This window comes from Astyanax mexicanus, chromosome 1 (assembly GCF_023375975.1).
Source record: "Astyanax mexicanus isolate ESR-SI-001 chromosome 1, AstMex3_surface, whole genome shotgun sequence".
NCBI lineage: Eukaryota > Metazoa > Chordata > Actinopteri > Characiformes > Acestrorhamphidae > Astyanax > Astyanax mexicanus.
In genome coordinates, this window is record NC_064408.1 from 68,076,113 (window position 1) to 68,144,694 (window position 68,582).

A 68,582-nucleotide genomic window follows, 5' to 3' on the forward strand; every position below is an offset into this window, starting at 1 on the left:
TTTTGGTCCCAAAATTTTTCGAAGTTTTTTTTGGGTCAAAATTTTTTTGGTCCCAAAATTTTTCGAAGTTTTTTTTGGGTCAAATTTTTTTTGGTCCCAAAATTTTTCGAACTTTTTTTTGACTCAAATTTTTTTTGGTCCCAAAATTTTTAGAAGTTTTTTTTGGGTCAAAATTTTTTTGGTCCAAAAATTTTTCAAACTTTTTTTTGGGTCAAAATTTTTTTGGTCCCAAAATTTTTCAAACTTTTTTTTGGGTCAAATTTTTTTTGGTCCCAAAATTTTTCGAAGTTTTTTTTGGGTCAAAATTTTTTTGGTCCCAAAATTTTTCGAAGTTTTTTTTGGGTCAAAATTTTTTTGGTCCCAAAATTTTTCGAAGTTTTTTTTGGGTCAAAATTTTTTTGGTCCCAAAATTTTTCGAAGTTTTTTTTGGGTCAAAATTTTTTTGGTCCCAAAATTTTTCAAACTTTTTTTTGGGTCAAATTTTTTTTGGTCCCAAAAATTTTCGAAGTTTTTTTTGGGTCAAAATTTTTTTGGTCCCAAAATTTTTCGAAGTTTTTTTTGGGTCAAAATTTTTTTGGTCCCAAAATTTTTCGAACTTTTTTTTGACTCAAATTTTTTTTGGTCCCAAAATTTTTAGAAGTTTTTTTTGGGTCAAAATTTTTTTGGTCCCAAAATTTTTCGAAGTTTTTTTTGGGTCAAAATTTTTTTGGTCCCAAAATTTTTCAAACTTTTTTTTGGGTCAAATTTTTTTTGGTCCCAAAATTTTTCGAAGTTTTTTTTGGGTCAAAATTTTTTTGGTCCCAAAATTTTTCGAAGTTTTTTTTGGGTCAAAATTTTTTTGGTCCCAAAATTTTTCGAAGTTTTTTTTGGGTCAAAATTTTTTTGGTCCCAAAATTTTTCGAAGTTTTTTTTGGGTCAAAATTTTTTTGGTCCCAAAATTTTTCAAACTTTTTTTTGGGTCAAATTTTTTTTGGTCCCAAAATTTTTCGAAGTTTTTTTTGGGTCAAAATTTTTTTGGTCCCAAAATTTTTCGAAGTTTTTTTTGGGTCAAAATTTTTTTGGTCCCAAAATTTTTCGAACTTTTTTTTGACTCAAATTTTTTTTGGTCCCAAAATTTTTAGATTTTTTTTTTGGGTCAAAATTTTTTTGGTCCCAAAATTTTTCAAACTTTTTTTTGGCTCAAAATTTTTTTGGTCACAAAATTTTTCAAACTTTTTTTTGGGTCAAAATTTTTTCGAAGTTTTTTTTGGGTCAAAATTTTTTTGGTCCCAAAATTTTTCAAACTTTTTTTTGGGTCAAAATATTTTCGAAGTTTTTTTGGTCCCAAAATTTTTCAAACTTTTTTTTTGGCTCAAAATTTTTTTGGTCCCAAAATTTTTCAAACTTTTTTTTGGGTCAAATTTTTTTTGGTCCCAAAATTTTTCAAACTTTTTTTTGGCTCAAAATTTTTTTGGTCCCAAAATTTTTCAAACTTTTTTTTGGCTCAAAATTTTTTTGGTCCCAAAATTTTTCAAACTTTTTTTTGGGTCAAATTTTTTTGGTCCCAAAATTTTTCGAAGTTTTTTTTGGGTCAAAATTTTTTTGGTCCCAAAATTTTTCGAAGTTTTTTTTGGGTCAAAATTTTTTTGGTCCCAAAATTTTTCAAACTTTTTTTTGGGTCAAAATTTTTTCCAAGTTTTTTTTGGGTCAAAATTTTTTTGGTCCCAAAATTTTTCAAACTTTTTTTTGGGTCAAAATTTTTTTGGTCCCAAAATTTTTCGAAGTTTTTTTTGGGTCAAAATTTTTTTGGTCCCAAAATTTTTCGAAGTTTTTTTTGGGTCAAAATTTTTTTGGTCCCAAAATTTTTCGAAGTTTTTTTTGGGTCAAAATTTTTTTGGTCCCAAAATTTTTCCAATTTTTTTTTGGGTCAAATTTTTTTTGGTCCCAAAATTTTTCGAAGTTTTTTTTGGGTCAAAATTTTTTTGGTCCCAAAATTTTTCAAACTTTTTTTTTGACTCAAATTTTTTTTGGTCCCAAAATTTTTCGAAGTTTTTTTTGGGTCAAAATTTTTTTGGTCCCAAAATTTTTCAAACTTTTTTTTGGCTCAAAATTTTTTTGGTCCCAAAATTTTTCAAACTTTTTTTTGGGTCAAAATTTTTTCGAAGTTTTTTTTGGGTCAAAATTTTTTTGGTCCCAAAATTTTTCAAACTTTTTTTTGGGTCAAAATTTTTTTGGTCCCAAAATTTTTCGAAGTTTTTTTTGGGTCAAAATTTTTTTGGTCCCAAAATTTTTCGAAGTTTTTTTTGGGTCAAAATTTTTTTGGTCCCAAAATTTTTCGAACTTTTTTTTGACTCAAATTTTTTTTGGTCCCAAAATTTTTCAAACTTTTTTTTGGCTCAAAATTTTTTTGGTCACAAAATTTTTCAAACTTTTTTTTGGCTCAAAATTTTTTTGGTCACAAAATTTTTCAAACTTTTTTTTGGGTCAAAATTTTTTCGAAGTTTTTTTTGGGTCAAAATTTTTTTGGTCCCAAAATTTTTCAAACTTTTTTTTGGGTCAAAATATTTTCGAAGTTTTTTTGGTCCCAAAATTTTTCAAACTTTTTTTTTGGCTCAAAATTTTTTTGGTCCCAAAATTTTTCAAACTTTTTTTTGGGTCAAAATTTTTTTGGTCCCAAAATTTTTCAAACTTTTTTTTGGCTCAAAATTTTTTTGGTCCCAAAATTTTTCAAACTTTTTTTTGGGTCAAAATTTTTTCGAAGTTTTTTTTGGGTCAAAATTTTTTTGGTCCCAAAATTTTTCAAACTTTTTTTTGGGTCAAAATTTTTTCGAAGTTTTTTTGGTCCCAAAATTTTTCAAACTTTTTTTTTGGCTCAAAATTTTTTTGGTCCCAAAATTTTTCAAACTTTTTTTTGGGTCAAAATTTTTTTGGTCCCAAAATTTTTCAAACTTTTTTTTGGGTCAAATTTTTTTTGGTCCCAAAATTTTTCAAACTTTTTTTTGGCTCAAAATTTTTTTGGTCCCAAAATTTTTCAAACTTTTTTTTGGGTCAAATTTTTTTTGGTCCCAAAATTTTTCAAACTTTTTTTTGGGTCAAATTTTTTTTGGTCCCAAAATTTTTCAAACTTTTTTTTGGCTCAAAATTTTTTTGGTCCCAAAATTTTTCAAACTTTTTTTTGGGTCAAAATTTTTTCGAAGTTTTTTTTGGGTCAAAATTTTTTTGGTCCCAAAATTTTTCAAACTTTTTTTTGGGTCAAAATTTTTTCGAAGTTTTTTTGGTCCCAAAATTTTTCAAACTTTTTTTTTGGCTCAAAATTTTTTTGGTCCCAAAATTTTTCAAACTTTTTTTTTGACTCAAATTTTTTTTGGTCCCAAAATTTTTCGAAGTTTTTTTTGGGTCAAAATTTTTTTGGTCCCAAAATTTTTCAAACTTTTTTTTGGCTCAAAATTTTTTTGGTCCCAAAATTTTTCAAACTTTTTTTTGGGTCAAAATTTTTTCGAAGTTTTTTTTGGGTCAAAATTTTTTTGGTCCCAAAATTTTTCAAACTTTTTTTTGGGTCAAAATTTTTTTGGTCCCAAAATTTTTCGAAGTTTTTTTTGGGTCAAAATTTTTTTGGTCCCAAAATTTTTCGAAGTTTTTTTTGGGTCAAAATTTTTTTGGTCCCAAAATTTTTCGAAGTTTTTTTTGGGTCAAAATTTTTTTGGTCCCAAAATTTTTCGAAGTTTTTTTTGGGTCAAATTTTTTTTGGTCCCAAAATTTTTCGAAGTTTTTTTTGGGTCAAAATTTTTTTTGGTCCCAAAATTTTTCGAAGTTTTTTTTGGGTCAAAATTTTTTTGGTCCCAAAATTTTTCGAACTTTTTTTTGACTCAAATTTTTTTTGGTCCCAAAATTTTTAGAAGTTTTTTTTGGGTCAAAATTTTTTTGGTCCCAAAATTTTTCAAACTTTTTTTTGGCTCAAAATTTTTTTGGTCACAAAATTTTTCAAACTTTTTTTTGGGTCAAAATTTTTTCGAAGTTTTTTTTGGGTCAAAATTTTTTTGGTCCCAAAATTTTTCAAACTTTTTTTTGGGTCAAAATATTTTCGAAGTTTTTTTTGGTCCCAAAATTTTTCAAACTTTTTTTTTGGCTCAAAATTTTTTTGGTCCCAAAATTTTTCAAACTTTTTTTTGGGTCAAATTTTTTTTGGTCCCAAAATTTTTCAAACTTTTTTTTGGCTCAAAATTTTTTTGGTCCCAAAATTTTTCAAACTTTTTTTTGGCTCAAAATTTTTTTGGTCCCAAAATTTTTCAAACTTTTTTTTGGGTCAAATTTTTTTGGTCCCAAAATTTTTCAAACTTTTTTTGGGGTCAAATTTTTTTTGGTCCCAAAATTTTTCGAAGTTTTTTTTGGGTCAAAATTTTTTTAGTCCCAAAATTTTTCGAAGTTTTTTTTGGGTCAAAATTTTTTTGGTCCCAAAATTTTTCGAACTTTTTTTTTGACTCAAATTTTTTTTGGTCCCAAAATTTTTCGAAGTTTTTTTTGGGTCAAAATTTTTTTGGTCCCAAAATTTTTCAAACTTTTTTTTGGCTCAAAATTTTTTTGGTCCCAAAATTTTTCAAACTTTTTTTTGGGTCAAAATTTTTTCGAAGTTTTTTTTGGGTCAAAATTTTTTTGGTCCCAAAATTTTTCAAACTTTTTTTTTGGGTCAAAATTTTTTCGAAGTTTTTTTGGTCCCAAAATTTTTCAAACTTTTTTTTTGGCTCAAAATTTTTTTGGTCCCAAAATTTTTCAAACTTTTTTTTGGTTCAAAATTTTTTTGGTCCCAAAATTTTTCAAACTTTTTTTTGGGTCAAATTTTTTTTGGTCCCAAAATTTTTCAAACTTTTTTTTGGCTCAAAATTTTTTTGGTCCCAAAATTTTTCAAACTTTTTTTTGGCTCAAAATTTTTTTGGTCCCAAAATTTTTCAAACTTTTTTTTGGGTCAAATTTTTTTTGGTCCCAAAATTTTTCAAACTTTTTTTTGGGTCAAATTTTTTTTGGTCCCAAAATTTTTCAAACTTTTTTTTGGCTCAAAATTTTTTTGGTCCCAAAATTTTTCAAACTTTTTTTTGGGTCAAAATTTTTTCGAAGTTTTTTTTGGGTCAAAATTTTTTTGGTCCCAAAATTTTTCAAACTTTTTTTTGGGTCAAAATTTTTTCGAAGTTTTTTTGGTCCCAAAATTTTTCAAACTTTTTTTTTGGCTCAAAATTTTTTTGGTCCCAAAATTTTTCAAACTTTTTTTTGGGTCAAAATTTTTTTGGTCCCAAAATTTTTCAAACTTTTTTTTGGGTCAAATTTTTTTTGGTCCCAAAATTTTTCAAACTTTTTTTTGCTCAAAATTTTTTGGTCCCAAAATTTTTCAAACTTTTTTTTGGGTCAAATTTTTTTTAGTCCCAAAATTTTTCGAAGTTTTTTTTTGGGTCAAAATTTTTTTGGTCCCAAAATTTTTCGAAGTTTTTTTTGGGTCAAAATTTTTTTGGTCCCAAAATTTTTCGAAGTTTTTTTTGGGTCAAAATTTTTTTGGTCCCAAAATTTTTCGAAGTTTTTTTTGGGTCAAAATTTTTTTGGTCCCAAAATTTTTCAAACTTTTTTTTGGGTCAATTTTTTTTTGGTCCCAAAATTTTTCGAAGTTTTTTTTGGGTCAAAATTTTTTTGGTCCCAAAATTTTTAGAAGTTTTTTTTGGGTCAAAATTTTTTTGGTCCCAAAATTTTTCAAACTTTTTTTTGGCTCAAAATTTTTTTGGTCCCAAAATTTTTCGAAGTTTTTTTTGGGTCAAAATTTTTTTGGTCCCAAAATTTTTCGAAGTTTTTTTTGGGTCAAAATTTTTTTGGTCCCAAAATTTTTCAAACTTTTTTTTGGGTCAAATTTTTTTTGGTCCCAAAATTTTTCGAAGTTTTTTTTGGGTCAAAATTTTTTTGGTCCCAAAATTTTTCGAAGTTTTTTTTGGGTCAAAATTTTTTTGGTCCCAAAATTTTTCGAACTTTTTTTTGACTCAAATTTTTTTTGGTCCCAAAATTTTTAGATTTTTTTTTTGGGTCAAAATTTTTTTGGTCCCAAAATTTTTCAAACTTTTTTTTGGCTCAAAATTTTTTTGGTCACAAAATTTTTCAAACTTTTTTTTGGGTCAAAATTTTTTCGAAGTTTTTTTTGGGTCAAAATTTTTTTGGTCCCAAAATTTTTCAAACTTTTTTTTGGGTCAAAATATTTTCGAAGTTTTTTTGGTCCCAAAATTTTTCAAACTTTTTTTTTGGCTCAAAATTTTTTTGGTCCCAAAATTTTTCAAACTTTTTTTTGGGTCAAATTTTTTTTGGTCCCAAAATTTTTCAAACTTTTTTTTGGCTCAAAATTTTTTTGGTCCCAAAATTTTTCAAACTTTTTTTTGGCTCAAAATTTTTTTGGTCCCAAAATTTTTCAAACTTTTTTTTGGGTCAAATTTTTTTGGTCCCAAAATTTTTCGAAGTTTTTTTTGGGTCAAAATTTTTTTGGTCCCAAAATTTTTCGAAGTTTTTTTTGGGTCAAAATTTTTTTGGTCCCAAAATTTTTCAAACTTTTTTTTGGGTCAAAATTTTTTCCAAGTTTTTTTTGGGTCAAAATTTTTTTGGTCCCAAAATTTTTCAAACTTTTTTTTGGGTCAAAATTTTTTTGGTCCCAAAATTTTTCGAAGTTTTTTTTGGGTCAAAATTTTTTTGGTCCCAAAATTTTTCGAAGTTTTTTTTGGGTCAAAATTTTTTTGGTCCCAAAATTTTTCGAAGTTTTTTTTGGGTCAAAATTTTTTTGGTCCCAAAATTTTTCCAATTTTTTTTTGGGTCAAATTTTTTTTGGTCCCAAAATTTTTCGAAGTTTTTTTTGGGTCAAAATTTTTTTGGTCCCAAAATTTTTCAAACTTTTTTTTTGACTCAAATTTTTTTTGGTCCCAAAATTTTTCGAAGTTTTTTTTGGGTCAAAATTTTTTTGGTCCCAAAATTTTTCAAACTTTTTTTTGGCTCAAAATTTTTTTGGTCCCAAAATTTTTCAAACTTTTTTTTGGGTCAAAATTTTTTCGAAGTTTTTTTTGGGTCAAAATTTTTTTGGTCCCAAAATTTTTCAAACTTTTTTTTGGGTCAAAATTTTTTTGGTCCCAAAATTTTTCGAAGTTTTTTTTGGGTCAAAATTTTTTTGGTCCCAAAATTTTTCGAAGTTTTTTTTGGGTCAAAATTTTTTTGGTCCCAAAATTTTTCGAACTTTTTTTTGACTCAAATTTTTTTTGGTCCCAAAATTTTTCAAACTTTTTTTTGGCTCAAAATTTTTTTGGTCACAAAATTTTTCAAACTTTTTTTTGGCTCAAAATTTTTTTGGTCACAAAATTTTTCAAACTTTTTTTTGGGTCAAAATTTTTTCGAAGTTTTTTTTGGGTCAAAATTTTTTTGGTCCCAAAATTTTTCAAACTTTTTTTTGGGTCAAAATATTTTCGAAGTTTTTTTGGTCCCAAAATTTTTCAAACTTTTTTTTTGGCTCAAAATTTTTTTGGTCCCAAAATTTTTCAAACTTTTTTTTGGGTCAAAATTTTTTTGGTCCCAAAATTTTTCAAACTTTTTTTTGGCTCAAAATTTTTTTGGTCCCAAAATTTTTCAAACTTTTTTTTGGGTCAAAATTTTTTCGAAGTTTTTTTTGGGTCAAAATTTTTTTGGTCCCAAAATTTTTCAAACTTTTTTTTGGGTCAAAATTTTTTCGAAGTTTTTTTGGTCCCAAAATTTTTCAAACTTTTTTTTTGGCTCAAAATTTTTTTGGTCCCAAAATTTTTCAAACTTTTTTTTGGGTCAAAATTTTTTTGGTCCCAAAATTTTTCAAACTTTTTTTTGGGTCAAATTTTTTTTGGTCCCAAAATTTTTCAAACTTTTTTTTGGCTCAAAATTTTTTTGGTCCCAAAATTTTTCAAACTTTTTTTTGGGTCAAATTTTTTTTGGTCCCAAAATTTTTCAAACTTTTTTTTGGGTCAAATTTTTTTTGGTCCCAAAATTTTTCAAACTTTTTTTTGGCTCAAAATTTTTTTGGTCCCAAAATTTTTCAAACTTTTTTTTGGGTCAAAATTTTTTCGAAGTTTTTTTTGGGTCAAAATTTTTTTGGTCCCAAAATTTTTCAAACTTTTTTTTGGCTCAAAATTTTTTTGGTCCCAAAATTTTTCAAACTTTTTTTTGGGTCAAAATTTTTTCGAAGTTTTTTTTGGGTCAAAATTTTTTTGGTCCCAAAATTTTTCAAACTTTTTTTTGGGTCAAAATTTTTTTGGTCCCAAAATTTTTCGAAGTTTTTTTTGGGTCAAAATTTTTTTGGTCCCAAAATTTTTCGAAGTTTTTTTTGGGTCAAAATTTTTTTGGTCCCAAAATTTTTCGAAGTTTTTTTTGGGTCAAAATTTTTTTGGTCCCAAAATTTTTCGAAGTTTTTTTTGGGTCAAATTTTTTTTGGTCCCAAAATTTTTCGAAGTTTTTTTTGGGTCAAAATTTTTTTTGGTCCCAAAATTTTTCGAAGTTTTTTTTGGGTCAAAATTTTTTTGGTCCCAAAATTTTTCGAACTTTTTTTTGACTCAAATTTTTTTTGGTCCCAAAATTTTTAGAAGTTTTTTTTGGGTCAAAATTTTTTTGGTCCCAAAATTTTTCAAACTTTTTTTTGGCTCAAAATTTTTTTGGTCACAAAATTTTTCAAACTTTTTTTTGGGTCAAAATTTTTTCGAAGTTTTTTTTGGGTCAAAATTTTTTTGGTCCCAAAATTTTTCAAACTTTTTTTTGGGTCAAAATATTTTCGAAGTTTTTTTTGGTCCCAAAATTTTTCAAACTTTTTTTTTGGCTCAAAATTTTTTTGGTCCCAAAATTTTTCAAACTTTTTTTTGGGTCAAATTTTTTTTGGTCCCAAAATTTTTCAAACTTTTTTTTGGCTCAAAATTTTTTTGGTCCCAAAATTTTTCAAACTTTTTTTTGGCTCAAAATTTTTTTGGTCCCAAAATTTTTCAAACTTTTTTTTGGGTCAAATTTTTTTGGTCCCAAAATTTTTCAAACTTTTTTTGGGGTCAAATTTTTTTTGGTCCCAAAATTTTTCGAAGTTTTTTTTGGGTCAAAATTTTTTTAGTCCCAAAATTTTTCGAAGTTTTTTTTGGGTCAAAATTTTTTTGGTCCCAAAATTTTTCGAACTTTTTTTTTGACTCAAATTTTTTTTGGTCCCAAAATTTTTCGAAGTTTTTTTTGGGTCAAAATTTTTTTGGTCCCAAAATTTTTCAAACTTTTTTTTGGCTCAAAATTTTTTTGGTCCCAAAATTTTTCAAACTTTTTTTTGGGTCAAAATTTTTTCGAAGTTTTTTTTGGGTCAAAATTTTTTTGGTCCCAAAATTTTTCAAACTTTTTTTTTGGGTCAAAATTTTTTCGAAGTTTTTTTGGTCCCAAAATTTTTCAAACTTTTTTTTTGGCTCAAAATTTTTTTGGTCCCAAAATTTTTCAAACTTTTTTTTGGTTCAAAATTTTTTTGGTCCCAAAATTTTTCAAACTTTTTTTTGGGTCAAATTTTTTTTGGTCCCAAAATTTTTCAAACTTTTTTTTGGCTCAAAATTTTTTTGGTCCCAAAATTTTTCAAACTTTTTTTTGGCTCAAAATTTTTTTGGTCCCAAAATTTTTCAAACTTTTTTTTGGGTCAAATTTTTTTTGGTCCCAAAATTTTTCAAACTTTTTTTTGGGTCAAATTTTTTTTGGTCCCAAAATTTTTCAAACTTTTTTTTGGCTCAAAATTTTTTTGGTCCCAAAATTTTTCAAACTTTTTTTTGGGTCAAAATTTTTTCGAAGTTTTTTTTGGGTCAAAATTTTTTTGGTCCCAAAATTTTTCAAACTTTTTTTTGGGTCAAAATTTTTTCGAAGTTTTTTTGGTCCCAAAATTTTTCAAACTTTTTTTTTGGCTCAAAATTTTTTTGGTCCCAAAATTTTTCAAACTTTTTTTTGGGTCAAAATTTTTTTGGTCCCAAAATTTTTCAAACTTTTTTTTGGGTCAAATTTTTTTTGGTCCCAAAATTTTTCAAACTTTTTTTTGCTCAAAATTTTTTGGTCCCAAAATTTTTCAAACTTTTTTTTGGGTCAAATTTTTTTTAGTCCCAAAATTTTTCGAAGTTTTTTTTTGGGTCAAAATTTTTTTGGTCCCAAAATTTTTCGAAGTTTTTTTTGGGTCAAAATTTTTTTGGTCCCAAAATTTTTCGAAGTTTTTTTTGGGTCAAAATTTTTTTGGTCCCAAAATTTTTCGAAGTTTTTTTTGGGTCAAAATTTTTTTGGTCCCAAAATTTTTCAAACTTTTTTTTGGGTCAATTTTTTTTTGGTCCCAAAATTTTTCGAAGTTTTTTTTGGGTCAAAATTTTTTTGGTCCCAAAATTTTTAGAAGTTTTTTTTGGGTCAAAATTTTTTTGGTCCCAAAATTTTTCAAACTTTTTTTTGGCTCAAAATTTTTTTGGTCCCAAAATTTTTCAAACTTTTTTTTGGGTCAAAATTTTTTCGAAGTTTTTTTTGGGTCAAAATTTTTTTGGTCCCAAAATTTTTCAAACTTTTTTTTGGGTCAAAATTTTTTCGAAGTTTTTTTGGTCCCAAAATTTTTCAAACTTTTTTTTTGGCTCAAAATTTTTTTGGTCCCAAAATTTTTCAAACTTTTTTTTGGGTCAAAATTTTTTTGGTCCCAAAATTTTTCAAACTTTTTTTTGGGTCAAATTTTTTTTGGTCCCAAAATTTTTCAAACTTTTTTTTGGCTCAAAATTTTTTTGGTCCCAAAATTTTTCAACCTTTTTTTTTGGCTCAAAATGTTTTTGGTCCCAAAATTTTTCAAACTTTTTTTTGGGTCAAAATTTTTTGGTCCCAAAATTTTTCGAACTTTTTTTTGACTCAAATTTTTTTTGGTCCCAAAATTTTTAGAAGTTTTTTTTGGGTCAAAATTTTTTTGGTCCCAAAATTTTTCAAACTTTTTTTTGGGTCAAATTTTTTTGGTCCCAAAATTTTTCGAAGTTTTTTTTGGGTCAAAATTTTTTTGGTCCCAAAATTTTTCAAACTTTTTTTTGGGTCAAATTTTTTTTGGTCCCAAAATTTTTCGAAGTTTTTTTTGGGTCAAAATTTTTTTGGTCCCAAAATTTTTCGAAGTTTTTTTTGGGTCAAAATTTTTTTGGTCCCAAAATTTTTCGAACTTTTTTTTGACTCAAATTTTTTTTGGTCCCAAAATTTTTCGAAGTTTTTTTTGGGTCAAAATTTTTTTGGTCCCAAAATTTTTCAAACTTTTTTTTGGCTCAAAATTTTTTTGGTCCCAAAATTTTTCAAACTTTTTTTTGGGTCAAAATTTTTTCGAAGTTTTTTTTGGGTCAAAATTTTTTTGGTCCCAAAATTTTTCAAACTTTTTTTTGGGTCAAAATTTTTTCGAAGTTTTTTTGGTCCCAAAATTTTTCAAACTTTTTTTTTTGGCTCAAAATTTTTTTGGTCCCAAAATTTTTCAAACTTTTTTTTGGGTCAAAATTTTTTTGGTCCCAAAATTTTTCAAACTTTTTTTTGGGTCAAATTTTTTTTGGTCCCAAAATTTTTCAAACTTTTTTTGGCTCAAAATTTTTTTGGTCCCAAAATTTTTCAAACTTTTTTTTGGGTCAAATTTTTTTTGGTCCCAAAATTTTTCAAACTTTTTTTTGGGTCAAATTTTTTTTGGTCCCAAAATTTTTTAAACTTTTTTTTGGCTCAAAATTTTTTTGGTCCCAAAATTTTTCAAACTTTTTTTTGGGTCAAAATTTTTTCGAAGTTTTTTTTGGGTCAAAATTTTTTTGGTCCCAAAATTTTTCAAACTTTTTTTTGGGTCAAAATTTTTTCGAAGTTTTTTTGGTCCCAAAATTTTTCAAACTTTTTTTTTGGCTCAAAATTTTTTTGGTCCCAAAATTTTTCAAACTTTTTTTTGGGTCAAAATTTTTTTGGTCCCAAAATTTTTCAAACTTTTTTTTGGGTCAAATTTTTTTTGGTCCCAAAATTTTTCAAACTTTTTTTTGGCTCAAAATTTTTTTGGTCCCAAAATTTTTCAAACTTTTTTTTGGGTCAAATTTTTTTTGGTCCCAAAATTTTTCGAAGTTTTTTTTTGGGTCAAAATTTTTTTGGTCCCAAAATTTTTCGAAGTTTTTTTTGGGTCAAATTTTTTTTGGTCCCAAAATTTTTCAAACTTTTTTTTGGCTCAAAATTTTTTTGGTCCCAAAATTTTTCAACCTTTTTTTTTGGCTCAAAATGTTTTTGGTCCCAAAATTTTTCAAACTTTTTTTTGGGTCAAAATTTTTTGGTCCCAAAATTTTTCAAACTTTTTTTTGACTCAAATTTTTTTTGGTCCCAAAATTTTTAGAAGTTTTTTTTGGGTCAAAATTTTTTTGGTCCCAAAATTTTTCAAACTTTTTTTTGGGTCAAATTTTTTTGGTCCCAAAATTTTTCGAAGTTTTTTTTGGGTCAAAATTTTTTTGGTCCCAAAATTTTTCAAACTTTTTTTTGGGTCAAATTTTTTTTGGTCCCAAAATTTTTCGAAGTTTTTTTTGGGTCAAAATTTTTTTGGTCCCAAAATTTTTCGAAGTTTTTTTTGGGTCAAAATTTTTTTGGTCCCAAAATTTTTCGAACTTTTTTTTTACTCAAATTTTTTTTGGTCCCAAAATTTTTAGAAGTTTTTTTTGGGTCAAAATTTTTTTGGTCCCAAAATTTTTCAAACTTTTTTTTGGCTCAAAATTTTTTTGGTCCCAAAATTTTTCAAACTTTTTTTTGGGTCAAAATTTTTTCGAAGTTTTTTTTGGGTCAAAATTTTTTTGGTCCCAAAATTTTTCAAACTTTTTTTTGGGTCAAAATTTTTTCGAAGTTTTTTTGGTCCCAAAATTTTTCAAACTTTTTTTTTTGGCTCAAAATTTTTTTGTTCCCAAAATTTTTCAAACTTTTTTTTGGGTCAAAATTTTTTTGGTCCCAAAATTTTTCAAACTTTTTTTTGGGTCAAATTTTTTTTGGTCCCAAAATTTTTCAAACTTTTTTTGGCTCAAAATTTTTTTGGTCCCAAAATTTTTCAAACTTTTTTTTGGGTCAAATTTTTTTTGGTCCCAAAATTTTTCAAACTTTTTTTTGGGTCAATTTTTTTTTGGTCCCAAAATTTTTTAAACTTTTTTTTGGCTCAAAATTTTTTTGGTCCCAAAATTTTTCAAACTTTTTTTTGGGTCAAAATTTTTTCGAAGTTTTTTTTGGGTCAAAATTTTTTTGGTCCCAAAATTTTTCAAACTTTTTTTTGGGTCAAAATTTTTTCGAAGTTTTTTTGGTCCCAAAATTTTTCAAACTTTTTTTTTGGCTCAAAATTTTTTTGGTCCCAAAATTTTTCAAACTTTTTTTTGGGTCAAAATTTTTTTGGTCCCAAAATTTTTCGAAGTTTTTTTTGGGTCAAATTTTTTTTGGTCCCAAAATTTTTCAAACTTTTTTTTGGCTCAAAATTTTTTTGGTCCCAAAATTTTTCAAACTTTTTTTTGGGTCAAATTTTTTTTGGTCCCAAAATTTTTCGAAGTTTTTTTTTGGGTCAAAATTTTTTTGGTCCCAAAATTTTTCGAAGTTTTTTTTGGGTCAAAATTTTTTTGGTCCCAAAATTTTTCGAAGTTTTTTTTGGGTCAAAATTTTTTTGGTCCCAAAATTTTTCGAAGTTTTTTTTGGGTCAAAATTTTTTTGGTCCCAAAATTTTTCAAACTTTTTTTTGGGTCAATTTTTTTTTGGTCCCAAAATTTTTCGAAGTTTTTTTTGGGTCAAAATTTTTTTGGTCCCAAAATTTTTAGAAGTTTTTTTTGGGTCAAAATTTTTTTGGTCCCAAAATTTTTCAAACTTTTTTTTGGCTCAAAATTTTTTTGGTCCCAAAATTTTTCAAACTTTTTTTTGGGTCAAAATTTTTTCGAAGTTTTTTTTGGGTCAAAATTTTTTTGGTCCCAAAATTTTTCAAACTTTTTTTTGGGTCAAAATTTTTTCGAAGTTTTTTTGGTCCCAAAATTTTTCAAACTTTTTTTTTGGCTCAAAATTTTTTTGGTCCCAAAATTTTTCAAACTTTTTTTTGGGTCAAAATTTTTTTGGTCCCAAAATTTTTCAAACTTTTTTTTGGGTCAAATTTTTTTTGGTCCCAAAATTTTTCAAACTTTTTTTTGGCTCAAAATTTTTTTGGTCCCAAAATTTTTCAACCTTTTTTTTTGGCTCAAAATGTTTTTGGTCCCAAAATTTTTCAAACTTTTTTTTGGGTCAAAATTTTTTGGTCCCAAAATTTTTCGAACTTTTTTTTGACTCAAATTTTTTTTGGTCCCAAAATTTTTAGAAGTTTTTTTTGGGTCAAAATTTTTTTGGTCCCAAAATTTTTCAAACTTTTTTTTGGCTCAAAATTTTTTTGGTCCCAAAATTTTTCAAACTTTTTTTTGGGTCAAAATTTTTTCGAAGTTTTTTTTGGGTCAAAATTTTTTTGGTCCCAAAATTTTTCAAACTTTTTTTTGGGTCAAAATTTTTTTGGTCCCAAAATTTTTCGAAGTTTTTTTTGGGTCAAAATTTTTTTGGTCCCAAAATTTTTCAAACTTTTTTTTGGGTCAAAATTTTTTCGAAGTTTTTTTTGGGTCAAAATTTTTTTTAGTCCCAAAATTTTTCGAAGTTTTTTTTTGGGTCAAAATTTTTTTGGTCCCAAAATTTTTCGAAGTTTTTTTTGGGTCAAAATTTTTTTGGTCCCAAAATTTTTCGAAGTTTTTTTTGGGTCAAAATTTTTTTGGTCCCAAAATTTTTCGAAGTTTTTTTTGGGTCAAAATTTTTTTGGTCCCAAAATTTTTCAAACTTTTTTTTGGGTCAATTTTTTTTTGGTCCCAAAATTTTTCGAAGTTTTTTTTGGGTCAAAATTTTTTTGGTCCCAAAATTTTTCAAACTTTTTTTTGGGTCAATTTTTTTTGGTCCCAAAATTTTTCAAACTTTTTTTTGGGTCAAATTTTTTTTGGTCCCAAAATTTTTTAAACTTTTTTTTGGCTCAAAATTTTTTTGGTCCCAAAATTTTTCAAACTTTTTTTTGGGTCAAAATTTTTTCGAAGTTTTTTTTGGGTCAAAATTTTTTTGGTCCCAAAATTTTTCAAACTTTTTTTTGGGTCAAAATTTTTTCGAAGTTTTTTTGGTCCCAAAATTTTTCAAACTTTTTTTTTGGCTCAAAATTTTTTTGGTCCCAAAATTTTTCAAACTTTTTTTTGGGTCAAAATTTTTTTGGTCCCAAAATTTTTCAAACTTTTTTTTGGGTCAAATTTTTTTTGGTCCCAAAATTTTTCAAACTTTTTTTTGGCTCAAAATTTTTTTGGTCCCAAAATTTTTCAAACTTTTTTTTGGGTCAAATTTTTTTTGGTCCCAAAATTTTTCGAAGTTTTTTTTTGGGTCAAAATTTTTTTGGTCCCAAAATTTTTCGAAGTTTTTTTTGGGTCAAATTTTTTTTGGTCCCAAAATTTTTCAAACTTTTTTTTGGCTCAAAATTTTTTTGGTCCCAAAATTTTTCAACCTTTTTTTTTGGCTCAAAATGTTTTTGGTCCCAAAATTTTTCAAACTTTTTTTGGGTCAAAATTTTTTGGTCCCAAAATTTTTCGAACTTTTTTTTGACTCAAATTTTTTTTGGTCCCAAAATTTTTAGAAGTTTTTTTTGGGTCAAAATTTTTTTGGTCCCAAAATTTTTCAAACTTTTTTTTGGGTCAAATTTTTTTGGTCCCAAAATTTTTCGAAGTTTTTTTTGGGTCAAAATTTTTTTGGTCCCAAAATTTTTCAAACTTTTTTTTGGGTCAAATTTTTTTTGGTCCCAAAATTTTTCGAAGTTTTTTTTGGGTCAAAATTTTTTTGGTCCCAAAATTTTTCGAAGTTTTTTTTGGGTCAAAATTTTTTTGGTCCCAAAATTTTTCGAACTTTTTTTTGACTCAAATTTTTTTTGGTCCCAAAATTTTTCGAAGTTTTTTTTGGGTCAAAATTTTTTTGGTCCCAAAATTTTTCAAACTTTTTTTTGGCTCAAAATTTTTTTGGTCCCAAAATTTTTCAAACTTTTTTTTGGGTCAAAATTTTTTCGAAGTTTTTTTTGGGTCAAAATTTTTTTGGTCCCAAAATTTTTCAAACTTTTTTTTGGGTCAAAATTTTTTCGAAGTTTTTTTGGTCCCAAAATTTTTCAAACTTTTTTTTTTGGCTCAAAATTTTTTTGGTCCCAAAATTTTTCAAACTTTTTTTTGGGTCAAAATTTTTTTGGTCCCAAAATTTTTCAAACTTTTTTTTGGGTCAAATTTTTTTTGGTCCCAAAACTTTTCAAACTTTTTTTGGCTCAAAATTTTTTTGGTCCCAAAATTTTTCAAACTTTTTTTTGGGTCAAATTTTTTTTGGTCCCAAAATTTTTCAAACTTTTTTTTGGGTCAAATTTTTTTTGGTCCCAAAATTTTTTAAACTTTTTTTTGGCTCAAAATTTTTTTGGTCCCAAAATTTTTCAAACTTTTTTTTGGGTCAAAATTTTTTCAAACTTTTTTTTGGGTCAAAATTTTTTTGGTCCCAAAATTTTTCAAACTTTTTTTTGGGTCAAATTTTTTTTGGTCCCAAAATTTTTCAAACTTTTTTTTGGCTCAAAATTTTTTTGGTCCCAAAATTTTTCAACCTTTTTTTTTGGCTCAAAATGTTTTTGGTCCCAAAATTTTTCAAACTTTTTTTTGGGTCAAAATTTTTTGGTCCCAAAATTTTTCGAACTTTTTTTTGACTCAAATTTTTTTTGGTCCCAAAATTTTTAGAAGTTTTTTTTGGGTCAAAATTTTTTTGGTCCCAAAATTTTTCAAACTTTTTTTTGGCTCAAAATTTTTTTGGTCCCAAAATTTTTCAAACTTTTTTTTGGGTCAAAATTTTTTCGAAGTTTTTTTTGGGTCAAAATTTTTTTGGTCCCAAAATTTTTCAAACTTTTTTTTGGGTCAAAATTTTTTTGGTCCCAAAATTTTTCGAAGTTTTTTTTGGGTCAAAATTTTTTTGGTCCCAAAATTTTTCAAACTTTTTTTTGGGTCAAAATTTTTTCGAAGTTTTTTTTGGGTCAAAATTTTTTTTAGTCCCAAAATTTTTCGAAGTTTTTTTTTGGGTCAAAATTTTTTTGGTCCCAAAATTTTTCGAAGTTTTTTTTGGGTCAAAATTTTTTTGGTCCCAAAATTTTTCGAAGTTTTTTTTGGGTCAAAATTTTTTTGGTCCCAAAATTTTTCGAAGTTTTTTTTGGGTCAAAATTTTTTTGGTCCCAAAATTTTTCAAACTTTTTTTTGGGTCAATTTTTTTTTGGTCCCAAAATTTTTCGAAGTTTTTTTTGGGTCAAAATTTTTTTGGTCCCAAAATTTTTCAAACTTTTTTTTGGGTCAATTTTTTTTGGTCCCAAAATTTTTCAAACTTTTTTTTGGGTCAAATTTTTTTTGGTCCCAAAATTTTTTAAACTTTTTTTTGGCTCAAAATTTTTTTGGTCCCAAAATTTTTCAAACTTTTTTTTGGGTCAAAATTTTTTCGAAGTTTTTTTTGGGTCAAAATTTTTTTGGTCCCAAAATTTTTCAAATTTTTTTTGGGTCAAAATTTTTTCGAAGTTTTTTTGGTCCCAAAATTTTTCAAACTTTTTTTTTGGCTCAAAATTTTTTTGGTCCCAAAATTTTTCAAACTTTTTTTTGGGTCAAAATTTTTTTGGTCCCAAAATTTTTCAAACTTTTTTTTGGGTCAAATTTTTTTTGGTCCCAAAATTTTTCAAACTTTTTTTTGGCTCAAAATTTTTTTGGTCCCAAAATTTTTCAAACTTTTTTTTGGGTCAAATTTTTTTTGGTCCCAAAATTTTTCGAAGTTTTTTTTTGGGTCAAAATTTTTTTGGTCCCAAAATTTTTCGAAGTTTTTTTTGGGTCAAATTTTTTTTGGTCCCAAAATTTTTCAAACTTTTTTTTGGCTCAAAATTTTTTTGGTCCCAAAATTTTTCAACCTTTTTTTTTGGCTCAAAATGTTTTTGGTCCCAAAATTTTTCAAACTTTTTTTGGGTCAAAATTTTTTGGTCCCAAAATTTTTCGAACTTTTTTTTGACTCAAATTTTTTTTGGTCCCAAAATTTTTAGAAGTTTTTTTTGGGTCAAAATTTTTTTGGTCCCAAAATTTTTCAAACTTTTTTTTGGGTCAAATTTTTTTGGTCCCAAAATTTTTCGAAGTTTTTTTTGGGTCAAAATTTTTTTGGTCCCAAAATTTTTCAAACTTTTTTTTGGGTCAAATTTTTTTTGGTCCCAAAATTTTTCGAAGTTTTTTTTGGGTCAAAATTTTTTTGGTCCCAAAATTTTTCGAAGTTTTTTTTGGGTCAAAATTTTTTTGGTCCCAAAATTTTTCGAACTTTTTTTTGACTCAAATTTTTTTTGGTCCCAAAATTTTTCGAAGTTTTTTTTGGGTCAAAATTTTTTTGGTCCCAAAATTTTTCAAACTTTTTTTTGGCTCAAAATTTTTTTGGTCCCAAAATTTTTCAAACTTTTTTTTGGGTCAAAATTTTTTCGAAGTTTTTTTTGGGTCAAAATTTTTTTGGTCCCAAAATTTTTCAAACTTTTTTTTGGGTCAAAATTTTTTCGAAGTTTTTTTGGTCCCAAAATTTTTCAAACTTTTTTTTTTGGCTCAAAATTTTTTTGGTCCCAAAATTTTTAAAACTTTTTTTTGGGTCAAAATTTTTTTGGTCCCAAAATTTTTCAAACTTTTTTTTGGGTCAAATTTTTTTTGGTCCCAAAACTTTTCAAACTTTTTTTGGCTCAAAATTTTTTTGGTCCCAAAATTTTTCAAACTTTTTTTTGGGTCAAATTTTTTTTGGTCCCAAAATTTTTCAAACTTTTTTTTGGGTCAAATTTTTTTTGGTCCCAAAATTTTTTAAACTTTTTTTTGGCTCAAAATTTTTTTGGTCCCAAAATTTTTCAAACTTTTTTTTGGGTCAAAATTTTTTCGAAGTTTTTTTTGGGTCAAAATTTTTTTGGTCCCAAAATTTTTCAAACTTTTTTTTGGGTCAAAATTTTTTCGAAGTTTTTTTGGTCCCAAAATTTTTCAAACTTTTTTTTTGGCTCAAAATTTTTTTGGTCCCAAAATTTTTCAAACTTTTTTTTGGGTCAAAATTTTTTTGGTCCCAAAATTTTTCAAACTTTTTTTTGGGTCAAATTTTTTTTGGTCCCAAAATTTTTCAAACTTTTTTTTGGCTCAAAATTTTTTTGGTCCCAAAATTTTTCAAACTTTTTTTTGGGTCAAATTTTTTTTGGTCCCAAAATTTTTCGAAGTTTTTTTTTGGGTCAAAATTTTTTTGGTCCCAAAATTTTTCGAAGTTTTTTTTGGGTCAAAATTTTTTTGGTCCCAAAATTTTTCGAAGTTTTTTTTGGGTCAAAATTTTTTTGGTCCCAAAATTTTTCGAAGTTTTTTTTGGGTCAAAATTTTTTTGGTCCCAAAATTTTTCAAACTTTTTTTTGGGTCAATTTTTTTTTGGTCCCAAAATTTTTCGAAGTTTTTTTTGGGTCAAAATTTTTTTGGTCCCAAAATTTTTAGAAGTTTTTTTTGGGTCAAAATTTTTTTGGTCCCAAAATTTTTCAAACTTTTTTTTGGCTCAAAATTTTTTTGGTCCCAAAATTTTTCAAACTTTTTTTTGGGTCAAAAGTTTTTCGAAGTTTTTTTTGGGTCAAAATTTTTTTGGTCCCAAAATTTTTCAAACTTTTTTTTGGGTCAAAATTTTTTCGAAGTTTTTTTGGTCCCAAAATTTTTCAAACTTTTTTTTTGGCTCAAAATTTTTTTGGTCCCAAAATTTTTCAAACTTTTTTTTGGGTCAAAATTTTTTTGGTCCCAAAATTTTTCAAACTTTTTTTTGGGTCAAATTTTTTTTGGTCCCAAAATTTTTCAAACTTTTTTTTGGCTCAAAATTTTTTTGGTCCCAAAATTTTTCAACCTTTTTTTTTGGCTCAAAATGTTTTTGGTCCCAAAATTTTTCAAACTTTTTTTTGGGTCAAAATTTTTTGGTCCCAAAATTTTTCGAACTTTTTTTTGACTCAAATTTTTTTTGGTCCCAAAAATTTTAGAAGTTTTTTTTGGGTCAAAATTTTTTTGGTCCCAAAATTTTTCAAACTTTTTTTTGGCTCAAAATTTTTTTGGTCCCAAAATTTTTCAAACTTTTTTTTGGGTCAAAATTTTTTCGAAGTTTTTTTTGGGTCAAAATTTTTTTGGTCCCAAAATTTTTCAAACTTTTTTTTGGGTCAAAATTTTTTTGGTCCCAAAATTTTTCGAAGTTTTTTTTGGGTCAAAATTTTTTTGGTCCCAAAATTTTTCAAACTTTTTTTTGGGTCAAAATTTTTTCGAAGTTTTTTTTTGGGTCAAAATTTTTTTGGTCCCAAAATTTTTCGAAGTTTTTTTTGGGTCAAAATTTTTTTGGTCCCAAAATTTTTCGAAGTTTTTTTTGGGTCAAAATTTTTTTGGTCCCAAAATTTTTCGAAGTTTTTTTTGGGTCAAAATTTTTTTGGTCCCAAAATTTTTCAAACTTTTTTTTGGGTCAATTTTTTTTTGGTCCCAAAATTTTTCGAAGTTTTTTTTGGGTCAAAATTTTTTTGGTCCCAAAATTTTTAGAAGTTTTTTTTGGGTCAAAATTTTTTTGGTCCCAAAATTTTTCAAACTTTTTTTTGGCTCAAAATTTTTTTGGTCCCAAAATTTTTCAAACTTTTTTTTGGGTCAAAATTTTTTCGAAGTTTTTTTTGGGTCAAAATTTTTTTGGTCCCAAAATTTTTCAAACTTTTTTTTGGGTCAAAATTTTTTCGAAGTTTTTTTGGTCCCAAAATTTTTCAAACTTTTTTTTTGGCTCAAAATTTTTTTGGTCCCAAAATTTTTCAAACTTTTTTTTGGGTCAAAATTTTTTTGGTCCCAAAATTTTTCAAACTTTTTTTTGGGTCAAATTTTTTTTGGTCCCAAAATTTTTCAAACTTTTTTTTGGCTCAAAATTTTTTTGGTCCCAAAATTTTTCAACCTTTTTTTTTGGCTCAAAATGTTTTTGGTCCCAAAATTTTTCAAACTTTTTTTTGGGTCAAAATTTTTTGGTCCCAAAATTTTTCGAACTTTTTTTTGACTCAAATTTTTTTTGGTCCCAAAATTTTTAGAAGTTTTTTTTGGGTCAAAATTTTTTTGGTCCCAAAATTTTTCAAACTTTTTTTTGGGTCAAATTTTTTTGGTCCCAAAATTTTTCAAACTTTTTTTTGGGTCAAATTTTTTTTGGTCCCAAAATTTTTCGAAGTTTTTTTTGGGTCAAAATTTTTTTGGTCCCAAAATTTTTCGAAGTTTTTTTTGGGTCAAAATTTTTTTGGTCCCAAAATTTTTCGAACTTTTTTTTGACTCAAATTTTTTTTGGTCCCAAAATTTTTCGAAGTTTTTTTTGGGTCAAAATTTTTTTGGTCCCAAAATTTTTCAAACTTTTTTTTGGCTCAAAATTTTTTTGGTCCCAAAATTTTTCAAACTTTTTTTTGGGTCAAAATTTTTTCGAAGTTTTTTTTGGGTCAAAATTTTTTTGGTCCCAAAATTTTTCGAAGTTTTTTTTGGGTCAAAATTTTTTTGGTCCCAAAATTTTTCGAAGTTTTTTTTGGGTCAAAATTTTTTTGGTCCCAAAATTTTTCGAAGTTTTTTTTGGGTCAAAATTTTTTTGGTCCCAAAATTTTTCAAACTTTTTTTTGGGTCAATTTTTTTTTGGTCCCAAAATTTTTCGAAGTTTTTTTTGGGCCAAAATTTTTTTGGTCCCAAAATTTTTAGAAGTTTTTTTTGGGTCAAAATTTTTTTGGTCCCAAAATTTTTCAAACTTTTTTTTGGCTCAAAATTTTTTTGGTCCCAAAATTTTTCGAAGTTTTTTTTGGGTCAAAATTTTTTTGGTCCCAAAATTTTTCAAACTTTTTTTTGGGTCAATTTTTTTTTGGTCCCAAAATTTTTCGAAGTTTTTTTTGGGTCAAAATTTTTTTGGTCCCAAAATTTTTAGAAGTTTTTTTTGGGTCAAAATTTTTTTGGTCCCAAAATTTTTCAAACTTTTTTTTGGCTCAAAATTTTTTTGGTCCCAAAATTTTTCAAACTTTTTTTTGGGTCAAAATTTTTTCGAAGTTTTTTTTGGGTCAAAATTTTTTTGGTCCCAAAATTTTTCAAACTTTTTTTTGGGTCAAAATTTTTTCGAAGTTTTTTTGGTCCCAAAATTTTTCAAACTTTTTTTTTGGCTCAAAATTTTTTTGGTCCCAAAATTTTTCAAACTTTTTTTTGGGTCAAAATTTTTTTGGTCCCAAAATTTTTCAAACTTTTTTTTGGGTCAAATTTTTTTTGGTCCCAAAATTTTTCAAACTTTTTTTTGGCTCAAAATTTTTTTGGTCCCAAAATTTTTCAACCTTTTTTTTTGGCTCAAAATGTTTTTGGTCCCAAAATTTTTCAAACTTTTTTTTGGGTCAAAATTTTTTGGTCCCAAAATTTTTCGAACTTTTTTTTGACTCAAATTTTTTTTGGTCCCAAAATTTTTAGAAGTTTTTTTTGGGTCAAAATTTTTTTGGTCCCAAAATTTTTCAAACTTTTTTTTGGCTCAAAATTTTTTTGGTCCCAAAATTTTTCAAACTTTTTTTTGGGTCAAAATTTTTTCAAAGTTTTTTTTGGGTCAAAATTTTTTTGGTCCCAAAATTTTTCAAACTTTTTTTTGGGTCAAAATTTTTTTGGTCCCAAAATTTTTCGAAGTTTTTTTTGGGTCAAAATTTTTTTGGTCCCAAAATTTTTCAAACTTTTTTTTGGGTCAAAATTTTTTCGAAGTTTTTTTTGGGTCAAAATTTTTTTTAGTCCCAAAATTTTTCGAAGTTTTTTTTGGGTCAAAATTTTTTTGGTCCCAAAATTTTTCGAAGTTTTTTTTGGGTCAAAATTTTTTTGGTCCCAAAATTTTTCGAAGTTTTTTTTGGGTCAAAATTTTTTTGGTCCCAAAATTTTTCAAACTTTTTTTTGGGTCAATTTTTTTTTGGTCCCAAAATTTTTCAAACTTTTTTTTGGGTCAATTTTTTTTTGGTCCCAAAATTTTTCGAAGTTTTTTTTGGGTCAAAATTTTTTTGGTCCCAAAATTTTTCAAACTTTTTTTTGGCTCAAAATTTTTTTGGTCCCAAAATTTTTCAAACTTTTTTTTGGGTCAAAATTTTTTCGAAGTTTTTTTTGGGTCAAAATTTTTTTGGTCCCAAAATTTTTCAAACTTTTTTTTGGGTCAAAATTTTTTCGAAGTTTTTTTGGTCCCAAAATTTTTCAAACTTTTTTTTTGGCTCAAAATTTTTTTGGTCCCAAAATTTTTCAAACTTTTTTTTGGGACAAAATTTTTTTGGTCCCAAAATTTTTCAAACTTTTTTTTGGGTCAAATTTTTTTTGGTCCCAAAATTTTTCAAACTTTTTTTTGGCTCAAAATTTTTTTGGTCCCAAAATTTTTCAACCTTTTTTTTTGGCTCAAAATGTTTTTGGTCCCAAAATTTTTCAAACTTTTTTTTGGGTCAAAATTTTTTGGACCCAAAATTTTTCGAACTTTTTTTTGACTCAAATTTTTTTTGGTCCCAAAATTTTTAGAAGTTTTTTTTGGGTCAAAATTTTTTTGGTCCCAAAATTTTTCAAACTTTTTTTTGGGTCAAATTTTTTTGGTCCCAAAATTTTTCGAAGTTTTTTTTGGGTCAAAATTTTTTTGGTCCCAAAATTTTTCAAACTTTTTTTTGGGTCAAATTTTTTTTGGTCCCAAAATTTTTCGAAGTTTTTTTTGGGTCAAAATTTTTTTGGTCCCAAAATTTTTCGAAGTTTTTTTTGGGTCAAAATTTTTTTGGTCCCAAAATTTTTCGAACTTTTTTTTGACTCAAATTTTTTTTGGTCCCAAAATTTTTCGAAGTTTTTTTTGGGTCAAAATTTTTTTGGTCCCAAAATTTTTCAAACTTTTTTTTGGCTCAAAATTTTTTTGGTCCCAAAATTTTTCAAACTTTTTTTTGGGTCAAAATTTTTTCGAAGTTTTTTTTGGGTCAAAATTTTTTTGGTCCCAAAATTTTTCGAAGTTTTTTTTGGGTCAAAATTTTTTTGGTCCCAAAATTTTTCGAAGTTTTTTTTGGGTCAAAATTTTTTTGGTCCCAAAATTTTTCGAAGTTTTTTTTGGGTCAAAATTTTTTTGGTCCCAAAATTTTTCAAACTTTTTTTTGGGTCAATTTTTTTTTGGTCCCAAAATTTTTCGAAGTTTTTTTTGGGTCAAAATTTTTTTGGTCCCAAAATTTTTAGAAGTTTTTTTTGGGTCAAAATTTTTTTGGTCCCAAAATTTTTCAAACTTTTTTTTGGCTCAAAATTTTTTTGGTCCCAAAATTTTTCAAACTTTTTTTTGGGTCAAAATTTTTTCGAAGTTTTTTTTGGGTCAAAATTTTTTTGGTCCCAAAATTTTTCAAACTTTTTTTTGGGTCAAAATTTTTTCGAAGTTTTTTTGGTCCCAAAATTTTTCAAACTTTTTTTTTGGCTCAAAATTTTTTTGGTCCCAAAATTTTTCAAACTTTTTTTTGGGTCAAAATTTTTTTGGTCCCAAAATTTTTCAAACTTTTTTTTGGGTCAAATTTTTTTTGGTCCCAAAATTTTTCAAACTTTTTTTTGGCTCAAAATTTTTTTGGTCCCAAAATTTTTCAACCTTTTTTTTTGGCTCAAAATGTTTTTGGTCCCAAAATTTTTCAAACTTTTTTTTGGGTCAAAATTTTTTGGTCCCAAAATTTTTCGAACTTTTTTTTGACTCAAATTTTTTTTGGTCCCAAAATTTTTAGAAGTTTTTTTTGGGTCAAAATTTTTTTGGTCCCAAAATTTTTCAAACTTTTTTTTGGCTCAAAATTTTTTTGGTCCCAAAATTTTTCAAACTTTTTTTTGGGTCAAAATTTTTTCGAAGTTTTTTTTGGGTCAAAATTTTTTTGGTCCCAAAATTTTTCAAACTTTTTTTTGGGTCAAAATTTTTTCGAAGTTTTTTTGGTCCCAAAATTTTTCAAACTTTTTTTTTGACTCAAATTTTTTTTGGTCCCAAAATTTTTAGAAGTTTTTTTTGGGTCAAAATTTTTTTGGTCCCAAAATTTTTCAAACTTTTTTTTGGCTCAAAATTTTTTTGGTCCCAAAATTTTTCAAACTTTTTTTTGGGTCAAAATTTTTTCGAAGTTTTTTTTGGGTCAAAATTTTTTTGGTCCCAAAATTTTTCAAACTTTTTTTTGGGTCAAAATTTTTTCGAAGTTTTTTTGGTCCCAAAATTTTTCAAACTTTTTTTTTGGCTCAAAATTTTTTTGGTCCCAAAATTTTTCAAACTTTTTTTTGGGTCAAATTTTTTTTGGTCCCAAAATTTTTCAAACTTTTTTTTGGGTCAAAATTTTTTTGGTCCCAAAATTTTTCAAACTTTTTTTTGGCTCAAAATGTTTTTGGTCCCAAAATTTTTCAAACTTTTTTTTGGGTCAAATTTTTTTGGTCCCAAAATTTTTCGAAGTTTTTTTTGGGTCAAAATTTTTTTGGTCCCAAAATTTTTCAAACTTTTTTTTGACTCAAATTTTTTTTGGTCCCAAAATTTTTAGAAGTTTTTTTTGGGTCAAAATTTTTTTGGTCCCAAAATTTTTCAAACTTTTTTTTGGCTCAAAATTTTTTTGGTCCCAAAATTTTTCAAACTTTTTTTTGGGTCAAAATTTTTTCGAAGTTTTTTTTGGGTCAAATTTTTTTTGTTCCCAAAATTTTTCAAACTTTTTTTTGGGTCAAAATTTTTTCGAAGTTTTTTTGGTCCCAAAATTTTTCAAACTTTTTTTTTGACTCAAATTTTTTTTGGTCCCAAAATTTTTAGAAGTTTTTTTTGGGTCAAAATTTTTTTGGTCCCAAAATTTTTCAAACTTTTTTTTGGGTCAAAATTTTTTTGGTCCCAAAATTTTTCGAAGTTTTTTTTGGCTCAAAATTTTTTTGGTCCCAAAATTTTTCGAAGTTTTTTTTGGGTCAAAATTTTTTCGAAGTTTTTTTGGTCCCAAAATTTTTCAAACTTTTTTTTTGGCTCAAAATTTTTTTGGTCCCAAAATTTTTCAAACTTTTTTTTGGGTCAAAATTTTTTGGGTCCCAAAATTTTTCAAACTTTTTTTTGGGTCAATTTTTTTTTGGTCCCAAAATTTTTCGAAGTTTTTTTTGGGTCAAAATTTTTTTGGTCCCAAAATTTTTCGAAGTTTTTTTTGGGTCAAAATTTTTTTGGTCCCAAAATTTTTCGAACTTTTTTTTGACTCAAATTTTTTTTGGTCCCAAAATTTTTAGAAGTTTTTTTTGGGTCAAAATTTTTTTGGTCCAAAAATTTTTCAAACTTTTTTTTGGCTCAAAATTTTTTTGGTCCCAAAATTTTTCAAACTTTTTTTGGGTCAAAATTTTTTGGGTCCCAAAATTTTTCAAACTTTTTTTTGGGTCAATTTTTTTTTGGTCCCAAAATTTTTCGAAGTTTTTTTTGGGTCAAAATTTTTTTGGTCCCAAAATTTTTCAAACTTTTTTTTGGGTCAAATTTTTTTTGGTCCCAAAATTTTTCGAACTTTTTTTTGACTCAAATTTTTTTTGGTCCCAAAATTTTTAGAAGTTTTTTTTGGGTCAAAATTTTTTTGGTCCAAAAATTTTTCAAACTTTTTTTTGGCTCAAAATTTTTTTGGTCCCAAAATTTTTCGAAGTTTTTTTTGGGTCAAAATTTTTTCGAAGTTTTTTTTGGGTCAAAATTTTTTTGGTCCCAAAATTTTTCAAACTTTTTTTTGGGTCAAATTTTTTTTGGTCCCAAAATTTTTCGAAGTTTTTTTTGGGTCAAAATTTTTTTGGTCCCAAAATTTTTCGAAGTTTTTTTTGGGTCAAAATTTTTTTGGTCCCAAAATTTTTCGAAGTTTTTTTTGGGTCAAAATTTTTTTGGTCCCAAAATTTTTCGAAGTTTTTTTTGGGTCAAAATTTTTTTGGTCCCAAAATTTTTCAAACTTTTTTTTGGGTCAAATTTTTTTTGGTCCCAAAATTTTTCGAAGTTTTTTTTGGGTCAAAATTTTTTTGGTCCCAAAATTTTTCGAAGTTTTTTTTGGGTCAAAATTTTTTTGGTCCCAAAATTTTTCGAAGTTTTTTTTGACTCAAATTTTTTTTGGTCCCAAAATTTTTAGAAGTTTTTTTTGGGTCAAAATTTTTTTGGTCCCAAAATTTTTCGAAGTTTTTTTTGGGTCAAATTTTTTTTGGTCCCAAAATTTTTCAAACTTTTTTTTGGGTCAAAATTTTTTTGGTCCCAAAATTTTTCGAAGTTTTTTTTGGGTCAAAATTTTTTTGGTCCCAAAATTTTTCGAAGTTTTTTTTGGGTCAAAATTTTTTTGGTCCCAAAATTTTTCGAAGTTTTTTTTGGGTCAAAATTTTTTTGGTCCCAAAATTTTTCGAAGTTTTTTTTGGGTCAAAATTTTTTTGGTCCCAAAATTTTTCAAACTTTTTTTTGGGTCAAATTTTTTTTGGTCCCAAAATTTTTCGAAGTTTTTTTTGGGTCAAAATTTTTTTGGTCCCAAAATTTTTCAAACTTTTTTTTGGGTCAAAATTTTTTCGAAGTTTTTTTGGTCCCAAAATTTTTCAAACTTTTTTTTTGACTCAAATTTTTTTTGGTCCCAAAATTTTTAGAAGTTTTTTTTGGGTCAAAATTTTTTTGGTCCCAAAATTTTTCAAACTTTTTTTTGGGTCAAAATTTTTTTGGTCCCAAAATTTTTCGAAGTTTTTTTTGGGTCAAAATTTTTTTGGTCCCAAAATTTTTCGAAGTTTTTTTTGGGTCAAAATTTTTTCGAAGTTTTTTTGGTCCCAAAATTTTTCAAACTTTTTTTTTGGCTCAAAATTTTTTTGGTCCCAAAATTTTTCAAACTTTTTTTTGGGTCAAAATTTTTTCGAAGTTTTTTTTGGGTCAAAATTTTTTTGGTCCCAAAATTTTTCAAACTTTTTTTTGGGTCAAAATATTTTCGAAGTTTTTTTGGTCCCAAAATTTTTCAAACTTTTTTTTTGGCTCAAAATTTTTTTGGTCCCAAAATTTTTCGAAGTTTTTTTTGGGTCAAAATTTTTTTGGTCCCAAAATTTTTCGAAGTTTTTTTTGGGTCAAAATTTTTTTGGTCCCAAAATTTTTCGAAGTTTTTTTTGGGTCAAAATTTTTTTGGTCCCAAAATTTTTCAAACTTTTTTTTGGGTCAAAATTTTTTCGAAGTTTTTTTGGTCCCAAAATTTTTCAAACTTTTTTTTTGACTCAAATTTTTTTTGGTCCCAAAATTTTTAGAAGTTTTTTTTGGGTCAAAATTTTTTTGGTCCCAAAATTTTTCGAAGTTTTTTTTGGGTCAAAATTTTTTTGGTCCCAAAATTTTTCGAAGTTTTTTTTGGCTCAAAATTTTTTTGGTCCCAAAATTTTTCGAAGTTTTTTTTGGGTCAAAATTTTTTCGAAGTTTTTTTGGTCCCAAAATTTTTCAAACTTTTTTTTTGGCTCAAAATTTTTTTGGTCCCAAAATTTTTCAAACTTTTTTTTGGGTCAAAATTTTTTCGAAGTTTTTTTTGGGTCAAAATTTTTTTGGTCCCAAAATTTTTCAAACTTTTTTTTGGGTCAAAATATTTTCGAAGTTTTTTTGGTCCCAAAATTTCTCAAACTTTTTTTTTGGCTCAAAATTTTTTTGGTCCCAAAATTTTTCGAAGTTTTTTTTGGGTCAAAATTTTTTTGGTCCCAAAATTTTTCGAACTTTTTTTTGACTCAAATTTTTTTTGGTCCCAAAATTTTTAGAAGTTTTTTTTGGGTCAAAATTTTTTTGGTCCAAAAATTTTTCAAACTTTTTTTTGGCTCAAAATTTTTTTGGTCCCAAAATTTTTCAAACTTTTTTTTGGGTCAAAATTTTTTGGTCCCAAAATTTTTCAAACTTTTTTTTGGGTCAATTTTTTTTTGGTCCCAAAATTTTTCGAAGTTTTTTTTGGGTCAAAATTTTTTTGGTCCCAAAATTTTTCAAACTTTTTTTTGGGTCAAATTTTTTTTGGTCCCAAAATTTTTCGAACTTTTTTTTGACTCAAATTTTTTTTGGTCCCAAAATTTTTAGAAGTTTTTTTTGGGTCAAAATTTTTTTGGTCCAAAAATTTTTCAAACTTTTTTTTGGCTCAAAATTTTTTTGGTCCCAAAATTTTTCAAACTTTTTTTTGGGTCAAAATTTTTTCGAAGTTTTTTTTGGGTCAAAATTTTTTTGGTCCCAAAATTTTTCAAACTTTTTTTTGGGTCAAATTTTTTTTGGTCCCAAAATTTTTCGAAGTTTTTTTTGGGTCAAAATTTTTTTGGTCCCAAAATTTTTCGAAGTTTTTTTTGGGTCAAAATTTTTTTGGTCCCAAAATTTTTCGAAGTTTTTTTTGGGTCAAAATTTTTTTGGTCCCAAAATTTTTCGAAGTTTTTTTTGGGTCAAAATTTTTTTGGTCCCAAAATTTTTCAAACTTTTTTTTGGGTCAAATTTTTTTTGGTCCCAAAATTTTTCGAAGTTTTTTTTGGGTCAAAATTTTTTTGGTCCCAAAATTTTTCGAAGTTTTTTTTGGGTCAAAATTTTTTTGGTCCCAAAATTTTTCGAAGTTTTTTTTGACTCAAATTTTTTTTGGTCCCAAAATTTTTAGAAGTTTTTTTTGGGTCAAAATTTTTTTGGTCCCAAAATTTTTCGAAGTTTTTTTTGGGTCAAAATTTTTTTGGTCCCAAAATTTTTCAAACTTTTTTTTGGGTCAAAGTTTTTTTGGTCCCAAAATTTTTCGAAGTTTTTTTTGGGTCAAAATTTTTTTGGTCCCAAAATTTTTCGAAGTTTTTTTTGGGTCAAAATTTTTTTGGTCCCAAAATTTTTCGAAGTTTTTTTTGGGTCAAAATTTTTTTGGTCCCAAAATTTTTCGAAGTTTTTTTTGGGTCAAAATTTTTTTGGTCCCAAAATTTTTCAAACTTTTTTTTGGGTCAAATTTTTTTTGGTCCCAAAATTTTTCGAAGTTTTTTTTGGGTCAAAATTTTTTTGGTCCCAAAATTTTTCGAAGTTTTTTTTGGGTCAAAATTTTTTTGGTCCCAAAATTTTTCGAACTTTTTTTTGACTCAAATTTTTTTTGGTCCCAAAATTTTTAGAAGTTTTTTTGGGTCAAAATTTTTTTGGTCCCAAAATTTTTCAAACTTTTTTTTGGCTCAAAATTTTTTTGGTCACAAAATTTTTCAAACTTTTTTTTGGGTCAAAATTTTTTCAAAGTTTTTTTTGGGTCAAAATTTTTTTGGTCCCAAAATTTTTCAAACTTTTTTTTGGGTCAAAATATTTTCGAAGTTTTTTTGGTCCCAAAATTTTTCAAACTTTTTTTTTGGCTCAAAATTTTTTTGGTCCCAAAATTTTTCAAACTTTTTTTTGGGTCAAATTTTTTTGGTCCCAAAATTTTTCGAAGTTTTTTTTGGGTCAAAATTTTTTTGGTCCCAAAATTTTTCAAACTTTTTTTTGGGTCAAATTTTTTTTGGTCCCAAAATTTTTCGAAGTTTTTTTTGGGTCAAAATTTTTTTGGTCCCAAAATTTTTCGAAGTTTTTTTTGGGTCAAAATTTTTTTGGTCCCAAAATTTTTCGAACTTTTTTTTTGACTCAAATTTTTTTTGGTCCCAAAATTTTTCGAAGTTTTTTTTGGGTCAAAATTTTTTTGGTCCCAAAATTTTTCAAACTTTTTTTTGGGTCAAAGTTTTTTTGGTCCCAAAATTTTTCGAAGTTTTTTTTGGGTCAAAATTTTTTTGGTCCCAAAATTTTTCGAAGTTTTTTTTGGGTCAAAATTTTTTTGGTCCCAAAATTTTTCGAAGTTTTTTTTGGGTCAAAATTTTTTTGGTCCCAAAATTTTTCGAAGTTTTTTTTGGGTCAAAATTTTTTTGGTCCCAAAATTTTTCAAACTTTTTTTTGGGTCAAATTTTTTTTGGTCCCAAAATTTTTCGAAGTTTTTTTTGGGTCAAAATTTTTTTGGTCCCAAAATTTTTCGAAGTTTTTTTTGGGTCAAAATTTTTTTGGTCCCAAAATTTTTCGAACTTTTTTTTGACTCAAATTTTTTTTGGTCCCAAAATTTTTAGAAGTTTTTTTGGGTCAAAATTTTTTTGGTCCCAAAATTTTTCAAACTTTTTTTTGGCTCAAAATTTTTTTGGTCACAAAATTTTTCAAACTTTTTTTTGGGTCAAAATTTTTTCAAAGTTTTTTTTGGGTCAAAATTTTTTTGGTCCCAAAATTTTTCAAACTTTTTTTTGGGTCAAAATATTTTCGAAGTTTTTTTGGTCCCAAAATTTTTCAAACTTTTTTTTTGGCTCAAAATTTTTTTGGTCCCAAAATTTTTCAAACTTTTTTTTGGGTCAAATTTTTTTGGTCCCAAAATTTTTCGAAGTTTTTTTTGGGTCAAAATTTTTTTGGTCCCAAAATTTTTCAAACTTTTTTTTGGGTCAAATTTTTTTTGGTCCCAAAATTTTTCGAAGTTTTTTTTGGGTCAAAATTTTTTTGGTCCCAAAATTTTTCGAAGTTTTTTTTGGGTCAAAATTTTTTTGGTCCCAAAATTTTTCGAACTTTTTTTTTGACTCAAATTTTTTTTGGTCCCAAAATTTTTCGAAGTTTTTTTTGGGTCAAAATTTTTTTGGTCCCAAAATTTTTCAAACTTTTTTTTGGCTCAAAATTTTTTTGGTCCCAAAATTTTTCAAACTTTTTTTTGGGTCAAAATTTTTTCGAAGTTTTTTTTGGGTCAAAATTTTTTTGGTCCCAAAATTTTTCAAACTTTTTTTTGGGTCAAAATTTTTTCGAAGTTTTTTTGGTCCCAAAATTTTTCAAACTTTTTTTTTGGCTCAAAATTTTTTTGGTCCCAAAATTTTTCAAACTTTTTTTTGGGTCAAAATTTTTTTGGTCCCAAAATTTTTCAAACTTTTTTTTGGGTCAAATTTTTTTTGTCCCAAAATTTTTCAAACTTTTTTTTGGCTCAAAATTTTTTTGGTCCCAAAATTTTTCAAACTTTTTTTTGGGTCAAATTTTTTTTGGTCCCAAAATTTTTCAAACTTTTTTTTGGGTCAAATTTTTTTTGGTCCCAAAATTTTTCAAACTTTTTTTTGGCTCAAAATTTTTTTGGTCCCAAAATTTTTCAAACTTTTTTTTGGGTCAAAATTTTTTCGAAGTTTTTTTTGGGTCAAAATTTTTTTGGTCCCAAAATTTTTCAAACTTTTTTTTGGGTCAAAATTTTTTCGAAGTTTTTTTGGTCCCAAAATTTTTCAAACTTTTTTTTTGGCTCAAAATTTTTTTGGTCCCAAAATTTTTCAAACTTTTTTTTGGGTCAAAATTTTTTTGGTCCCAAAATTTTTCAAACTTTTTTTTGGGTCAAATTTTTTTTGGTCCCAAAATTTTTCAAACTTTTTTTTGGCTCAAAATTTTTTTGGTCCCAAAATTTTTCGAACTTTTTTTTGACTCAAATTTTTTTTGGTCCCAAAATTTTTAGAAGTTTTTTTGGGTCAAAATTTTTTTGGTCCCAAAATTTTTCAAACTTTTTTTTGGCTCAAAATTTTTTTGGTCACAAAATTTTTCAAACTTTTTTTTGGCTCAAAATTTTTTCGAAGTTTTTTTTGGGTCAAAATTTTTTTGGTCCCAAAATTTTTCAAACTTTTTTTTGGGTCAAAATATTTTCGAAGTTTTTTTGGTCCCAAAATTTTTCAAACTTTTTTTTTGGCTCAAAATTTTTTTGGTCCCAAAATTTTTCAAACTTTTTTTTGGGTCAAATTTTTTTTGGTCCCAAAATTTTTCAAACTTTTTTTTGGCTCAAAATTTTTTTGGTCCCAAAATTTTTCAAACTTTTTTTTGGCTCAAAATTTTTTTGGTCCCAAAATTTTTCAAACTTTTTTTTGGGTCAAATTTTTTTGGTCCCAAAATTTTTCGAAGTTTTTTTTGGGTCAAAATTTTTTTGGTCCCAAAATTTTTCAAACTTTTTTTTGGGTCAAATTTTTTTTGGTCCCAAAATTTTTCGAAGTTTTTTTTGGGTCAAAATTTTTTTGGTCCCAAAATATTTCGAAGTTTTTTTTGGGTCAAAATTTTTTTGGTCCCAAAATTTTTCGAACTTTTTTTTTGACTCAAATTTTTTTTGGTCCCAAAATTTTTCGAAGTTTTTTTTGGGTCAAAATTTTTTTGGTCCCAAAATTTTTCAAACTTTTTTTTGGCTCAAAATTTTTTTGGTCCCAAAATTTTTCAAACTTTTTTTTGGGTCAAAATTTTTTCGAAGTTTTTTTTGGGTCAAAATTTTTTTGGTCCCAAAATTTTTCAAACTTTTTTTTGGGTCAAAATTTTTTCGAAGTTTTTTTGGTCCCAAAATTTTTCAAACTTTTTTTTTGGCTCAAAATTTTTTTGGTCCCAAAATTTTTCAAACTTTTTTTTGGGTCAAAATTTTTTTGGTCCCAAAATTTTTCAAACTTTTTTTTGGGTCAAATTTTTTTTGGTCCCAAAATTTTTCAAACTTTTTTTTGGCTCAAAATTTTTTTGGTCCCAAAATTTTTCAAACTTTTTTTTGGGTCAAATTTTTTTTGGTCCCAAAATTTTTCAAACTTTTTTTTGGGTCAAATTTTTTTTGGTCCCAAAATTTTTCAAACTTTTTTTTGGCTCAAAATTTTTTTGGTCCCAAAATTTTTCAAACTTTTTTTTGGGTCAAAATTTTTTCGAAGTTTTTTTTGGGTCAAAATTTTTTTGGTCCCAAAATTTTTCAAACTTTTTTTTGGGTCAAAATTTTTTCGAAGTTTTTTTGGTCCCAAAATTTTTCAAACTTTTTTTTTGGCTCAAAATTTTTTTGGTCCCAAAATTTTTCAAACTTTTTTTTGGGTCAAAATTTTTTTGGTCCCAAAATTTTTCAAACTTTTTTTTGGGTCAAATTTTTTTTGGTCCCAAAATTTTTCAAACTTTTTTTTGGCTCAAAATTTTTTTGGTCCCAAAATTTTTCAAACTTTTTTTTGGGTCAAATTTTTTTTAGTCCCAAAATTTTTCGAAGTTTTTTTTTGGGTCAAAATTTTTTTGGTCCCAAAATTTTTCGAAGTTTTTTTTGGGTCAAAATTTTTTTGGTCCAAAAATTTTTCGAAGTTTTTTTTGGGTCAAAATTTTTTTGGTCCCAAAATTTTTCGAAGTTTTTTTTGGGTCAAAATTTTTTTGGTCCCAAAATTTTTCAAACTTTTTTTTGGGTCAATTTTTTTTTGGTCCCAAAATTTTTCGAAGTTTTTTTTGGGTCAAAATTTTTTTGGTCCCAAAATTTTTAGAAGTTTTTTTTGGGTCAAAATTTTTTTGGTCCCAAAATTTTTCAAACTTTTTTTTGGCTCAAAATTTTTTTGGTCCCAAAATTTTTCAAACTTTTTTTTGGGTCAAAATTTTTTCGAAGTTTTTTTTGGGTCAAAATTTTTTTGGTCCCAAAATTTTTCAAACTTTTTTTTGGGTCAAAATTTTTTCGAAGTTTTTTTGGTCCCAAAATTTTTCAAACTTTTTTTTTGGCTCAAAATTTTTTTGGTCCCAAAATTTTTCAAACTTTTTTTTGGGTCAAAATTTTTTTGGTCCCAAAATTTTTCAAACTTTTTTTTGGGTCAAATTTTTTTTGGTCCCAAAATTTTTCAAACTTTTTTTTGGCTCAAAATTTTTTTGGTCCCAAAATTTTTCAAACTTTTTTTTTGGCTCAAAATGTTTTTGGTCCCAAAATTTTTCAAACTTTTTTTTGGGTCAAAATTTTTTGTTCCCAAAATTTTTCGAACTTTTTTTTGACTCAAATTTTTTTTGGTCCCAAAATTTTTAGAAGTTTTTTTTGGGTCAAAATTTTTTTGGTCCCAAAATTTTTCACATTTTTTTTGGCTCAAAATTTTTTTGGTCCCAAAATTTTTCAAACTTTTTTTTGGGTCAAAATTTTTTCGAAGTTTTTTTTGGGTCAAAATTTTTTTGGTCCCAAAATTTTTCAAACTTTTTTTTGGGTCAAAATTTTTTCGAAGTTTTTTTGGTCCCAAAATTTTTCAAACTTTTTTTTTGACTCAAATTTTTTTTTGGTCCCAAAATTTTTAGAAGTTTTTTTTGGGTCAAAATTTTTTTGGTCCCAAAATTTTTCAAACTTTTTTTTGGCTCAAAATTTTTTTGGTCCCAAAATTTTTCAAACTTTTTTTTGGGTCAAAATTTTTTCGAAGTTTTTTTTGGGTCAAAATTTTTTTGGTCCCAAAATTTTTCAAACTTTTTTTTGGGTCAAAATTTTTTCGAAGTTTTTTTGGTCCCAAAATTTTTCAAACTTTTTTTTTGGCTCAAAATTTTTTTGGTCCCAAAATTTTTCAAACTTTTTTTTGGGTCAAAATTTTTTTGGTCCCAAAATTTTTCAAACTTTTTTTTGTGTCAAATTTTTATTGGTCCCAAAATTTTTCAAACTTTTTTTTGGCTCAAAATTTTTTTGGTCCCAAAATTTTTCAACCTTTTTTTTGGCTCAAAATGTTTTTGGTCCCAAAATTTTTCAAACTTTTTTTTGGGTCAAATTTTTTTGGTCCCAAAATTTTTCGAAGTTTTTTTTGGGTCAAAATTTTTTTGGTCCCAAAATTTTTCAAACTTTTTTTTGACTCAAATTTTTTTTGGTCCCAAAATTTTTAGAAGTTTTTTTTGGGTCAAATTTTTTTTGGTCCCAAAATTTTTCAAACTTTTTTTTGGCTCAAAATTTTTTTGGTCCCAAAATTTTTCAAACTTTTTTTTGGGTCAAAATTTTTTCGAAGTTTTTTTTGGGTCAAAATTTTTTTGGTCCCAAAATTTTTCAAACTTTTTTTTGGGTCAAAATTTTTTCGAAGTTTTTTTGGTCCCAAAATTTTTCAAACTTTTTTTTTGACTCAAATTTTTTTTGGTCCCAAAATTTTTAGAAGTTTTTTTTGGGTCAAAATTTTTTTGGTCCCAAAATTTTTCAAACTTTTTTTTGGCTCAAAATTTTTTTGGTCCCAAAATTTTTCAAACTTTTTTTTGGGTCAAAATTTTTTCGAAGTTTTTTTTGGGTCAAAATTTTTTTGGTCCCAAAATTTTTCAAACTTTTTTTTGGGTCAAATTTTTTTTGGTCCCAAAATTTTTCGAACTTTTTTTTGACTCAAATTTTTTTTGGTCCCAAAATTTTTCGAAGTTTTTTTTGGGTCAAAATTTTTTTGGTCCCAAAATTTTTCAAACTTTTTTTTGGCTCAAAATTTTTTTGGTCCCAAAATTTTTCAAACTTTTTTTTGGGTCAAAATTTTTTCGAAGTTTTTTTTGGGTCAAAATTTTTTTGGTCCCAAAATTTTTCAAACTTTTTTTTGGGTCAAAATTTTTTCGAAGTTTTTTTGGTCCCAAATTTTTTCAAACTTTTTTTTTGGCTCAAAATTTTTTTGGTCCCAAAATTTTTCAAACTTTTTTTTGGGTCAAATTTTTTTTGGTCCCAAAATTTTTCGAACTTTTTTTTGACTCAAATTTTTTTTGGTCCCAAAATTTTTCGAAGTTTTTTTTGGGTCAAAATTTTTTTGGTCCCAAAATTTTTCAAACTTTTTTTTGGCTCAAAATTTTTTTGGTCCCAAAATTTTTCAAACTTTTTTTTGGGTCAAAATTTTTTCGAAGTTTTTTTTGGGTCAAAATTTTTTTGGTCCCAAAATTTTTCAAACTTTTTTTTGGGTCAAAATTTTTTCGAAGTTTTTTTGGTCCCAAATTTTTTCAAACTTTTTTTTTGGCTCAAAATTTTTTTGGTCCCAAAATTTTTCAAACTTTTTTTTGGGTCAAAATTTTTTTGGTCCCAAAATTTTTCAAACTTTTTTTTGGGTCAAATTTTTTTTGGTCCCAAAATTTTTCAAACTTTTTTTTGGCTCAAAATTTTTTTGGTCCCAAAATTTTTCAAACTTTTTTTTGGGTCAAATTTTTTTGGTCCCAAAATTTTTCAAACTTTTTTTTGGCTCAAAATTTTTTTGGTCCCAAAATTTTTCAAACTTTTTTTTGGCTCAAAATTTTTTCGAAGTTTTTTTTTGGGTCAAAATTTTTTTGGTCCCAAAATTTTTCAAACTTTTTTTTGGGTCAAAATTTTTTCGAAGTTTTTTTGGTCCCAAATTTTTTCAAACTTTTTTTTTGGCTCAAAATTTTTTTGGTCCCAAAATTTTTCAAACTTTTTTTTGGGTCAAAATTTTTTTGGTCCCAAAATTTTTCAAACTTTTTTTTGGGTCAAATTTTTTTTGGTCCCAAAATTTTTCAAACTTTTTTTTGGCTCAAAATTTTTTTGGTCCCAAAATTTTTCAAACTTTTTTTTGGGTCAAATTTTTTTTGGTCCCAAAATTTTTCAAACTTTTTTTTGGGTCAAATTTTTTTTGGTCCCAAAATTTTTCAAACTTTTTTTTGGCTCAAAATTTTTTTGGTCCCAAAATTTTTCAAACTTTTTTTTGGGTCAAAATTTTTTCGAAGTTTTTTTTGGGTCAAAATTTTTTTGGTCCCAAAATTTTTCAAACTTTTTTTTGGGTCAAAATTTTTTCGAAGTTTTTTTGGTCCCAAAATTTTTCAAACTTTTTTTTTGGCTCAAAATTTTTTTGGTCCCAAAATTTTTCAAACTTTTTTTTGGGTCAAAATTTTTTTGGTCCCAAAATTTTTCAAACTTTTTTTTGGGTCAAATTTTTTTTGGTCCCAAAATTTTTCAAACTTTTTTTTGGCTCAAAATTTTTTTGGTCCCAAAATTTTTCAAACTTTTTTTTGGGTCAAATTTTTTTTGGTCCCAAAATTTTTCGAAGTTTTTTTTTGGGTCAAAATTTTTTTGGTCCCAAAATTTTTCGAAGTTTTTTTTGGGTCAAAATTTTTTTGGTCCCAAAATTTTTCGAAGTTTTTTTTGGGTCAAAATTTTTTTGGTCCCAAAATTTTTCGAAGTTTTTTTTGGGTCAAAATTTTTTTGGTCCCAAAATTTTTCAAACTTTTTTTTGGGTCAATTTTTTTTTGGTCCCAAAATTTTTCGAAGTTTTTTTTGGGTCAAAATTTTTTTGGTCCCAAAATTTTTAGAAGTTTTTTTTGGGTCAAAATTTTTTTGGTCCCAAAATTTTTCAAACTTTTTTTTGGGTCAAAATTTTTTTGGTCCCAAAATTTTTCAAACTTTTTTTTGGGTCAAAATTTTTTCGAAGTTTTTTTTGGGTCAAAATTTTTTTGGTCCCAAAATTTTTCAAACTTTTTTTTGGGTCAAAATTTTTTCGAAGTTTTTTTGGTCCCAAAATTTTTCAAACTTTTTTTTTGGCTCAAAATTTTTTTGGTCCCAAAATTTTTCAAACTTTTTTTTGGGTCAAAATTTTTTTGGTCCCAAAATTTTTCAAACTTTTTTTTGGGTCAAATTTTTTTTGGTCCCAAAATTTTTCAAACTTTTTTTTGGCTCAAAATTTTTTTGGTCCCAAAATTTTTCAACCTTTTTTTTTTGGCTCAAAATGTTTTTGGTCCCAAAATTTTTCAAACTTTTTTTTGGGTCAAAATTTTTTGGTCCCAAAATTTTTCGAACTTTTTTTTGACTCAAATTTTTTTTGGTCCCAAAATTTTTAGAAGTTTTTTTTGGGTCAAAATTTTTTTGGTCCCAAAATTTTTCAAATTTTTTTTGGCTCAAAATTTTTTTGGTCCCAAAATTTTTCAAACTTTTTTTTGGGTCAAAATTTTTTCGAAGTTTTTTTTGGGTCAAAATTTTTTTGGTCCCAAAATTTTTCAAACTTTTTTTTGGGTCAAAATTTTTTCGAAGTTTTTTTGGTCCCAAAATTTTTCAAACTTTTTTTTTGACTCAAATTTTTTTTGGTCCCAAAATTTTTAGAAGTTTTTTTTGGGTCAAAATTTTTTTGGTCCCAAAATTTTTCAAACTTTTTTTTGGCTCAAAATTTTTTTGGTCCCAAAATTTTTCAAACTTTTTTTTGGGTCAAAATTTTTTCGAAGTTTTTTTGGTCCCAAAATTTTTCAAACTTTTTTTTTGGCTCAAAATTTTTTTGGTCCCAAAATTTTTCAAACTTTTTTTTGGGTCAAAATTTTTTTGGTCCCAAAATTTTTCAAACTTTTTTTTGGGTCAAATTTTTTTTGGTCCCAAAATTTTTCAAACTTTTTTTTGGCTCAAAATTTTTTTGGTCCCAAAATTTTTCAACCTTTTTTTTGGCTCAAAATGTTTTTGGTCCCAAAATTTTTCAAACTTTTTTTTGGGTCAAATTTTTTTGGTCCCAAAATTTTTCGAAGTTTTTTTTGGGTCAAAATTTTTTTGGTCCCAAAATTTTTCAAACTTTTTTTTGACTCAAATTTTTTTTGGTCCCAAAATTTTTCGAAGTTTTTTTTGGGTCAAAAATTTTTTGGTCCCAAAATTTTTCAAACTTTTTTTTGGCTCAAAATTTTTTTGGTCCCAAAATTTTTCAAACTTTTTTTTGGGTCAAAATTTTTTCGAAGTTTTTTTTGGGTCAAAATTTTTTTGGTCCCAAAATTTTTCAAACTTTTTTTTGGGTCAAAATTTTTTCGAAGTTTTTTTGGTCCCAAAATTTTTCAAACTTTTTTTTTGACTCAAATTTTTTTTGGTCCCAAAATTTTTAGAAGTTTTTTTTGGGTCAAAATTTTTTTGGTCCCAAAATTTTTCAAACTTTTTTTTGGGTCAAAATTTTTTCGAAGTTTTTTTTGGGTCAAAATTTTTTTGGTCCCAAAATTTTTCAAACTTTTTTTTGGGTCAAAATTTTTTTGGTCCCAAAATTTTTCGAAGTTTTTTTTGGCTCAAAATTTTTTTGGTCCCAAAATTTTTCGAAGTTTTTTTTGGGTCAAAATTTTTTCGAAGTTTTTTTGGTCCCAAAATTTTTCAAACTTTTTTTTTGGCTCAAAATTTTTTTGGTCCCAAAATTTTTCAAACTTTTTTTTGGGTCAAAATTTTTTTGGTCCCAAAATTTTTCAAACTTTTTTTTGGGTCAAATTTTTTTTGGTCCCAAAATTTTTCAAACTTTTTTTTGGCTCAAAATTTTTTTGGTCCCAAAATTTTTCAAACTTTTTTTTGGCTCAAAATTTTTTTGGTCCCAAAATTTTTCAAACTTTTTTTTGGGTCAAATTTTTTTGGTCCCAAAATTTTTCGAAGTTTTTTTTGGGTCAAAATTGTTTTGGTCCCAAAATTTTTCAAACTTTTTTTTGACTCAAATTTTTTTTGGTCCCAAAATTTTTAGAAGTTTTTTTTGGGTCAAAATTTTTTTGGTCCCAAAATTTTTCAAACTTTTTTTTGGCTCAAAATTTTTTTGGTCCCAAAATTTTTCAAACTTTTTTTTGGGTCAAAATTTTTTCGAAGTTTTTTTTGGGTCAAAATTTTTTTGGTCCCAAAATTTTTCAAACTTTTTTTGGGTCAAAATATTTTCGAAGTTTTTTTGGTCCCAAAATTTTTCAAATTTTTTTTTTGGCTCAAAATTTTTTTGGTCCCAAAATTTTTCGAAGTTTTTTTTGGGTCAAAATTTTTTTGGTCCCAAAATTTTTCAAACTTTTTTTTGGCTCAAAATTTTTTTGGTCCCAAAATTTTTCAAACTTTTTTTTGGTCAAAATTTTTTCGAAGTTTTTTTTGGGTCAAAATTTTTTTGGTCCCAAAATGTTTCAAACTTTTTTTTGGGTCAAAATTTTTTCGAAGTTTTTTTGGTCCCAAAATTTTACAAACTTTTTTTTTGGCTCAAAATTTTTTTGGTCCCAAAATTTTTCAAACTTTTTTTTGGGTCAAAATTTTTTTGGTCCCAAAATTTTTCAAACTTTTTTTTGGGTCAAATTTTTTTTGGTCCCAAAATTTTTCAAACTTTTTTTTGGCTCAAAATTTTTTTGGTCCCAAAATTTTTCAAACTTTTTTTTGGGTCAAATTTTTTTTGGTCCCAAAATTTTTCAAACTTTTTTTTGGGTCAAATTTTTTTTGGTCCCAAAATTTTTCAAACTTTTTTTTGGCTCAAAATTGTTTTGGTCCCAAAATTTTTCAAACTTTTTTTTGGGTCAAAATTTTTTCGAAGTTTTTTTTGGGTCAAAATTTTTTTGGTCCCAAAATTTTTCAAACTTTTTTTTGGGTCAAAATTTTTTCGAAGTTTTTTTGGTCCCAAAATTTTTCAAACTTTTTTTTTGGCTCAAAATTTTTTTGGTCCCAAAATTTTTCAAACTTTTTTTTGGGTCAAATTTTTTTGGTCCCAAAATTTTTCGAAGTTTTTTTTGGGTCAAAATTTTTTTGGTCCCAAAATTTTTCAAACTTTTTTTTGGGTCAAATTTTTTTTGGTCCCAAAATTTTTCGAAGTTTTTTTTGGGTCAAAATTTTTTTGGTCCCAAAATTTTTCGAAGTTTTTTTTGGGTCAAAATTTTTTTGGTCCCAAAATTTTTCGAACTTTTTTTTGACTCAAATTTTTTTTGGTCCCAAAATTTTTCGAAGTTTTTTTTGGGTCAAAATTTTTTTGGTCCCAAAATTTTTCAAACTTTTTTTTGGCTCAAAATTTTTTTGGTCCCAAAATTTTTCAAACTTTTTTTTGGGTCAAAATTTTTTTGAAGTTTTTTTTGGGTCAAAATTTTTTTGGTCCCAAAATTTTTCAAACTTTTTTTTGGGTCAAAATTTTTTCGAAGTTTTTTTGGTCCCAAAATTTTTCAAACTTTTTTTTTGGCTCAAAATTTTTTTGGTCCCAAAATTTTTCAAACTTTTTTTTGGGTCAAAATTTTTTTGGTCCCAAAATTTTTCAAACTTTTTTTTGGGTCAAATTTTTTTTGGTCCCAAAATTTTTCAAACTTTTTTTTGGCTCAAAATTTTTTTGGTCCCAAAATTTTTCAAACTTTTTTTTGGGTCAAAATTTTTTTGGTCCCAAAATTTTTCAAACTTTTTTTTGGGTCAAATTTTTTTTGGTCCCAAAATTTTTCAAACTTTTTTTTGGCTCAAAATTTTTTTGGTCCCAAAATTTTTCAAACTTTTTTTTGGGTCAAATTTTTTTTGGTCCCAAAATTTTTCAAACTTTTTTTTGGGTCAAATTTTTTTTGGTCCCAAAATTTTTCAAACTTTTTTTTGGCTCAAATTTTTTTGGTCCCAAAATTTTTCAAACTTTTTTTTGGGTCAAAATTTTTTCGAAGTTTTTTTGGGTCAAAATTTTTTGGTCCCAAAATTTTTCAAACTTTTTTTTGGTCCCAAAATTTTTCAAACTTTTTTTTTGGCTCAAAATTTTTTTGGTCCCAAAATTTTTCAAACTTTTTTTTGGGTCAAAATTTTTTTGGTCCCAAAATTTTTCAATCTTTTTTTTGGGTCAAATTTTTTTTGGTCCCAAAATTTTTCAAACTTTTTTTTGGCTCAAAATTTTTTTGGTCCCAAAATTTTTCAAACTTTTTTTGGGTCAAATTTTTTTTGGTCCCAAAATTTTTCGAAGTTTTTTTTGGGTCAAAATTTTTTTGGTCCCCAAATTTTTCGAAATTTTTTTTGGGTCAAAATTTTTTTGGTCCCAAAATTTTTAGAAGTTTTTTTTGGGTCAAAATTCTTTTGGTCCCAAAATTTTTCAAACTTTTTTTTGGCTCAAAATTTTTTTGGTCCCAAAATTTTTCAAACTTTTTTTTGGGTCAAAATTTTTTCGAAGTTTTTTTTGGGTCAAAATTTTTTTGGTCCCAAAATTTTTCAAACTTTTTTTTGGGTCAAAATTTTTTCGAAGTTTTTTTGGTCCCAAAATTTTTCAAACTTTTTTTTTGGCTCAAAATTTTTTTGGTCCCAAAATTTTTCAAACTTTTTTTTGGGTCAAAATTTTTTTGGTCCCAAAATTTTTCAAACTTTTTTTTGGGTCAAATTTTTTTTGGTCCCAAAATTTTTCAAACTTTTTTTTGGCTCAAAATTTTTTTGGTCCCAAAATTTTTCAACCTTTTTTTTTTGGCTCAAAATGTTTTTGGTCCCAAAATTTTTCAAACTTTTTTTTGGGTCAAAATTTTTTGGTCCCAAAATTTTTCGAACTTTTTTTTGACTCAAATTTTTTTTGGTCCCAAAATTTTTAAAAGTTTTTTTTGGGTCAAAATTTTTTTGGTCCCAAAATTTTTCAAATTTTTTTTGGCTCAAAATTTTTTTGGTCCCAAAATTTTTCAAACTTTTTTTTGGGTCAAAATTTTTTCGAAGTTTTTTTTGGGTCAAAATTTTTTTGGTCCCAAAATTTTTCAAACTTTTTTTTGGGTCAAAATTTTTTCGAAGTTTTTTTGGTCCCAAAATTTTTCAAACTTTTTTTTTGACTCAAATTTTTTTTGGTCCCAAAATTTTTAGAAGTTTTTTTTGGGTCAAAATTTTTTTGGTCCCAAAATTTTTCAAACTTTTTTTTGGCTCAAAATTTTTTTGGTCCCAAAATTTTTCAAACTTTTTTTTGGGTCAAAATTTTTTCGAAGTTTTTTTGGTCCCAAAATTTTTCAAACTTTTTTTTTGGCTCAAAATTTTTTTGGTCCCAAAATTTTTCAAACTTTTTTTTGGGTCAAAATTTTTTTGGTCCCAAAATTTTTCAAACTTTTTTTTGGGTCAAATTTTTTTTGGTCCCAAAATTTTTCAAACTTTTTTTTGGCTCAAAATTTTTTTGGTCCCAAAATTTTTCAACCTTTTTTTTGGCTCAAAATGTTTTTGGTCCCAAAATTTTTCAAACTTTTTTTTGGGTCAAATTTTTTTGGTCCCAAAATTTTTCGAAGTTTTTTTTGGGTCAAAATTTTTTTGGTCCCAAAATTTTTCAAACTTTTTTTTGACTCAAATTTTTTTTGGTCCCAAAATTTTTCGAAGTTTTTTTTGGGTCAAAAATTTTTTGGTCCCAAAATTTTTCAAACTTTTTTTTGGCTCAAAATTTTTTTGGTCCCAAAATTTTTCAAACTTTTTTTTGGGTCAAAATTTTTTCGAAGTTTTTTTTGGGTCAAAATTTTTTTGGTCCCAAAATTTTTCAAACTTTTTTTTGGGTCAAAATTTTTTCGAAGTTTTTTTGGTCCCAAAATTTTTCAAACTTTTTTTTTGACTCAAATTTTTTTTGGTCCCAAAATTTTTAGAAGTTTTTTTTGGGTCAAAATTTTTTTGGTCCCAAAAATTTTCAAACTTTTTTTTGGCTCAAAATTTTTTTGGTCCCAAAATTTTTCAAACTTTTTTTTGGGTCAAAATTTTTTCGAAGTTTTTTTTGGGTCAAAATTTTTTTGGTCCCAAAATTTTTCAAACTTTTTTTTGGGTCAAAATTTTTTTGGTCCCAAAATTTTTCGAAGTTTTTTTTGGCTCAAAATTTTTTTGGTCCCAAAATTTTTCGAAGTTTTTTTTGGGTCAAAATTTTTTCGAAGTTTTTTTGGTCCCAAAATTTTTCAAACTTTTTTTTTGGCTCAAAATTTTTTTGGTCCCAAAATTTTTCAAACTTTTTTTTGGGTCAAAATTTTTTTGGTCCCAAAATTTTTCAAACTTTTTTTTGGGTCAAATTTTTTTTGGTCCCAAAATTTTTCAAACTTTTTTTTGGCTCAAAATTTTTTTGGTCCCAAAATTTTTCAAACTTTTTTTTGGGTCAAATTTTTTTGGTCCCAAAATTTTTCGAAGTTTTTTTTGGGTCAAAATTTTTTTGGTCCCAAAATTTTTCAAACTTTTTTTTGACTCAAATTTTTTTTGGTCCCAAAATTTTTAGAAGTTTTTTTTGGGTCAAAATTTTTTTGGTCCCAAAATTTTTCAAACTTTTTTTTGGCTCAAAATTTTTTTGGTCCCAAAATTTTTCAAACTTTTTTTTGGGTCAAAATTTTTTCGAAGTTTTTTTTGGGTCAAAATTTTTTTGGTCCCAAAATTTTTCAAACTTTTTTTGGGTCAAAATATTTTCGAAGTTTTTTTGGTCCCAAAATTTTTCAAATTTTTTTTTTGGCTCAAAATTTTTTTGGTCCCAAAATTTTTCGAAGTTTTTTTTGGGTCAAAATTTTTTTGGTCCCAAAATTTTTCAAACTTTTTTTTGGCTCAAAATTTTTTTGGTCCCAAAATTTTTCAAACTTTTTTTTGGCTCAAAATTTTTTTGGTCCCAAAATTTTTCAAACTTTTTTTTGGGTCAAAATTTTTTCGAAGTTTTTTTTGGGTCAAAATTTTTTTGGTCCCAAAATTTTTCAAACTTTTTTTTGGGTCAAAATTTTTTCGAAGTTTTTTTGGTCCCAAAATTTTTCAAACTTTTTTTTTGACTCAAATTTTTTTTGGTCCCAAAATTTTTAGAAGTTTTTTTTGGGTCAAAATTTTTTTGGTCCCAAAAATTTTCAAACTTTTTTTTGGCTCAAAATTTTTTTGGTCCCAAAATTTTTCAAACTTTTTTTTGGGTCAAAATTTTTTCGAAGTTTTTTTTGGGTCAAAATTTTTTTGGTCCCAAAATTTTTCAAACTTTTTTTTGGGTCAAAATTTTTTTGGTCCCAAAATTTTTCGAAGTTTTTTTTGGCTCAAAATTTTTTTGGTCCCAAAATTTTTCGAAGTTTTTTTTGGGTCAAAATTTTTTCGAAGTTTTTTTGGTCCCAAAATTTTTCAAACTTTTTTTTTGGCTCAAAATTTTTTTGGTCCCAAAATTTTTCAAACTTTTTTTTGGGTCAAAATTTTTTTGGTCCCAAAATTTTTCAAACTTTTTTTTGGGTCAAATTTTTTTTGGTCCCAAAATTTTTCAAACTTTTTTTTGGCTCAAAATTTTTTTGGTCCCAAAATTTTTCAAACTTTTTTTTGGCTCAAAATTTTTTTGGTCCCAAAATTTTTCAAACTTTTTTTTGGGTCAAATTTTTTTGGTCCCAAAATTTTTCAAACTTTTTTTTGGGTCAAAATTTTTTTGGTCCCAAAATTTTTCAAACTTTTTTTTGACTCAAATTTTTTTTGGTCCCAAAATTTTTAGAAGTTTTTTTTCTGTCAAAATTTTTTTGGTCCCAAAATTTTTCAAACTTTTTTTTGGCTCAAAATTTTTTTGGTCCCAAAATTTTTCAAACTTTTTTTTGGGTCAAAATTTTTTCGAAGTTTTTTTTGGGTCAAAATTTTTTTGGTCCCAAAATTTTTCAAACTTTTTTTGGGTCAAAATATTTTCGAAGTTTTTTTGGTCCCAAAATTTTTCAAATTTTTTTTTTGGCTCAAAATTTTTTTGGTCCCAAAATTTTTCGAAGTTTTTTTTGGGTCAAAATTTTTTTAGTCCCAAAATTTTTCAAACTTTTTTTTGGCTCAAAATTTTTTTGGTCCCAAAATTTTTCAAACTTTTTTTTGGCTCAAAATTTTTTTGGTCCCAAAATTTTTCAAACTTTTTTTTGGGTCAAAATTTTTTCGAAGTTTTTTTTGGGTCAAAATTTTTTTGGTCCCAAAATTTTTCAAACTTTTTTTTGGGTCAAAATTTTTTCGAAGTTTTTTTGGTCCCAAAATTTTTCAAACTTTTTTTTTGACTCAAATTTTTTTTGGTCCCAAAATTTTTAGAAGTTTTTTTTGGGTCAAAATTTTTTTGGTCCCAAAAATTTTCAAACTTTTTTTTGGCTCAAAATTTTTTTGGTCCCAAAATTTTTCAAACTTTTTTTTGGGTCAAAATTTTTTCGAAGTTTTTTTTGGGTCAAAATTTTTTTGGTCCCAAAATTTTTCAAACTTTTTTTTGGGTCAAAATTTTTTTGGTCCCAAAATTTTTCGAAGTTTTTTTTGGCTCAAAATTTTTTTGGTCCCAAAATTTTTCGAAGTTTTTTTTGGGTCAAAATTTTTTCGAAGTTTTTTTGGTCCCAAAATTTTTCAAACTTTTTTTTTGGCTCAAAATTTTTTTGGTCCCAAAATTTTTCAAACTTTTTTTTGGGTCAAAATTTTTTTGGTCCCAAAATTTTTCAAACTTTTTTTTGGGTCAAATTTTTTTTGGTCCCAAAATTTTTCAAACTTTTTTTTGGGTCAAATTTTTTTGGTCCCAAAATTTTTCAAACTTTTTTTTGGCTCAAAATTTTTTTGGTCCCAAAATTTTTCAAACTTTTTTTTGGCTCAAAATTTTTTTGGTCCCAAAATTTTTCAAACTTTTTTTTGGGTCAAATTTTTTTGGTCCCAAAATTTTTCGAAGTTTTTTTTGGGTCAAAATTTTTTTGGTCCCAAAATTTTTCAAACTTTTTTTTGACTCAAATTTTTTTTGGTCCCAAAATTTTTAGAAGTTTTTTTTGGGTCAAAATTTTTTTGGTCCCAAAATTTTTCAAACTTTTTTTTGGCTCAAAATTTTTTTGGTCCCAAAATTTTTCAAACTTTTTTTTGGGTCAAAATTTTTTCGAAGTTTTTTTTGGGTCAAAATTTTTTTGGTCCCAAAATTTTTCAAACTTTTTTTGGGTCAAAATATTTTCGAAGTTTTTTTGGTCCCAAAATTTTTCAAATTTTTTTTTTGGCTCAAAATTTTTTTGGTCCCAAAATTTTTCGAAGTTTTTTTTGGGTCAAAATTTTTTTGGTCCCAAAATTTTTCAAACTTTTTTTTGGCTCAAAATTTTTTTGGTCCCAAAATTTTTCAAACTTTTTTTTGGGTCAAAATTTTTTCGAAGTTTTTTTTGGGTCAAAATTTTTTTGGTCCCAAAATTTTTCAAACTTTTTTTTGGGTCAAAATTTTTTCGAAGTTTTTTTGGTCCCAAAATTTTACAAACTTTTTTTTTGGCTCAAAATTTTTTTGGTCCCAAAATTTTTCAAACTTTTTTTTGGGTCAAAATTTTTTTGGTCCCAAAATTTTTCAAACTTTTTTTTGGGTCAAATTTTTTTTGGTCCCAAAATTTTTCAAACTTTTTTTTGGCTCAAAATTTTTTTGGTCCCAAAATTTTTCAAACTTTTTTTTGGGTCAAATTTTTTTTGGTCCCAAAATTTTTCAAACTTTTTTTTGGGTCAAATTTTTTTTGGTCCCAAAATTTTTCAAACTTTTTTTTGGCTCAAAATTTTTTTGGTCCCAAAATTTTTCAAACTTTTTTTTGGGTCAAAATTTTTTCGAAGTTTTTTTTGGGTCAAAATTTTTTTGGTCCCAAAATTTTTCAAACTTTTTTTTGGGTCAAAATTTTTTCGAAGTTTTTTTGGTCCCAAAATTTTTCAAACTTTTTTTTTGGCTCAAAATTTTTTTGGTCCCAAAATTTTTCAAACTTTTTTTTGGGTCAAATTTTTTTGGTCCCAAAATTTTTCGAAGTTTTTTTTGGGTCAAAATTTTTTTGGTCCCAAAATTTTTCAAACTTTTTTTTGGGTCAAATTTTTTTTGGTCCCAAAATTTTTCGAAGTTTTTTTTGGGTCAAAATTTTTTTGGTCCCAAAATTTTTCGAAGTTTTTTTTGGGTCAAAATTTTTTTGGTCCCAAAATTTTTCGAACTTTTTTTTGACTCAAATTTTTTTTGGTCCCAAAATTTTTCGAAGTTTTTTTTGGGTCAAAATTTTTTTGGTCCCAAAATTTTTCAAACTTTTTTTTGGCTCAAAATTTTTTTGGTCCCAAAATTTTTCAAACTTTTTTTTGGGTCAAAATTTTTTTGAAGTTTTTTTTGGGTCAAAATTTTTTTGGTCCCAAAATTTTTCAAACTTTTTTTTGGGTCAAAATTTTTTCGAAGTTTTTTTGGTCCCAAAATTTTTCAAACTTTTTTTTTGGCTCAAAATTTTTTTGGTCCCAAAATTTTTCAAACTTTTTTTTGGGTCAAAATTTTTTTGGTCCCAAAATTTTTCAAACTTTTTTTTGGGTCAAATTTTTTTTGGTCCCAAAATTTTTCAAACTTTTTTTTGGCTCAAAATTTTTTTGGTCCCAAAATTTTTCAAACTTTTTTTTGGGTCAAAATTTTTTTGGTCCCAAAATTTTTCAAACTTTTTTTTGGGTCAAATTTTTTTTGGTCCCAAAATTTTTCAAACTTTTTTTTGGCTCAAAATTTTTTTGGTCCCAAAATTTTTCAAACTTTTTTTTGGGTCAAATTTTTTTTGGTCCCAAAATTTTTCAAACTTTTTTTTGGGTCAAATTTTTTTTGGTCCCAAAATTTTTCAAACTTTTTTTTGGCTCAAATTTTTTTGGTCCCAAAATTTTTCAAACTTTTTTTTGGGTCAAAATTTTTTCGAAGTTTTTTTTGGGTCAAAATTTTTTTGGTCCCAAAATTTTTCAAACTTTTTTTTGGGTCAAAATTTTTTCGAAGTTTTTTTGGTCCCAAAATTTTTCAAACTTTTTTTTTGGCTCAAAATTTTTTTGGTCCCAAAATTTTTCAAACTTTTTTTTGGGTCAAAATTTTTTTGGTCCCAAAATTTTTCAAACTTTTTTTTGGGTCAAATTTTTTTTGGTCCCAAAATTTTTCAAACTTTTTTTTGGCTCAAAATTTTTTTGGTCCCAAAATTTTTCAAACTTTTTTTTGGGTCAAATTTTTTTTGGTCCCAAAATTTTTCGAAGTTTTTTTTGGGTCAAAATTTTTTTGGTCCCAAAATTTTTCGAAATTTTTTTTGGGTCAAAATTTTTTTGGTCCCAAAATTTTTCGAAGTTTTTTTTGGGTCAAAATTTTTTTGGTCCCAAAATTTTTCAAAGTTTTTTTTGGGTCAAAATTTTTTTGGTCCCAAAATTTTTCAAACTTTTTTTTGGGTCAATTTTTTTTTGGTCCCAAAATTTTTCGAAGTTTTTTTTGGGTCAAAATTTTTTTGGTCCCAAAATTTTTAGAAGTTTTTTTTGGGTCAAAATTTTTTTGGTCCCAAAATTTTTCAAACTTTTTTTTGGCTCAAAATTTTTTTGGTCCCAAAATTTTTCAAACTTTTTTTTGGGTCAAAATTTTTTCGAAGTTTTTTTTGGGTCAAAATTTTTTTGGTCCCAAAATTTTTCAAACTTTTTTTTGGGTCAAAATTTTTTCGAAGTTTTTTTGGTCCCAAAATTTTTCAAACTTTTTTTTTGGCTCAAAATTTTTTTGGTCCCAAAATTTTTCAAACTTTTTTTTGGGTCAAAATTTTTTTGGTCCCAAAATTTTTCAAACTTTTTTTTGGGTCAAATTTTTTTTGGTCCCAAAATTTTTCAAACTTTTTTTTGGCTCAAAATTTTTTTGGTCCCAAAATTTTTCAACCTTTTTTTTTGGCTCAAAATGTTTTTGGTCCCAAAATTTTTCAAACTTTTTTTTGGCTCAAAATTTTTTGGTCCCAAAATTTTTCGAACTTTTTTTTGGGTCAAAATTTTTTCGAAGTTTTTTTTGGGTCAAAATTTTTTTGGTCCCAAAATTTTTCAAACTTTTTTTTGGGTCAAAATTTTTTCGAAGTTTTTTTGGTCCCAAAATTTTTCAAACTTTTTTTTTGACTCAAATTTTTTTTGGTCCCAAAATTTTTAGAAGTTTTTTTTGGGTCAAAATTTTTTTGGTCCCAAAATTTTTCAAACTTTTTTTTTGGTCCCAAAATTTTTCAAACTTTTTTTTTGACTCAAATTTTTTTTGGTCCCAAAATTTTTAGAAGTTTTTTTTGGGTCAAAATTTTTTTGGTCCCAAAATTTTTCAAACTTTTTTTTGGCTCAAAATTTTTTTGGTCCCAAAATTTTTCAAACTTTTTTTTGGGTCAAAATTTTTTCGAAGTTTTTTTTGGGTCAAAATTTTTTTGGTCCCAAAATTTTTCAAACTTTTTTTTGGGTCAAAATTTTTTCGAAGTTTTTTTGGTCCCAAAATTTTTCAAACTTTTTTTTGGCTCAAAATTTTTTTGGTCCCAAAATTTTTCAAACTTTTTTTTGGGTCAAAATTTTTTTGAAGTTTTTTTTGGGTCAAAATTTTTTTGGTCCCAAAATTTTTCAAACTTTTTTTTGGGTCAAAATTTTTTCGAAGTTTTTTTGGTCCCAAAATTTTTCAAACTTTTTTTTTGGCTCAAAATTTTTTTGGTCCCAAAATTTTTCAAACTTTTTTTTGGGTCAAAATTTTTTTGGTCCCAAAATTTTTCAAACTTTTTTTTGGGTCAAATTTTTTTTGGTCCCAAAATTTTTCAAACTTTTTTTTGGCTCAAAATTTTTTTGGTCCCAAAATTTTTCAAACTTTTTTTTGGGTCAAATTTTTTTTGGTCCCAAAATTTTTCAAACTTTTTTTTGGGTCAAAATTTTTTTGGTCCCAAAATTTTTCAAACTTTTTTTTGGGTCAAATTTTTTTGGGCCCAAAATTTTTCAAACTTTTTTTTGGCTCAAAATTTTTTTGGTCCCAAAATTTTTCGAACTTTTTTTTGACTCAAATTTTTTTTGGTCCCAAAATTTTTCGAAGTTTTTTTGGGTCAAAATTTTTTTGGTCCCAAAATTTTTCAAACTTTTTTTTGGCTCAAAATTTTTTTGGTCCCAAAATTTTTCAAACTTTTTTTTGGGTCAAAATTTTTTTGAAGTTTTTTTTGGGTCAAAATTTTTTTGGCTCAAATTTTTTTGGTCCCAAAATTTTTCAAACTTTTTTTTGGGTCAAAATTTTTTTGGTCCCAAAATTTTTCGAACTTTTTTTTGACTCAAATTTTTTTTGGTCCCAAAATTTTTCGAAGTTTTTTTTGGGTCAAAATTTTTTTGGTCCCAAAATTTTTCAAACTTTTTTTTGGCTCAAACTTTTTTTGGTCCCAAAATTTTTCAAACTTTTTTTTGGGTCAAAATTTTTTTGAAGTTTTTTTTGGGTCAAAATTTTTTTGGTCCCAAAATTTTTCAAACTTTTTTTTGGGTCAAAATTTTTTCGAAGTTTTTTTGGTCCCAAAATTTTTCAAACTTTTTTTTTGGCTCAAAATTTTTTTGGTCCCAAAATTTTTCAAACTTTTTTTTGGGTCAAAATTTTTTTGGTCCCAAAATTTTTCAAACTTTTTTTTGGGTCAAATTTTTTTTGGTCCCAAAATTTTTCAAACTTTTTTTTGGCTCAAAATTTTTTTGGTCCCAAAATTTTTCAAACTTTTTTTTGGGTCAAATTTTTTTTGGTCCCAAAATTTTTCAAACTTTTTTTTGGGTCAAATTTTTTTTGGTCCCAAAATTTTTCAAACTTTTTTTTGGCTCAAATTTTTTTGGTCCCAAAATTTTTCAAACTTTTTTTTGGGTCAAAATTTTTTCGAAGTTTTTTTTGGGTCAAAATTTTTTTGGTCCCAAAATTTTTCAAACTTTTTTTTGGGTCAAAATTTTTTTGGTCCCAAAATTTTTCGAAGTTTTTTTTGGCTCAAAATTTTTTTGGTCCCAAAATTTTTCGAAGTTTTTTTTGGGTCAAAATTTTTTCGAAGTTTTTTTGGTCCCAAAATTTTTCAAACTTTTTTTTTGGCTCAAAATTTTTTTGGTCCCAAAATTTTTCAAACTTTTTTTTGGGTCAAAATTTTTTTGGTCCCAAAATTTTTCAAACTTTTTTTTGGGTCAAATTTTTTTTGTTCCCAAATTTTTCAAACTTTTTTTTGGCTCAAAATTTTTTTGGTCCCAAAATTTTTCAAACTTTTTTTTGGGTCAAATTTTTTTGGTCCCAAAATTTTTCGAAGTTTTTTTTGGGTCAAAATTTTTTTGGTCCCAAAATTTTTCAAACTTTTTTTTGACTCAAATTTTTTTTGGTCCCAAAATTTTTAGAAGTTTTTTTTGGGTCAAAATTTTTTTGGTCCCAAAATTTTTCAAACTTTTTTTTGGCTCAAAATTTTTTTGGTCCCAAAATTTTTCAAACTTTTTTTTGGGTCAAAATTTTTTCGAAGTTTTTTTTGGGTCAAAATTTTTTTGGTCCCAAAATTTTTCAAACTTTTTTTTGGGTCAAAATATTTTCGAAGTTTTTTTGGTCCCAAAATTTTTCAAACTTTTTTTTGGGTCAAAATTTTTTTGGTCCCAAAATTTTTCAAACTTTTTTTTGGGTCAAATTTTTTTTGGTCCCAAAATTTTTCAAACTTTTTTTTGGCTCAAAATTTTTTTGGTCCCAAAATTTTTCAAACTTTTTTTTGGGTCAAATTTTTTTTGGTCCCAAAATTTTTCGAAGTTTTTTTTTGGGTCAAAATTTTTTTGGTCCCAAAATTTTTCGAAATTTTTTTTGGGTCAAAATTTTTTTGGTCCCAAAATTTTTCGAAGTTTTTTTTGGGTCAAAATTTTTTTGGTCCCAAAATTTTTCGAAGTTTTTTTTTGGGTCAAAATTTTTTTGGTCCCAAAATTTTTCGAAATTTTTTTTGGGTCAAAATTTTTTTGGTCCCAAAATTTTTCGAAGTTTTTTTTGGGTCAAAATTTTTTTGGTCCCAAAATTTTTCAAACTTTTTTTTGGGTCAAAATTTTTTCGAAGTTTTTTTGGTCCCAAAATTTTTCAAACTTTTTTTTTGGCTCAAAATTTTTTTGGTCCCAAAATTTTTCAAACTTTTTTTTGGGTCAAAATTTTTTTGGTCCCAAAATTTTTCAAACTTTTTTTTGGGTCAAATTTTTTTTGGTCCCAAAATTTTTCAAACTTTTTTTTGGCTCAAAATTTTTTTGGTCCCAAAATTTTTCAAACTTTTTTTTGGGTCAAATTTTTTTTGGTCCCAAAATTTTTCGAAGTTTTTTTTTGGGTCAAAATTTTTTTGGTCCCAAAATTTTTCGAAATTTTTTTTGGGTCAAAATTTTTTTGGTCCCAAAATTTTTCGAAGTTTTTTTTGGGTCAAAATTTTTTTGGTCCCAAAATTTTTCGAAGTTTTTTTTGGGTCAAAATTTTTTTGGTCCCTAAATTTTTAGAAGTTTTTTTTGGGTCAAAATTTTTTTGGTCCCAAAATTTTTCAAACTTTTTTTTGGCTCAAAATTTTTTTGGTCCCAAAATTTTTCAAACTTTTTTTTGGGTCAAAATTTTTTCGAAGTTTTTTTTGGGTCAAAATTTTTTTGGTCCCAAAATTTTTCAAACTTTTTTTTGGGTCAAAATTTTTTCGAAGTTTTTTTGGTCCCAAAATTTTTCAAACTTTTTTTTTGGCTCAAAATTTTTTTGGTCCCAAAATTTTTCAAACTTTTTTTTGGGTCAAAATTTTTTTGGTCCCAAAATTTTTCAAACTTTTTTTTGGGTCAAATTTTTTTTGGTCCCAAAATTTTTCAAACTTTTTTTTGGCTCAAAATTTTTTTGGTCCCAAAATTTTTCAACCTTTTTTTTTGGCTCAAAATGTTTTTGGTCCCAAAATTTTTCAAACTTTTTTTTGGGTCAAAATTTTTTGGTCCCAAAATTTTTCGAACTTTTTTTTGACTCAAATTTTTTTTGGTCCCAAAATTTTTAGAAGTTTTTTTTGGGTCAAAATTTTTTTGGTCCCAAAATTTTTCAAACTTTTTTTTGGCTCAAAATTTTTTTGGTCCCAAAATTTTTCAAACTTTTTTTTGGGTCAAAATTTTTTCGAAGTTTTTTTTGGGTCAAAATTTTTTTGGTCCCAAAATTTTTCAAACTTTTTTTTGGGTCAAAATTTTTTCGAAGTTTTTTTGGTCCCAAAATTTTTCTAACTTTTTTTTTGACTCAAATTTTTTTTGGTCCCAAAATTTTTAGAAGTTTTTTTTGGGTCAAAATTTTTTTGGTCCCAAAATTTTTCAAACTTTTTTTTGGCTCAAAATTTTTTTGGTCCCAAAATTTTTCAAACTTTTTTTTGGGTCAAAATTTTTTCGAAGTTTTTTTTGGGTCAAAATTTTTTTGGTCCCAAAATTTTTCAAACTTTTTTTTGGGTCAAAATTTTTTCGAAGTTTTTTTGGTCCCAAAATTTTTCAAACTTTTTTTTTGGCTCAAAATTTTTTTGGTCCCAAAATTTTTCAAACTTTTTTTTGGCTCAAAATTTTTTTGGTCCCAAAATTTTTCAACCTTTTTTTTGGCTCAAAATGTTTTTGGTCCCAAAATTTTTCAAACTTTTTTTTGGGTCAAATTTTTTTGGTCCCAAAATTTTTCGAAGTTTTTTTTGGGTCAAAATTTTTTTGGTCCCAAAATTTTTCAAACTTTTTTTTGACTCAAATTTTTTTTGGTCCCAAAATTTTTAGAAGTTTTTTTTGGGTCAAAATTTTTTTGGTCCCAAAATTTTTCAAACTTTTTTTTGGCTCAAAATTTTTTTGGTCCCAAAATTTTTCAAACTTTTTTTTGGGTCAAAATGTTTTCGAAGTTTTTTTTGGGTCAAAATTTTTTTGGTCCCAAAATTTTTCAAACTTTTTTTTGGGTCAAAATTTTTTCGAAGTTTTTTTGGTCCCAAAATTTTTCAAACTTTTTTTTTGACTCAAATTTTTTTTGGTCCCAAAATTTTTAGAAGTTTTTTTTGGGTCAAAATTTTTTTGGTCCCAAAATTTTTCAAACTTTTTTTTGGCTCAAAATTTTTTTGGTCCCAAAATTTTTCAAACTTTTTTTTGGGTCAAAATTTTTTCGAAGTTTTTTTTGGGTCAAAATTTTTTTGGTCCCAAAATTTTTCAAACTTTTTTTTGGGTCAAAATTTTTTTGGTCCCAAAATTTTTCGAAGTTTTTTTTGGCTCAAAATTTTTTTGGTCCCAAAATTTTTCGAAGTTTTTTTTGGTCCCAAAATTTTTTCGAAGTTTTTTTGGTCCCAAAATTTTTCAAACTTTTTTTTTGGCTCAAAATTTTTTTGGTCCCAAAATTTTTCAAACTTTTTTTTGGGTCAAAATTTTTTTGGTCCCAAAATTTTTCAAACTTTTTTTTGGGTCAAATTTTTTTTGGTCCCAAAATTTTTCAAACTTTTTTTTGGCTCAAAATTTTTTTGGTCCCAAAATTTTTCAAACTTTTTTTTGGGTCAAATTTTTTTGGTCCCAAAATTTTTCGAAGTTTTTTTTGGGTCAAAATTTTTTTGGTCCCAAAATTTTTCAAACTTTTTTTTGACTCAAATTTTTTTTGGTCCCAAAATTTTTAGAAGTTTTTTTTGGGTCAAAATTTTTTTGGTCCCAAAATTTTTCAAACTTTTTTTTGGCTCAAAATTTTTTCGAAGTTTTTTTTGGGTCAAAATTTTTTTGGTCCCAAAATTTTTCAAACTTTTTTTTGGGTCAAAATATTTTCGAAGTTTTTTTGGTCCCAAAATTTTTCAAACTTTTTTTTGGGTCAAAATTTTTTTGGTCCCAAAATTTTTCAAACTTTTTTTTGGGTCAAATTTTTTTTGGTCCCAAAATTTTTCAAACTTTTTTTTGGCTCAAAATTTTTTTGGTCCCAAAATTTTTCAAACTTTTTTTTGGGTCAAATTTTTTTTGGTCCCAAAATTTTTTGAAGTTTTTTTTTGGGTCAAAATTTTTTTGGTCCCAAAATTTTTCGAAATTTTTTTTGGGTCAAAATTTTTTTGGTCCCAAAATTTTTCGAAGTTTTTTTTGGGTCAAAATTTTTTTGGTCCCAAAATTTTTCGAAGTTTTTTTTTGGGTCAAAATTTTTTGGTCCCAAAATTTTTCGAAATTTTTTTTGGGTCAAAATTTTTTTGGTCCCAAAATTTTTCGAAGTTTTTTTTGGGTCAAAATTTTTTTGGTCCCAAAATTTTTAGAAGTTTTTTTTGGGTCAAAATTTTTTTGGTCCCAAAATTTTTCAAACTTTTTTTTGGCTCAAAATTTTTTTGGTCCCAAAATTTTTCAAACTTTTTTTTGGGTCAAAATTTTTTCGAAGTTTTTTTTGGGTCAAAATTTTTTTGGTCCCAAAATTTTTCAAACTTTTTTTTGGGTCAAAATTTTTTCGAAGTTTTTTTGGTCCCAAAATTTTTCAAACTTTTTTTTTGGCTCAAAATTTTTTTGGTCCCAAAATTTTTCAAACTTTTTTTTGGGTCAAAATTTTTTCGAAGTTTTTTTGGTCCCAAAATTTTTCAAACTTTTTTTTTGGCTCAAAATTTTTTTGGTCCCAAAATTTTTCAAACTTTTTTTTGGGTCAAAATTTTTTTGGTCCCAAAATTTTTCAAACTTTTTTTTGGGTCAAATTTTTTTTGGTCCCAAAATTTTTCAAACTTTTTTTTGGCTCAAAATTTTTTTGGTCCCAAAATTTTTCAAACTTTTTTTTGGGTCAAATTTTTTTTGGTCCCAAAATTTTTCAAAGTTTTTTTTGGGTCAAAATTTTTTTGGTCCCAAAATTTTTCAAACTTTTTTTTGGGTCAATTTTTTTTTGGTCCCAAAATTTTTCAAACTTTTTTTTTGGCTCAAAATTTTTTTGGTCCCAAAATTTTTCAAACTTTTTTTTGGGTCAAAATTTTTTCGAAGTTTTTTTGGTCCCAAAATTTTTCAAACTTTTTTTTTGGCTCAAAATTTTTTTGGTCCCAAAATTTTTCAAACTTTTTTTTGGGTCAAAATTTTTTTGGTCCCAAAATTTTTCAAACTTTTTTTTGGGTCAAATTTTTTTTGGTCCCAAAATTTTTCAAACTTTTTTTTGGCTCAAAATTTTTTTGGTCCCAAAATTTTTCAAACTTTTTTTTGGGTCAAAATTTTTTTGGTCCCAAAATTTTTCAAAGTTTTTTTTGGGTCAAAATTTTTTTGGTCCCAAAATTTTTCAAACTTTTTTTTGGGTCAATTTTTTTTTGGTCCCAAAATTTTTCGAAGTTTTTTTTGGGTCAAAATTTTTTTGGTCCCAAAATTTTTAGAAGTTTTTTTTGGGTCAAAATTTTTTTGGTCCCAAAATTTTTCAAACTTTTTTTTGGCTCAAAATGTTTTTTGGTCCCAAAATTTTTCAAACTTTTTTTTGGGTCAAAATTTTTTCGAAGTTTTTTTTGGGTCAAAATTTTTTTGGTCCCAAAATTTTTCAAACTTTTTTTTGGGTCAAAATTTTTTCGAAGTTTTTTTGGTCCCAAAATTTTTCAAACTTTTTTTTTGGCTCAAAATTTTTTTGGTCCCAAAATTTTTCAAACTTTTTTTTGGGTCAAAATTTTTTTGGTCCCAAAATTTTTCAAACTTTTTTTTGGGTCAAATTTTTTTTGGTCCCAAAATTTTTCAAACTTTTTTTTGGCTCAAAATTTTTTTGGTCCCAAAATTTTTCAACCTTTTTTTTTGGCTCAAAATGTTTTTGGTCCCAAAATTTTTCAAACTTTTTTTTGGCTCAAAATTTTTTGGTCCCAAAATTTTTCGAACTTTTTTTTGGGTCAAAATTTTTTCGAAGTTTTTTTTGGGTCAAAATTTTTTTGGTCCCAAAATTTTTCAAACTTTTTTTTGGGTCAAAATTTTTTCGAAGTTTTTTTGGTCCCAAAATTTTTCAAACTTTTTTTTTGACTCAAATTTTTTTTGGTCCCAAAATTTTTAGAAGTTTTTTTTGGGTCAAAATTTTTTTGGTCCCAAAATTTTTCAAACTTTTTTTTTGGTCCCAAAATTTTTCAAACTTTTTTTTTGACTCAAATTTTTTTTGGTCCCAAAATTTTTAGAAGTTTTTTTTGGGTCAAAATTTTTTTGGTCCCAAAATTTTTCAAACTTTTTTTTGGCTCAAAATTTTTTTGGTCCCAAAATTTTTCAAACTTTTTTTTGGGTCAAAATTTTTTCGAAGTTTTTTTTGGGTCAAAATTTTTTTGGTCCCAAAATTTTTCAAACTTTTTTTTGGGTCAAAATTTTTTCGAAGTTTTTTTGGTCCCAAAATTTTTCAAACTTTTTTTTGGCTCAAAATTTTTTTGGTCCCAAAATTTTTCAAACTTTTTTTTGGGTCAAAATTTTTTTGAAGTTTTTTTTGGGTCAAAATTTTTTTGGTCCCAAAATTTTTCAAACTTTTTTTTGGGTCAAAATTTTTTCGAAGTTTTTTTGGTCCCAAAATTTTTCAAACTTTTTTTTTGGCTCAAAATTTTTTTGGTCCCAAAATTTTTCAAACTTTTTTTTGGGTCAAAATTTTTTTGGTCCCAAAATTTTTCAAACTTTTTTTTGGGTCAAATTTTTTTTGGTCCCAAAATTTTTCAAACTTTTTTTTGGCTCAAAATTTTTTTGGTCCCAAAATTTTTCAAACTTTTTTTTGGGTCAAATTTTTTTTGGTCCCAAAATTTTTCAAACTTTTTTTTGGGTCAAAATTTTTTTGGTCCCAAAATTTTTCAAACTTTTTTTTGGGTCAAATTTTTTTGGGCCCAAAATTTTTCAAACTTTTTTTTGGCTCAAAATTTTTTTGGTCCCAAAATTTTTCGAACTTTTTTTTGACTCAAATTTTTTTTGGTCCCAAAATTTTTCGAAGTTTTTTTGGGTCAAAATTTTTTTGGTCCCAAAATTTTTCAAACTTTTTTTTGGCTCAAAATTTTTTTGGTCCCAAAATTTTTCAAACTTTTTTTTGGGTCAAAATTTTTTTGAAGTTTTTTTTGGGTCAAAATTTTTTTGGCTCAAATTTTTTTGGTCCCAAAATTTTTCAAACTTTTTTTTGGGTCAAAATTTTTTTGGTCCCAAAATTTTTCGAACTTTTTTTTGACTCAAATTTTTTTTGGTCCCAAAATTTTTCGAAGTTTTTTTTGGGTCAAAATTTTTTTGGTCCCAAAATTTTTCAAACTTTTTTTTGGCTCAAACTTTTTTTGGTCCCAAAATTTTTCAAACTTTTTTTTGGGTCAAAATTTTTTTGAAGTTTTTTTTGGGTCAAAATTTTTTTGGTCCCAAAATTTTTCAAACTTTTTTTTGGGTCAAAATTTTTTCGAAGTTTTTTTGGTCCCAAAATTTTTCAAACTTTTTTTTTGGCTCAAAATTTTTTTGGTCCCAAAATTTTTCAAACTTTTTTTTGGGTCAAAATTTTTTTGGTCCCAAAATTTTTCAAACTTTTTTTTGGGTCAAATTTTTTTTGGTCCCAAAATTTTTCAAACTTTTTTTTGGCTCAAAATTTTTTTGGTCCCAAAATTTTTCAAACTTTTTTTTGGGTCAAATTTTTTTTGGTCCCAAAATTTTTCAAACTTTTTTTTGGGTCAAATTTTTTTTGGTCCCAAAATTTTTCAAACTTTTTTTTGGCTCAAATTTTTTTGGTCCCAAAATTTTTCAAACTTTTTTTTGGGTCAAAATTTTTTCGAAGTTTTTTTTGGGTCAAAATTTTTTTGGTCCCAAAATTTTTCAAACTTTTTTTTGGGTCAAAATTTTTTTGGTCCCAAAATTTTTCGAAGTTTTTTTTGGCTCAAAATTTTTTTGGTCCCAAAATTTTTCGAAGTTTTTTTTGGGTCAAAATTTTTTCGAAGTTTTTTTGGTCCCAAAATTTTTCAAACTTTTTTTTTGGCTCAAAATTTTTTTGGTCCCAAAATTTTTCAAACTTTTTTTTGGGTCAAAATTTTTTTGGTCCCAAAATTTTTCAAACTTTTTTTTGGGTCAAATTTTTTTTGTTCCCAAATTTTTCAAACTTTTTTTTGGCTCAAAATTTTTTTGGTCCCAAAATTTTTCAAACTTTTTTTTGGGTCAAATTTTTTTGGTCCCAAAATTTTTCGAAGTTTTTTTTGGGTCAAAATTTTTTTGGTCCCAAAATTTTTCAAACTTTTTTTTGACTCAAATTTTTTTTGGTCCCAAAATTTTTAGAAGTTTTTTTTGGGTCAAAATTTTTTTGGTCCCAAAATTTTTCAAACTTTTTTTTGGCTCAAAATTTTTTTGGTCCCAAAATTTTTCAAACTTTTTTTTGGGTCAAAATTTTTTCGAAGTTTTTTTTGGGTCAAAATTTTTTTGGTCCCAAAATTTTTCAAACTTTTTTTTGGGTCAAAATATTTTCGAAGTTTTTTTGGTCCCAAAATTTTTCAAACTTTTTTTTGGGTCAAAATTTTTTTGGTCCCAAAATTTTTCAAACTTTTTTTTGGGTCAAATTTTTTTTGGTCCCAAAATTTTTCAAACTTTTTTTTGGCTCAAAATTTTTTTGGTCCCAAAATTTTTCAAACTTTTTTTTGGGTCAAATTTTTTTTGGTCCCAAAATTTTTCGAAGTTTTTTTTTGGGTCAAAATTTTTTTGGTCCCAAAATTTTTCGAAATTTTTTTTGGGTCAAAATTTTTTTGGTCCCAAAATTTTTCGAAGTTTTTTTTGGGTCAAAATTTTTTTGGTCCCAAAATTTTTCGAAGTTTTTTTTTGGGTCAAAATTTTTTTGGTCCCAAAATTTTTCGAAATTTTTTTTGGGTCAAAATTTTTTTGGTCCCAAAATTTTTCGAAGTTTTTTTTGGGTCAAAATTTTTTTGGTCCCAAAATTTTTCAAACTTTTTTTTGGGTCAAAATTTTTTCGAAGTTTTTTTGGTCCCAAAATTTTTCAAACTTTTTTTTTGGCTCAAAATTTTTTTGGTCCCAAAATTTTTCAAACTTTTTTTTGGGTCAAAATTTTTTTGGTCCCAAAATTTTTCAAACTTTTTTTTGGGTCAAATTTTTTTTGGTCCCAAAATTTTTCAAACTTTTTTTTGGCTCAAAATTTTTTTGGTCCCAAAATTTTTCAAACTTTTTTTTGGGTCAAATTTTTTTTGGTCCCAAAATTTTTCGAAGTTTTTTTTTGGGTCAAAATTTTTTTGGTCCCAAAATTTTTCGAAATTTTTTTTGGGTCAAAATTTTTTTGGTCCCAAAATTTTTCGAAGTTTTTTTTGGGTCAAAATTTTTTTGGTCCCAAAATTTTTCGAAGTTTTTTTTGGGTCAAAATTTTTTTGGTCCCTAAATTTTTAGAAGTTTTTTTTGGGTCAAAATTTTTTTGGTCCCAAAATTTTTCAAACTTTTTTTTGGCTCAAAATTTTTTTGGTCCCAAAATTTTTCAAACTTTTTTTTGGGTCAAAATTTTTTCGAAGTTTTTTTTGGGTCAAAATTTTTTTGGTCCCAAAATTTTTCAAACTTTTTTTTGGGTCAAAATTTTTTCGAAGTTTTTTTGGTCCCAAAATTTTTCAAACTTTTTTTTTGGCTCAAAATTTTTTTGGTCCCAAAATTTTTCAAACTTTTTTTTGGGTCAAAATTTTTTTGGTCCCAAAATTTTTCAAACTTTTTTTTGGGTCAAATTTTTTTTGGTCCCAAAATTTTTCAAACTTTTTTTTGGCTCAAAATTTTTTTGGTCCCAAAATTTTTCAACCTTTTTTTTTGGCTCAAAATGTTTTTGGTCCCAAAATTTTTCAAACTTTTTTTTGGGTCAAAATTTTTTGGTCCCAAAATTTTTCGAACTTTTTTTTGACTCAAATTTTTTTTGGTCCCAAAATTTTTAGAAGTTTTTTTTGGGTCAAAATTTTTTTGGTCCCAAAATTTTTCAAACTTTTTTTTGGCTCAAAATTTTTTTGGTCCCAAAATTTTTCAAACTTTTTTTTGGGTCAAAATTTTTTCGAAGTTTTTTTTGGGTCAAAATTTTTTTGGTCCCAAAATTTTTCAAACTTTTTTTTGGGTCAAAATTTTTTCGAAGTTTTTTTGGTCCCAAAATTTTTCTAACTTTTTTTTTGACTCAAATTTTTTTTGGTCCCAAAATTTTTAGAAGTTTTTTTTGGGTCAAAATTTTTTTGGTCCCAAAATTTTTCAAACTTTTTTTTGGCTCAAAATTTTTTTGGTCCCAAAATTTTTCAAACTTTTTTTTGGGTCAAAATTTTTTCGAAGTTTTTTTTGGGTCAAAATTTTTTTGGTCCCAAAATTTTTCAAACTTTTTTTTGGGTCAAAATTTTTTCGAAGTTTTTTTGGTCCCAAAATTTTTCAAACTTTTTTTTTGGCTCAAAATTTTTTTGGTCCCAAAATTTTTCAAACTTTTTTTTGGCTCAAAATTTTTTTGGTCCCAAAATTTTTCAACCTTTTTTTTGGCTCAAAATGTTTTTGGTCCCAAAATTTTTCAAACTTTTTTTTGGGTCAAATTTTTTTGGTCCCAAAATTTTTCGAAGTTTTTTTTGGGTCAAAATTTTTTTGGTCCCAAAATTTTTCAAACTTTTTTTTGACTCAAATTTTTTTTGGTCCCAAAATTTTTAGAAGTTTTTTTTGGGTCAAAATTTTTTTGGTCCCAAAATTTTTCAAACTTTTTTTTGGCTCAAAATTTTTTTGGTCCCAAAATTTTTCAAACTTTTTTTTGGGTCAAAATGTTTTCGAAGTTTTTTTTGGGTCAAAATTTTTTTGGTCCCAAAATTTTTCAAACTTTTTTTTGGGTCAAAATTTTTTCGAAGTTTTTTTGGTCCCAAAATTTTTCAAACTTTTTTTTTGACTCAAATTTTTTTTGGTCCCAAAATTTTTAGAAGTTTTTTTTGGGTCAAAATTTTTTTGGTCCCAAAATTTTTCAAACTTTTTTTTGGCTCAAAATTTTTTTGGTCCCAAAATTTTTCAAACTTTTTTTTGGGTCAAAATTTTTTCGAAGTTTTTTTTGGGTCAAAATTTTTTTGGTCCCAAAATTTTTCAAACTTTTTTTTGGGTCAAAATTTTTTTGGTCCCAAAATTTTTCGAAGTTTTTTTTGGCTCAAAATTTTTTTGGTCCCAAAATTTTTCGAAGTTTTTTTTGGTCCCAAAATTTTTTCGAAGTTTTTTTGGTCCCAAAATTTTTCAAACTTTTTTTTTGGCTCAAAATTTTTTTGGTCCCAAAATTTTTCAAACTTTTTTTTGGGTCAAAATTTTTTTGGTCCCAAAATTTTTCAAACTTTTTTTTGGGTCAAATTTTTTTTGGTCCCAAAATTTTTCAAACTTTTTTTTGGCTCAAAATTTTTTTGGTCCCAAAATTTTTCAAACTTTTTTTTGGGTCAAATTTTTTTGGTCCCAAAATTTTTCGAAGTTTTTTTTGGGTCAAAATTTTTTTGGTCCCAAAATTTTTCAAACTTTTTTTTGACTCAAATTTTTTTTGGTCCCAAAATTTTTAGAAGTTTTTTTTGGGTCAAAATTTTTTTGGTCCCAAAATTTTTCAAACTTTTTTTTGGCTCAAAATTTTTTTGGTCCCAAAATTTTTCAAACTTTTTTTTGGGTCAAAATTTTTTCGAAGTTTTTTTTGGGTCAAAATTTTTTTGGTCCCAAAATTTTTCAAACTTTTTTTTGGGTCAAAATATTTTCGAAGTTTTTTTGGTCCCAAAATTTTTCAAACTTTTTTTTGGGTCAAAATTTTTTTGGTCCCAAAATTTTTCAAACTTTTTTTTGGGTCAAATTTTTTTTGGTCCCAAAATTTTTCAAACTTTTTTTTGGCTCAAAATTTTTTTGGTCCCAAAATTTTTCAAACTTTTTTTTGGGTCAAATTTTTTTTGGTCCCAAAATTTTTTGAAGTTTTTTTTTGGGTCAAAATTTTTTTGGTCCCAAAATTTTTCGAAATTTTTTTTGGGTCAAAATTTTTTTGGTCCCAAAATTTTTCGAAGTTTTTTTTGGGTCAAAATTTTTTTGGTCCCAAAATTTTTCGAAGTTTTTTTTTGGGTCAAAATTTTTTGGTCCCAAAATTTTTCGAAATTTTTTTTGGGTCAAAATTTTTTTGGTCCCAAAATTTTTCGAAGTTTTTTTTGGGTCAAAATTTTTTTGGTCCCAAAATTTTTAGAAGTTTTTTTTGGGTCAAAATTTTTTTGGTCCCAAAATTTTTCAAACTTTTTTTTGGCTCAAAATTTTTTTGGTCCCAAAATTTTTCAAACTTTTTTTTGGGTCAAAATTTTTTCGAAGTTTTTTTTGGGTCAAAATTTTTTTGGTCCCAAAATTTTTCAAACTTTTTTTTGGGTCAAAATTTTTTCGAAGTTTTTTTGGTCCCAAAATTTTTCAAACTTTTTTTTTGGCTCAAAATTTTTTTGGTCCCAAAATTTTTCAAACTTTTTTTTGGGTCAAAATTTTTTTGGTCCCAAAATTTTTCAAACTTTTTTTTGGGTCAAATTTTTTTTGGTCCCAAAATTTTTCAAACTTTTTTTTGGCTCAAAATTTTTTTGGTCCCAAAATTTTTCAACCTTTTTTTTTGGCTCAAAATGTTTTTGGTCCCAAAATTTTTCAAACTTTTTTTTGGGTCAAAATTTTTTGGTCCCAAAATTTTTCGAACTTTTTTTTGACTCAAATTTTTTTTGGTCCCAAAATTTTTAGAAGTTTTTTTTGGGTCAAAATTTTTTTGGTCCCAAAATTTTTCAAACTTTTTTTTGGCTCAAAATTTTTTTGGTCCCAAAATTTTTCAAACTTTTTTTTGGGTCAAAATTTTTTCGAAGTTTTTTTTGGGTCAAAATTTTTTTGGTCCCAAAATTTTTCAAACTTTTTTTTGGGTCAAAATTTTTTCGAAGTTTTTTTGGTCCCAAAATTTTTCAAACTTTTTTTTTGACTCAAATTTTTTTTGGTCCCAAAATTTTTAGAAGTTTTTTTTGGGTCAAAATTTTTTTGGTCCTAAAATTTTTCAAACTTTTTTTTGGCTCAAAATTTTTTTGGTCCCAAAATTTTTCAAACTTTTTTTTGGGTCAAAATTTTTTCGAAGTTTTTTTTGGGTCAAAATTTTTTTGGTCCCAAAATTTTTCAAACTTTTTTTTGGGTCAAAATTTTTTTGAAGTTTTTTTGGTCCCAAAATTTTTCAAACTTTTTTTTTGGCTCAAAATTTTTTTGGTCCCAAAATTTTTCGAACTTTTTTTTGGGTCAAATTTTTTTTGGTCCCAAAATTTTTCGAAGTTTTTTTTGGGTCAAAATTTTTTTGGTCCCAAAATTTTTCGAAGTTTTTTTGGGTCAAAATTTTTTTGGTCCCAAAATTTTTCGAACTTTTTTTTGACTCAAATTTTTTTTGGTCCCAAAATTTTTCGAAGTTTTTTTTGGGTCAAAATTTTTTTGGTCCCAAAATTTTTCAAACTTTTTTTTGGCTCAAAATTTTTTTGTTCCCAAAATTTTTCAAACTTTTTTTTGGGTCAAAATTTTTTTGAAGTTTTTTTTGGGTCAAAATTTTTTTGGTCCCAAAATTTTTCAAACTTTTTTTTGGGTCAAAATTTTTTCGAAGTTTTTTTGGTCCCAAAATTTTTCAAACTTTTTTTTTGGCTCAAAATTTTTTTGGTCCCAAAATTTTTCAAACTTTTTTTTGGGTCAAAATTTTTTTGGTCCCAAAATTTTTCAAACTTTTTTTTGGGTCAAATTTTTTTTGGTCCCAAAATTTTTCAAACTTTTTTTTGGCTCAAAATTTTTTTGGTCCCAAAATTTTTCAAACTTTTTTTTGGGTCAAATTTTTTTTGGTCCCAAAATTTTTCAAACTTTTTTTTGGGTCAAATTTTTTTTGGTCCCAAAATTTTTCAAACTTTTTTTTGGCTCAAATTTTTTTGGTCCCAAAATTTTTCAAACTTTTTTTTGGGTCAAAATTTTTTCGAAGTTTTTTTTGGGTCAAAATTTTTTTGGTCCCAAAATTTTTCAAACTTTTTTTTGGGTCAAAATTTTTTTGGTCCCAAAATTTTTCAAACTTTTTTTTGGGTCAAATTTTTTTTGGTCCCAAAATTTTTCGAAGTTTTTTTTTGGGTCAAAATTTTTTTGGTCCCAAAATTTTTCGAAATTTTTTTTGGGTCAAAATTTTTTTGGTTCCAAAATTTTTCGAAGTTTTTTTTGGGTCAAAATTTTTTTGGTCCCAAAATTTTTAGAAGTTTTTTTTGGGTCAAAATTTTTTTGGTCCCAAAATTTTTAGAAGTTTTTTTTGGGTCAAAATTTTTTTGGTCCCAAAATTTTTCAAACTTTTTTTTGGCTCAAAATTTTTTTGGTCCCAAAATTTTTCAAACTTTTTTTTGGGTCAAAATTTTTTCGAAGTTTTTTTTGGGTCAAAATTTTTTTGGTCCCAAAATTTTTCAAACTTTTTTTTGGGTCAAAATTTTTTCGAAGTTTTTTTGGTCCCAAAATTTTTCAAACTTTTTTTTTGGCTCAAAATTTTTTTGGTCCCAAAATTTTTCAAACTTTTTTTTGGGTCAAAATTTTTTTGGTCCCAAAATTTTTCAATCTTTTTTTTGGGTCAAATTTTTTTTGGTCCCAAAATTTTTCAAACTTTTTTTTGGCTCAAAATTTTTTTGGTCCCAAAATTTTTCAACCTTTTTTTTTGGCACAAAATGTTTTTGGTCCCAAAATTTTTCAAACTTTTTTTTGGGTCAAAATTTTTTGGTCCCAAAATTTTTCGAACTTTTTTTTGACTCAAATTTTTTTTGGTCCCAAAATTTTTAGAAGTTTTTTTTGGGTCAAAATTTTTTTGGTCCCAAAATTTTTCAAACTTTTTTTTGGCTCAAAATTTTTTTGGTCCCAAAATTTTTCAAACTTTTTTTTGGGTCAAAATTTTTTCGAAGTTTTTTTTGGGTCAAAATTTTTTTGGTCCCAAAATTTTTCAAACTTTTTTTTGGGTCAAAATTTTTTCGAAGTTTTTTTGGTCCCAAAATTTTTCAAACTTTTTTTTTGACTCAAATTTTTTTTGGTCCCAAAATTTTTAGAAGTTTTTTTTGGGTCAAAATTTTTTTGGTCCCAAAATTTTTCAAACTTTTTTTTGGCTCAAAATTTTTTTGGTCCCAAAATTTTTCAAACTTTTTTTTTGACTCAAATTTTTTTTGGTCCCAAAATTTTTTCTAAGTTTTTTTTGGGTCAAAATTTTTTTGGTCCCAAAATTTTTCAAACTTTTTTTTGGGTCAAAATTTTTTCGAAGTTTTTTTGGTCCCAAAATTTTTCAAACTTTTTTTTTGGCTCAAAATTTTTTTGGTCCCAAAATTTTTCAAACTTTTTTTTGGCTCAAAATTTTTTTGGTCCCAAAATTTTTCAACCTTTTTTTTGGCTCAAAATGTTTTTGGTCCCAAAATTTTTCAAACTTTTTTTTGGGTCAAATTTTTTTGGTCCCAAAATTTTTCGAAGTTTTTTTTGGGTCAAAATTTTTTTGGTCCCAAAATTTTTCAAACTTTTTTTTGACTCAAATTTTTTTTGGTCCCAAAATTTTTAGAAGTTTTTTTTGGGTCAAAATTTTTTTGGTCCCAAAATTTTTCAAACTTTTTTTTGGCTCAAAATTTTTTTGGTCCCAAAATTTTTCAAACTTTTTTTTGGGTCAAAATTTTTTCGAAGTTTTTTTTGGGTCAAAATTTTTTTGGTCCCAAAATTTTTCAAACTTTTTTTTGGGTCAAAATTTTTTCAAAGTTTTTTTGGTCCCAAAATTTTTCAAACTTTTTTTTTGACTCAAATTTTTTTTGGTCCCAAAATTTTTAGAAGTTTTTTTTGGGTCAAAATTTTTTTGGTCCCAAAATTTTTCAAACTTTTTTTTTGGCTCAAAATTTTTTTGGTCCCAAAATTTTTCAAACTTTTTTTTGGGTCAAAATTTTTTTGGTCCCAAAATTTTTCAAACTTTTTTTTGGGTCAAATTTTTTTTGGTCCCAAAATTTTTCAAACTTTTTTTTGGCTCAAAATTTTTTTGGTCCCAAAATTTTTCAAACTTTTTTTTGGGTCAAATTTTTTTGGTCCCAAAATTTTTCGAAGTTTTTTTTGGGTCAAAATTTTTTTGGTCCCAAAATTTTTCAAACTTTTTTTTGACTCAAATTTTTTTTGGTCCCAAAATTTTTAGAAGTTTTTTTTGGGTCAAAATTTTTTTGGTCCCAAAATTTTTCAAACTTTTTTTTGGCTCAAAATTTTTTTGGTCCCAAAATTTTTCAAACTTTTTTTTGGGTCAAAATTTTTTCGAAGTTTTTTTTGGGTCAAAATTTTTTTGGTCCCAAAATTTTTCAAACTTTTTTTTGGGTCAAAATATTTTCGAAGTTTTTTTGGTCCCAAAATTTTTCAAACTTTTTTTTGGGTCAAAATTTTTTTGGTCCCAAAATTTTTCAAACTTTTTTTTGGGTCAAATTTTTTTTGGTCCCAAAATTTTTCAAACTTTTTTTTGGCTCAAAATTTTTTTGGTCCCAAAATTTTTCAAACTTTTTTTTGGGTCAAATTTTTTTTGGTCCCAAAATTTTTTGAAGTTTTTTTTTGGGTCAAAATTTTTTTGGTCCCAAAATTTTTCGAAATTTTTTTTGGGTCAAAATTTTTTTGGTCCCAAAATTTTTCGAAGTTTTTTTTGGGTCAAAATTTTTTTGGT